This window comes from Gymnodraco acuticeps, unplaced genomic scaffold, assembly GCF_902827175.1.
Source record: "Gymnodraco acuticeps unplaced genomic scaffold, fGymAcu1.1, whole genome shotgun sequence".
NCBI lineage: Eukaryota > Metazoa > Chordata > Actinopteri > Perciformes > Bathydraconidae > Gymnodraco > Gymnodraco acuticeps.
Window position 1 is genome coordinate 1,172,667 of NW_022989750.1, and position 70,990 is coordinate 1,243,656.

At 41.4% G+C, this 70,990-nt stretch overlaps 5 protein-coding genes across 10 annotated transcripts in view; 2 read left to right on the plus strand and 3 right to left on the minus strand.

Annotated features, from left to right (window-relative positions):
• Positions 1–501: 501 nt before the first annotated feature.
• On the minus strand, positions 502–9,195 carry plvapb (plasmalemma vesicle associated protein b). Its single transcript, XM_034208028.1, has 8 exons — positions 7,320–9,195; positions 6,751–6,927; positions 6,231–6,324; positions 5,543–5,744; positions 5,237–5,456; positions 2,221–2,370; positions 1,919–2,047; positions 502–840 (listed from the first exon to the last, which is right to left on the minus strand). The coding sequence occupies exons 1-8, from the start codon at positions 7,521–7,523 to the stop codon at positions 832–834; spliced, it is 1,185 nt and encodes a 394-aa protein (XP_034063919.1). The 5' UTR covers positions 7,524–9,195; the 3' UTR covers positions 502–831.
• Positions 9,196–9,463: 268 nt separating this feature from the next.
• On the minus strand, positions 9,464–18,166 carry babam1 (BRISC and BRCA1 A complex member 1). The gene is made up of 9 exons (XM_034208137.1): positions 18,032–18,166; positions 16,649–17,097; positions 12,397–12,455; positions 12,189–12,309; positions 12,013–12,091; positions 11,866–11,890; positions 11,631–11,760; positions 11,392–11,478; positions 9,464–10,541 (listed from the first exon to the last, which is right to left on the minus strand). The coding sequence occupies exons 2-9, from the start codon at positions 17,081–17,083 to the stop codon at positions 10,341–10,343; spliced, it is 1,137 nt and encodes a 378-aa protein (XP_034064028.1). The 5' UTR covers positions 17,084–17,097; positions 18,032–18,166; the 3' UTR covers positions 9,464–10,340.
• A 260-nt stretch (positions 18,167–18,426) lies between these two features.
• Positions 18,427–29,329, plus strand: ushbp1 (Usher syndrome 1C binding protein 1). Its single transcript, XM_034208257.1, has 14 exons — positions 18,427–18,710; positions 19,624–19,847; positions 20,084–20,220; positions 20,727–20,890; positions 21,106–21,261; positions 21,427–21,668; positions 22,193–22,333; positions 22,478–22,566; positions 22,698–22,803; positions 23,053–23,287; positions 23,570–23,722; positions 26,917–27,014; positions 27,572–27,694; positions 28,117–29,329. Exons 1-14 carry the CDS (start codon positions 18,705–18,707, stop codon positions 28,280–28,282), a joined length of 2,040 nt encoding a protein of 679 aa, XP_034064148.1. The 5' UTR covers positions 18,427–18,704; the 3' UTR covers positions 28,283–29,329.
• Positions 29,330–39,164: 9,835 nt separating this feature from the next.
• On the plus strand, positions 39,165–52,144 carry nr2f6b (nuclear receptor subfamily 2, group F, member 6b). Of its 2 annotated transcripts, none has more exons than XM_034208438.1 (5): positions 39,165–41,026; positions 41,915–42,009; positions 43,946–44,271; positions 45,230–45,476; positions 50,002–52,144. In XM_034208438.1, the coding sequence occupies exons 1-5, from the start codon at positions 40,758–40,760 to the stop codon at positions 50,274–50,276; spliced, it is 1,212 nt and encodes a 403-aa protein (XP_034064329.1). In that variant the 5' UTR covers positions 39,165–40,757; the 3' UTR covers positions 50,277–52,144. The 2 variants fall into 2 exon arrangements, with proteins under 2 accessions (XP_034064329.1, XP_034064261.1); XM_034208370.1 differs by having other exon boundaries at positions 39,167–41,026; positions 43,943–44,271.
• Positions 52,145–53,585: 1,441 nt separating this feature from the next.
• Positions 53,586–70,990, minus strand: part of si:ch73-61d6.3 (occludin) — a 24,463-nt gene continuing 7,058 nt past the window's right edge. For 3 of the 5 annotated variants that reach the window (XM_034208568.1, XM_034208714.1, XM_034208637.1), the window contains 6 exons: positions 70,943–70,990; positions 66,785–66,948; positions 57,211–57,429; positions 55,682–55,853; positions 55,461–55,502; positions 53,586–54,918 (listed from right to left, as the gene is read on the minus strand). The exon at positions 70,943–70,990 is cut by the window's right edge and continues 120 nt beyond it. In XM_034208568.1, coding sequence (XP_034064459.1) covers positions 54,820–54,918; positions 55,461–55,502; positions 55,682–55,853; positions 57,211–57,429; positions 66,785–66,948; positions 70,943–70,990 — 744 coding nt within the window. In that variant the 3' untranslated portion in view covers positions 53,586–54,819. The remainder of the gene's footprint in view (positions 54,919–55,460; positions 55,503–55,681; positions 55,854–57,210; positions 57,430–66,784; positions 66,949–70,942) is intronic. The other 2 variants (XM_034208495.1, XM_034208783.1) reach the window with 2 other exon arrangements.

Below are 70,990 nucleotides of genomic sequence, written 5' to 3' on the forward strand. Positions count from 1 at the left end.
AGCCAATCGTTCATAGGGAGGATTGAGGGGGGGAAACGGATGCAGAAACAGCAGGGAGTCACACGGCTAATCGTTCTTATGAAAGGAAAAGGAAGTAGTAAAGCTTTAGAACAGTTCCGATAACATCTAATGTAGTGAACTCGTTAAATTCCTTGTAAAATTGCTATTAATTCATTTATTACTCAATTTTACTGAGTAAGAAGTTGAAAACTAACTAACCTATTCATGCTAAATCTCTTCCTTCCGATTTCTGGCCCCTAAATCTTTACGACTGCTAGCGAGTCCCTGATGTGATGATGTATTTATGACTTTGTCTCTGTATGTGTTGTCGTCTGGTCTGCGGAAGAAATTCAAACATTAAATTCTGTGCTAGTGGATGCTATTTTAGGAGTATTCTGTTTATTGCAGACAGTGAGCAGTTGCTGGCCAAAGTCATGTCTGAGTCTTTGTTTTTAATAACGTAATGACGTATAGAGACGAACAACACTGAGGACAATACAGTTCAGGAGTGAGTCAGTTTCATTTTATTTCCAAACAAAAGATTTACAGTACAACAAACATAACCAGACGAATATTTACACCAGTGTAATTGACATTTTTACATTTACCTTGGTTGGCTTTTCAACCAATGTTTAAACTTACACACAAATTCATATTCTAATCCAAGTAGAGCTAAACAAAGCATGCACAGTCCAACAACAGCAAGTCATTAATATGGACTCTTTATTATGTACAAATTAAAGTTTGTTGTATACAGAAAATATACATGTAATCTTTTGAAGATTTAAAGGCAAAATGTTGACAAATGTTTCTTCAGTCTGCAAGTTCATTTCATCTCCCCTGTAAGACAAAATATTGATTAGAATGAAATATCAATAGCAGCAGGGGATTTTTGAAAAATAAATAAATGTTGATGCAGAGATGTTTGCAGTAATACTTTATAAAACATATAGAAACACATAATATAAGGTGCAAGCTATGAGAACTACAGCTGAAGTTAGTCTATTTGATGCTATTTTTAGCAACATTTGCCACATAGCAGCAGAGATCATAACGTCTTTTGTCATCCAACAATTGGATTCAGACCGAATTATCCAAATAAATACTACACGGATTCCCACTAAATTTATTGAAATGTTCGTAGACCATACAGGACTAAAACTACTGAATTTGATTATCTTGAACAGTAATTAAGGATTAATTATATTCACAATTACTTTCACTTTTCATCTACCGCCACCCTCACATCAAACTGTAAACTATCCAATTATTATTATGCTTAAATGTTATCACATGATCTGTATAGTCAACTAAAACACAAAATATGATAACACTAACTGTAAAGTCATTAAAGTAATCTAATGATGGTATTTATTTTAATATAAAGTTTGGGGGCTGATGCCAGCAAATGCTCCAATGGAAGCTTTGGGGACAACAGCCTGAAAAACAAATGAAAAATGATCTCAGTATAGTTTAACATTACACACTGTTTTATATCTGTGCAGCTTTTACTGACTGTGCATGGATAAATACTCCTCACACTCGTAAAGAAAATGGGCCATTTTGTGAACTTATGACTTCTTGAAAATAGTTTCCCTTTGTTATCTTGCCTGTCCATCCTTCCTGCCGCCCTTAAATTCTTCTTTTCTGCTCAGTCCTCACACATGACCTTACCTCTGCACTGCTGTCCAAGTAATAGGTGGAGTGAATATTATTCGAAAACAGAGGGTTGCATACACTCAGAACGCCAAATACAACACGGCTTCTTTTGAACCAGCTTAAGTTAATGCATTACATAATCACAACAATCTGTGCTGACTGAATGAGGGTTCTAAATCATTGCCTCACAGCTGCCTTCCCCTTTTCCTGACATGTGTTTGTAGAGAACAAAATGTCTTGTCCTCTGTTTTTGCTTTACCTTGGTATTGGGCTGAGCAGAGATCGTTCCCTGGAGGTTCTGAAGCTCTCTGTCTCTCAGGGCCAAAGTGTCTTCCAGCAGCTTCTTCTGATCCCTCAGCTGGTTCTGCTCAATCAGTAACTTCTCCACCTTAAAAAAAAAATGCATATTTAAATAAAATATTATATAATGATTATTGCATTAAGATGGCAGTCCCACTTTTATATCCAGATACAGAGTGAAACAGCTTGTTCCGGGGATGTCTGCCTTGTTTCCACCCACACATGCATACACACATTCCTAACCACAGATATATAATGTACCTGGTTATCGTGAGTCTTCTGTTTGAGCTGCAGCTGATTGGCTGACTCCGCGGCCGCCTCTTTGCGAGTGTTTTCACACTGCTTCAGTTCAGAGCTCGCATGTGAGTTTTGCACCTCCAGACGACTGGAAAAGGCTTGGATCTCAGCCACCTGGAAGAAGAAAATAATTGTACTTTTAATAAAACGTTAAATATGTTCATCTGACTTCCAGATGGTACCTTTACAGTACATCATTTGTTTGCCATTTGTCTATTTCTATGGAGTATGAACAAAATCTCCCTGAGAGACACAGCACATAGTTTAGTGAAACTTGCACAACCATAAAATAAAGTAAATATTTATATAAAAATAGGAAATAAAAATGTGCCATAAATGTAGCCAAATGCTGTGAGATGTAGCGTCTCTCTCATCCCAAAAAACACAACCATGACTAGAATACAATTGGCTCAGAATTGGGTTAACATGGAGAAAAAAAGTAATGAAGAGGTTCCAAAAACACAATTACCCCCAGATTTATGACAAAGATGGAGACAGCACATTAAGGAACTGCTACAGAATGAAACAGGCAGGGGTTAAATTGGGCCGGGGCTGTCCGGGGTTCAGCCCCGGCACATAGGACGATGCTCTGACGCCATCACCCTTGCTCATTTGTCATTTGTTTAAGCCATATGTTAAAACATCTCTCGTTCTTAATATAGACTTTATTTAGGGTTGATGTGTTGACTTTACTTTAAAATAGCAGATCTCTGTGACAGGATATAGTTTTTCCGCTTAGTGAACGTGTGTCTCTGCTCCTATCAGGAGCTGCAGCACCGCGGCTCCTTCGTGCAGAGTCTGCAGCGGTGTGTGTGTGTGTGTGCAGAGAGTCTGCAGCGATGTGTGTGTGTGTGTGTGTGTGCACAGAGAGTCTGCAGCGGTGTGTGTGTTTGTATGTGTTTGTGTTTCCTACACCATCAGGGCCGGTTCTAACCAATTTGCTGCCTAGGCGAGATTTTAGCTGTATCCAAGGAATACACAATAGAATATATAAAAAATAAATGAAAAATCTCTACAAAAGACCTATACACTACAAAAACAGAAACTTATTGACATGTTGGTTATATACATCAAAAAGGCTTCAAATGTATTCAGTATTGTATGAACATGTTTGAAAATGTAAAGTAAAATGCTTCAATCTGGTGCACTTTAAGCACACATTACTAGAGACTAGATCTAGGGGGTACAACTCTAAACACCCATATGAAAAAGATCGGTTTACATTTGAATAACCAAATATGTATGTGAACATAACCAATAACCTACCATAGCCAATAACAAATAAATGTAACTTTTTTTATTTTTGTTGTTCATTTATATCTTATTTTACCTAGTTAACATTTATTTATGCATATTTTTTTATCTCTCAAGTTTTAAACAATATTTTTGGTTTACTGTCCTATAGTATACATTGAAATGATTTCAAACCTGTTTACCCCAATAATTATAAAGGAGTGCCTTGGAAATATTTGTTTACATACATTGCATTTATCTCTCTCGCTCGATCCCACGCCCACTTTGGCTGTGAGCTGCGGACGCCTGATAAGCCAACACCCCCCACTTTCATCACTTACAGCTCCCATTGTACAGGGCAAATGAAACGTGTAACCGGGGTGAAAAGGCTGTTACATTTACTTAATTATGAATGTCGTTACATCAAGGCCGAAAATTAGGATGAGCGCAAACAGTCAAAAATGTTTTTTTCCCTCCCAGAGCTGCCAGCGCAGAGCCCCCCCAGATCTGGCGCCCTAGGCGACCGCCTAGGACTGCCAAAAACCGGCCCTGTACACCATGCTAAATGTATGTCTGCATAAAGCTGAGTTATGATCGGTCACACAGAATTTGGTGATGATTAAATAGTTTACAGTGAGATTTACTCCCATACTTTTGGCCATACTCACGTAGCCCTACAAATGAATTGAGATTTCCACACAAATGTTCTTTAGCAAGTGTGCAGAGCAGTGTTGATTTAAAAAAGAAATTTGAAGGTTGGATATTTGTAAACCTTTTTTTGTGTATATAAATTAATAATTTAAGATGTGAATGAATTCCAGTTTATTTGTAGTACTTTCTATTTTTATTGTGACATTTGGTGGCATCAATGTGTGCATTTGATACAGATAATGGAGCAGTTGCTTTAGGGCCACAGTGTATATCCCTTAAGGTCAAATAATGAGATCCTCTCGCATCTCCACACAGAGCCCCCCCACATATCAAATCCCAACGTAACCCCTGGAAACAGGTATTTGCTGAGGCTCTGAATTAGTTGTCCCACACTGTGCTGCTGTATCAGCAGAGACACTCTTTTCACCTCGGCTTTGACCCTGAGTTGGCCTCGGAGGACGTGTGTCTCTTTAGCTGTAGATTTATCACGAATGACGCAGCGGAGAGACTTCCTCCCCAGAGAACCTGGTTTCCTTTTCAATTTGTTGTTTGGAATATTCCATCACAGTTTAGGCAAAGTTTAAAGAAAGGGTGGCAAGAAGTGAGAACAACCTCTAACAACTGACAATTTCAAGGGACATTTTTTTTGTAGAACCATTTCATGATATTTCATTCTTCTACTTTTTACTCCAGCTCATTACCGGTTAATTTTTTTATCTTAAGATCTTACATAAAAAAACAAAGGATAAGCTTACATACAATTAATTGTTAAGATTAGACCAGTGGTTTGAAAGATTTTCACTGTAAACTGATCAGACGCTTTAATTAAAATAACTTTGCCAGGACAGAATAGCAGCAAAAAGGGCAATTTAAGAAAGTCCGAAAATGAAATAAGAGTTTGTGAAGCATGACTTTTTCTTCTCTTCTACCTCTTGAATCACTATGACGCCTCTAAGTTCTTATAAGTGCTTTACTCTCTGCTTTACTTCTCGTCTCGAGGCTGTGAATTTAAGCATACACCAAGAAGGGCACACCCATCTGTCATTTTAGACATCAAGCCATCACACCTTACAGAATTATAAAGTGTTGCACTAACCTTGCTGCCCACATTGTCCAAATACAGCTGGAACTTATTCTCCACATCTTTGGACAGGTTAGTGCATTTGTTCCTGATCTTCTCCATCTGCTCCTGCTGGCGGTCGCAGGTGAGGTGAAAGGTCAGCTGGTGGGGAAACAGGTTGTTGATCTTGGTCAGGAAATCGCTGGTCACCTTTTTGATCCCGTCCAAAGAGTGGGCAAAGTCCTCCTTGCATTTCCTAGTTAAAAAAAGAGATCCAATCTTGATCATGTTTATTCTTAATTGTTTTAGATACACACAGGGCAGATGGGGGGTAGACAGTACCTGGTGTAGGTGGTGAGCTGCTCGTTCAGCATGGTGTTCTCCCTGCGCAGGGCGATGGCGTCCTGGTGGTGAATGTCTCTGTCTTTGAGGGCGTTGTCTCTCTCCAGGCTCAGGTACTGCACCGTCTGGGTGAAGTTCGCCACAATCAGGTTGATCATGGCTTTCTGCTGGGCGTTCAGGGTCTGAAGAGTCTTCATTTCACCTGGAGGATTCAGTGGAAAACAGTATTATCACAAGAAAGCTTAAAAAAAATACTTTTAGCAACATTGACCGTTTTGCTTATGATAATATTAAGTTATATAATAATATAATAATTTTCTTTAGATCAGTTATTAGATATAATTAAGACACACGTTTGGGTTGCCAGGATGTGAGACATTGTTTGAGTCTATAAGAATGAGGCTATCATTTATAATAAACCACCAATTCTGCTGCCATAAATGTTAATAAGTAATAATGCGCCAGTGAGATGTTTCCTAACCCTAGAAGCCAGAGAAACCATTATTCAAGCCATTACATATAATGTATAAGGAAGTGGTACCATTATTTGTTTATTTTAACGTTTAACTTATTTAACATATCACAAAAAAACGTCCAACCATCGTGCCTAATATTAACCACATGGACTTTTATTTTATTGTACATATATTCAAAATATAAATATTAAAATGAAGAAGTACACACATACCGCTGTTAGTGACAGGAGGGGTCTGGATCGGAGGGGTGATACGACGTGACATAATGCTTGTGATTGTCGATGCACTCGTTCTCTCACAGGTAGCCTATACATACAAATAAATATATGTATTTACAGCAGGAATAATATTGTATATAACATTTTTTGCATTGAGAACTTTTACTTTTTAGATTTTAAGTAACATGTCCAATTTTATATTTAAATACTTTTACTCAAATGACATTCAATGCATAACATTTACATCAAATTAAGTATTTCTACAGATTGATATTAGTAATCTTTCCCAATAAAAGGGTCTGAATACTTTCACCAACACATGACAACAAAAGAATAACTGGAAAATGCCAAAATAAATTATTATATTGTATAATTTGTACATTGTAACTTTATTTTAAGCTTCATCTGTTCGGAGAATTATTTGAAGATGATTAAAATGTGTGAAAACAATTTTAACAGCTGCACAAAACGACCTGCTTCTCTTAGCATTACACCAATCAAGTCATGTACTTACTAATTTATCTTTTAGGATAAACTCTGTCTTGTTGGTGTCAGTCTTTAGCTTGGCCAGCTCTGTCACCAGAGCAGCTTTCTCTCCGGTGCGAGCTCCCAGCTGAGCTCCCAGCTCGCCCTTCTCCTTCCTCAGCTGGATGTTGTTCTCACTCAGCCTGTTGAAGTTCACCTCCAGGTCCTTCAGAATACCAATCAGACCACTCAGCATCATCATGACTGTATTTACAGCCCTGAACACATTATATTTATAAACATAATAAGTATTGTAATGTCAGAAACATTGAAAGTGATGATTCAAGCTGCCTGCTTAAACACCAACAGTTTGATCAAAATCTTCTGCAGAAATGATTTGATCAGATTTTTCAAACCTCATCAGGTCTCTTTTAGTTATTCCTACTGTTTTGATCATTGTTACTTAACTTGAAAATACATTTAAGAGTTGTTTGTCAAAAATATTATTAAAATCTAATAATTGTATTGTAATGTTTTTGTCTTAAAACATGTTTTAAATTAGATGATTAATAGCTGACAAAATAAATTGAGGTGAATATACAAGAAGAAATCACTGACCTCAACTCTCTTCTCCTCGGCTGACTTCTCTGGCTGTCCATAGATGAGGAAGAGCACCAGGCTGACGATGATGAGGGACTGGATCAGAGAGGAGAAGAAGAAGACGATCCTCATGTAGTAGCCGCAGCTCTTTCCTTTGTGTTTGTGCAGGGGCTCCCTTGCCTCCAGGCCAAACTTGGCCCGGGAGTAGTTGGAGCTGTACATGGCGGCTGGAGGAGAAATGGTGGCAGCTGGTTCTGGAAAGATCTAAATAGGAACTCTTTTTTGCCAAAATATCCACAAGGTTTCCGTTCAGATGTGATCTTTGCAGATCAGGTGCTGCGGCATCAACTAGACTCTGTGGAGCAGAACTGGAAGGAAAGCCAGATGTGGGATGATGGTCCGTCTTCTATAGCTCTGTCACACTGCCAGGGTACAGAAACGTACATGCAGAAATGGCATGTATGGATGGATGTAAACAATGACCAGTAGGTGTGTAAAGGGGCCATGTTTATAAACGCTGCTGGAGACACACTTCCAGTCCATCCTGACCCATCCTCCCCTCCCTCTGTCGCAGTAGCAACCTCCAGCTACACCGCTGCCAGAATTATCACACGTCCGGGCCGTTGAGACAACAGGGAATTAATGTGGCAGGAAGAATTAATACATTTAAAAAATCCCCTCTACACATGTGTAGAAATAATCTTTGCACAAAAAGTTTGATAGATTTCTCAATAACATCTGAACATTTGAAAGTGTGAGGACTATCTTTTGTCCCTTTTTAACTTAAAAGTTAGGAAAGGATTTACATCCAGTAACCAACTATGTGTTAACTTTGCATCATGTTATTGTTGTTCTAACATGGACATAACAAATGTAAAAGTTATTCAGATCCTTTACTTAAGTAAAAGTAATTGTATCACATTGTAAAAATGATCCACTGTAAATAATAGTCCTGCATTGCAACATGTTGTCACCTTTTCACCCTCAGCTAAATGTTTTTAGTGTAGAAAGTGCTTAAGGTAACCAAAACTATTTTTGTTATAGTCAAGAAAGAGCTTATTTAACTTACTTATTACTGAACGTACATTGTATTTATTTAGATAATCATGTTTTATATGTAAAATCTTCACCTAAGAAGTGATTTTAGCTGTCAAATAATTGTAGTGAAGTAAAATTGAAGTCCAATGTTACCCCCTGAAATGTAGTTAGTAACTTGAGTAAATGCAGTAATTTTCCACCACTGTCTGCACAATATTTAAATATCGCTACAGAAAGCCCAATTATTTTTCCCCTGGTGGTGGATGAACAATGTAATCCATGTAAGGAGTAAAAGCAGAACATAACCAACCAAAAAAATCCACCATATCCTGTTCCAGGCACGGAAAGGAGTCAGAGCATTGGAGGAGTGAAAGAATGAAAACAATAGGGACCTGTCATTCTTCAGGGATGAGGGAATAACAAATTCTCCCTGGAGCCCAGACGCACTGGATCCCCCCCCGCGCTGTTTTCAGCAGTGATGACGTGAGGAACAGCCAACTCTTCTGGGGAAGTGTGTGAAAGGGGAAAGGTCCTCTGAGCCCGAGGTTTTCCTGCTCCCCATTGTCTCCCTGACAACCTGTCCTCACCGGAAAATAACTAATTTATGAAGGTATGTTAGAGTGACAGAAAATGAGTGACTATCAGGAGTCAGGCCTCGGATCACCTTCTGAACAAAAACAGGAAACCAAACGGTTGAAGACTGAGATGAAAACACCTCTTAAGATAACTGACCGGACACATTTAGGGTGACAGGAAAATATATATCTTCTATTGAAGTGATATAAGTGCCATAGGTTGATAACAGATAGTGTTTTTTTTAACATAATCTGCTTAATCATGAATACAGGTCCATGAAACAGAAATTAGACACTGATGATGAAGCTTGACAGTGAGATGTCTGGAGGTTATACACAGACAAATGAATCAAAAAAGCTGGAAAAACACTGATTAAAGCAGGAAACCATTTCTCAAAACTGACACTTGTGAAAATGATAATACTATTCTCTACTCTCAAGAACCTTAGCAGCTTTTTGAAGAAGGTCTTTGAATTTGTAAAGATTTCTGGAGGGACTTTGCTGCCATCTCCTGACAAAAACACAGAAAGCACATGAAGATGAGACTTGTGATTCACTATGCCTTCTTTTAATATCCATAAAGGGCTTCAAAAATGTATGTACAATGTGTTCTCAAGTGCAGCTAGACGCGCAGTATGGGGGGCCTTTTTCTTAATCAGTCCATTATCTAAAGAGATAACTGTCAGAGGAGCTGCTTCAACATTACTGTACATTCACTCATTTTCTTTGTGACATACAAGAGTGACAAAACAACTAAAGATTAAAAACAAGTAAACAACCCTGTATAAAATAGAAAATACATTAAGACAAGCTTCAAAACGTGTAAATAAACAAAAAGGGAAGGCAATGTTACAGAAGCTGTGACCTCTGTGATACAGTATATCATGTTACAGTTCGTCCCAAAGGTCTAGCTATGAAGAACTGTCACAGGCTTGCACTGATTTCACTTTTTAAGACTTACAGACAGATCAGTGTGGTCTGAGACTAAAAAGAAAAAACAAATGGTAAGGGCGGGAGTTTAACAAAGCCTGATGATTAAACCATCTTCATTTTAAATTATTTTTTGTATTTTGTCCTTCTACTTGTGTCCTGCTCCTAGACTCTCTGACATGTATTTCATCCTGTCACCTAGGAGACCTCTAGCACTTCAACAGCTAACAACCGGATGATGTTGTTACTTCGCCAGCTTAAAACAATTAATGACTCATTAATTTGTCTATGGAAACACAATGATTGTGTTCACAGTAACTGCTGACACCCTCTTGTTTCTCTAGAAATTCACCTGGCTTCCCAAATATTCTTACAAATCATTTTTCTACAGCAGCTAATGGAGTTACCTCAGTAATGATTGGACTTAAAGAAAATATACCCAATTGTTATCAACTACAGTGTGTGCATGAGAAACAGGGCGTTAGTGTGTCCTGTTTTAGACCGTTGCCTCAATGTCCTGGGGGTCTTCCCCCTCCAGCAGGCTGTAAGAAGCGTGGCTCTGAAAAGGTCTTTGTAGAGGGTGGGCCAGGAGTTTGGCCATACAGTTGTGCAGCTCGATGGCCGGTCCAGTCAGGGAAACCTCGAAGCGATAGCACATTCCCTTTGAGTCCAGGTTGCAGAAAGAAGTGTAGTTGTCCTGGAGACAAAAATAGAAAAAATAACACACCGTTGAAATGCAGCACATAGGGGAAATATCCCAATTACATCATCAAGTGCAAATCTGTCATATTTAGGTTGGTCTAAGGAGGGCTCTGACCGCTCCACACTGTTCAGACTGAGTAAGATGGACAGAAGTATCTGAATGAATTCATTTTTAAAAAAAAAAAACAGGAATGAACGGAGTCCCTGAATGGGTCATGGTGGGATTTTCTTTACTTTACTCTTTGATCTATTTTTAAAGGTAGGGTATGTAAGTTTGAGAAACCGGCTCGAGATACACTTTTTGTTATATTCCATGGAATGCTCTTAACATCCCGATAGCAATGAATATTTTAAGTGCTTTGACAACAAATCCATAACAAAATGTCATGTGGAAGCCTGTAAAAAGCACGACCAATCATCTGAGCCGGCCCGGCTAAAATAACTGGATGGCCTACCTGCCTGTCAGCCTTCCATCGGGGCACAAACTTATCTCGTGCCCTCATTGGTCATGTGCGCGTTCGTGTGTGTTGGAGGAGGGGCTCTGTGAGGAAGTGGCAGATTTTCTCCGGTCGTGTATTTTCAAATTCTAGCACACTCGAGCTGGTTTCTCAAACTTACCCCAGAAACGTCCAGTCAGTGCATTGTGGGTTAATGTTTAATATTGCAAAAAAACATAAAATTACTTTTAAGATAATGTTAAAGTTAGAGTACCACTCTTTGCGATTTGTGATATTTGGCTGCAAAAAATAAAATGACCTTGACAAACAAACCTGAGCCAAACTACGACTTATGTTCTGGTTTAAATCTAAATGGATAATTGTCTTTTCATCCGTTTCTTCACTCACCCTCCAGCTGGTCTCATCCCCCTGCTCGTCCACCCCGTTGTGGAGGTAAACCACATCAAAGAAAAAATATGGAGACTGCAGCATTTTCTGTGGTAGGACACAAGAACAAGCAAGGCTTTAAATGTAAAATAAATGCAACCATCAAGAAAACAAGAGACAGAAGATATTGTCAAATTCACTATAAAAGCAACAATTTTACTCAAATTCAGTCCGGATATCTCAAAGAGTGTCATACTCACATTTACCGCCTCCGATGGGTTGAACTGCAGCTGTCCTGCATGGCGACTGTAGATAAGCACAGTCCGCACCACGTACGGCGGAGGGACGGTCTGAACATTGTCCATCAACGGCAACTCGATCTTCTGACGTCTAAAAGGACAACGGAAGAAGAAATGAGCCTCAGTTAACACTTCTATGTAACGTTTAATTTATTTTGAAGGAAACCAAAAAGGTTTATAGACAGAAAGAACTTACATTACATTAAGAAGATCCTCAAGGTCTACAGAGGACAGTTAAGGTTACAATTAAGAACTGGAATCTATTTGAAATTCTATTGCGTTATAGTTTCACATTTATTTTAATTGTTTAAGAGTTTGAATTGAGTTTTGAATAAAAGGATACTGAAGGTCTCGCACACATTGGTGTCAAGGTCGTACAGACAGCTGCACAGCTCTCTGGGGTCCGAGGTGAAGCCCGACAGCTGAAGCACATACACAAGTACATCACATCAGAAAACAGAAGACAATGTTCCAGAGAACTGCGTGTTATATTTGAAGCAAATTAAAACCAGAACTCACCCACAGAGCGTCATCATTGACCACTACCAGAGCAAACTCATGGCGTTTGTCAATCTTGTGTTTAGTTCTGACAAACATCTCTATCATCTTCTGGGATATGTTCAGGGCATTTATTTTAGACCTAAAAGGGAAAGGAAGTCACATTAGGGTGTGATGACAAATGAAAAATAAGCTCTGAGGAATAAATATTTATTTTGCTGTAGCCTACCCATTAAAAGACTCCAACTTTGACAAAGCCATCTCTTCCGAAAGGTCTAAGCAGATGATCTGCCATGAGGAAGACAACAGCAGAGAGTACAGGACTCAGATGGATCATTTGGAGGTGTTCTCAGTGGGGTTGTAAGAGGTACTTATCCATAGCCAGCGTATTACTTACAGGAAAAAGTTTCAGACAGACAGAAGTACCTGCACAGAAGTTGAAGAATGTACTGCTGTGGACAGGTAAAGCCTCAACATGTATTTGAGCCTAAAAAAAATAGGCCCACCTTTAAAAAATTTGAACATTTTATTCGCTTTCACGTGCCTGACGGAGAACTGACGCCGCTATCTATGCTCCCTCCAAAGCCACCAGACTTCTTAGACAAAAACAGTAATATAACCAGGGCTGCACATAACTGGTGCGGAGGTGCGCATGCGCACCTCCGCCAAAAAAAGAGCACCGGGTCATTTGAAACAAAGCGCATTTGCGTACCAACATTGAGAGAGGGAGAGAGAGAAGGGAAAAGAGAAAATAGAGGAGAGAGGAGAGATGAGAGAGAGAGAAGAGAGAGAGAGAAAGATATTTGCGAGTTGCATACATGTATGAACCATGATATGAACTCAGGGTCGGCCCGTAGCGCTGGCTAGATGTTCGCCTAGGGCGCCAGATCTGGGGAGGTGCTGCGCTGGCAGTTCTGGGAGGGAAAAAAACATTTTGACCGTTGGGGCTCATTCTAATTTTCGGCCTTGATATAACAACATTCATAATTAAGTAAATGTAACACCCTTTTCACCCCGGTTACACGTTTCATTTGCCCTGTACGATGGGCGCTGTAAGTGATGAAAATGGGGGATGTTGGCTTATCTGGCGCCCGCAGCTCACAGCCAAAATGCGAGGGAGAGAGGGAGAGAGGGAGGGTGCACCGGTACCAGCGCTGTTGTTATTAGAATCTGGTGCCGTGCTAGCTGCTCTAACGGATATAAGAAGAAGATGTTTTTACAATAATGTGGAGGGAGAGTCCTCTCCAGTCAGACTGAGAGGCTGATAAGTTAACTACAGCTCAGTGAGGTAAAGGACTCTTGAGTGTTTAGATAGTTCACTTTAGTCTAAGTTCAAACGGTTTGGTCGCAATTTATGTAAACACATATTTCCAAGGCACTCCTTTATAATTATTGGGATAAACAGGTTTGAAATCATTCCAATGTATACTATAGGACAGTAACCAAAAATATCCTTTAAAACTGGAGAGATAAACAAATGCATAAATAAATAAATGTTAAGGTAAAATAAGATATGAATGAACAACACAAATAAAATAAGTTACATTCATTTGTTATTGGCTATGGTAGGTTATTGGTTATGTTCACATACTTATTTGATTACATCCACTTGTCTAAGATGACAACAGAGACTTTCGACCCAAACCCAGCTGTTGACTTGTGGATGCAAGCAGCTAATCGCAGACTCAACCAGAGAGAAAAAAGTAGGCCTACATCATCAGCTACCATGTCTGACAGAGAGGAAGACAGAGAGGAGAACAGTCAGGAGGGTAGTGATGACAGCTTGTAGGATTACTGGTCGTGCTAATGTTGTCTTGTGTTCACCTCTGCATGTGTGTTCTGTGTTCACCTCTGCATGTGTGTTCTGTGTTCACCTCTGCATGTGTGTTCTGTGTTCACCTCTGCATGTGTGTTCTGTGTTCACCTCTGCATGTGTGTTCTGTGTTCACCTCTGCATGTGTGTTCAGTGCCGTGTGTCTGGCAAATAAAGTCAAGACCCCCTCAAAAGTTACGGTTTATTTCATTTTAAGGATGAGCACCAAGCAACATCTCCAGGTGCTCCTTTGAGAACCAGGGCAAAAAAGTTATGTGCACCCCTGAATATAACGTTGGAGAACACAAGAGTTGCTGATCTATCATCAGTAGTTGGTGTTTTTCTACATGTAAATGCTAGAAGCTTACTGCCAAAAATGTATAAAAGTACTCGTTCACAGCTCAAATCCGGAGGTACTTCTCATCACTGAGTCTTGGCTGAAGAAGAATATCCCAGACTCTGACATCGCTGGTTATAATGTGTTTAGGCAGGATAGATCATCTAACGCAGGTGGAGTAGTTATATTCACAAAGGAACACCTCCAGTGTTCTATCGCCACTAGTAAATCTGTCCCCAAACAATTTGACCTACTTATCGTAAACATTAAACTAGCAAATAGCTCTACACTGACAGTCGCTGGCTGCTATCGCCCACCCTCTGCCCCAGCATGTACCCTACCTGCTCTCAGCACCCTCCTGGCACCCCACACTCATTCTGAGTTTGTGCTTCTGGGGGATCTAAACTGGGACATGCTCAACCCTCCTGCGCAGGTCCAAAAACAATGGGACTCTCTTAATCTCTCGCAGATTATCCTTACTCCTACACGGTATGACACCAAAAATCCAGAAAAAGCCACCCTCCTTGATGTCATCCTCACAAATAACCCTGACAGGTACAAAACTGGCGTCTTCTGTAGCGATCTCGGTGACCACTGTCTTATTGGCTGCATTCGTAATGGCGGCACAATTAAACAGCCACTCCTTACCACTCACAGACGAATACTGAAACATTTCGACGAACAAGCCTTCCTCTACGACCTGGCTGCTATCAAGTGGGACAGAATTAGCTTGCTCCCTGACATCGATGCTGCATGGTCCTTCTTGTATGACTCCTTTGGTATGGTAATCAATAAACACGCTCCCATAAAGAAAATGAGGATAAAAAACCGATGCAGTCCTTGGTTGAACCGAGATTTAGCTGAACTGCTTCACCTCAAGAACTCCACCTGGCGCAGGGCTCGTCACTCAAAATCCCACGACAATTGGCTATCATTCGGAAAATCAGAAAAGGTTGGTTACTTCCATAATCAATTCAACCTCTGTGGATCCAATCCAAGGACATTCTGGAAAACAGTGAAAGAGATGGAGAATAAACCCCCATCCTCTCATCTCCCTAACTCCCTCGTTATTGAGGATACAGTAGTCACCGGTAATGAACGCATAGCAGAGCTCTTTAACCAGCACTTTGTTAAATGTGGGAACCTATTTGACGCTATAGCGCCTCCTAAGCCCCCCACCAACAGTCCGCCACCGAGCCCCTCTAGCGCAGCCCCATGTCACAGCTTCTGCCTGCAGGAAGTTAGTGAGAACGATGTGCTGGAGGTCCTTGGTAAACTTGACCCCAACAAACCTGCGGGTCTTGATGGGCTAGACCCCCTCTTTTTTTTAAAGTTGCAGCCCCAATTATTGCAGAAACTATCTCCCACCTTTGTAATCTGTCCATGCAGACAGCAGTGCTACCTTCTGCCTGGAAGGCAGCCTCAGTGCAACCTTTGTTTAAAGGGGGAAACCATGCTGACCCCAACTGCTATCGTCCAATATCCATTCTACCCTGTATAGCGAAAGTGTTAGAAAAGTTAGTTTGCAAACTAACATGGTTTCTGAAGGCTTACAACATACTATCTGACATGCAGTCTGGGTTCCGTGCAGGTCATGGGTCTGAGACGGCGACTCTTAAAGTCCTAAATGATATCATCAATGCCCTTGACTCCAGACAATACTGTGCTGCCATTTTCATCGATCTTGCCAAAGCCTTCGACACTGTAGATCACCAACTGCTTCTGGGGAAGCTAGACTCAGCTTTCTATATAGGAATCGCTCCTCATTCACTTCATCTGTTAAACTCTCTCTGGTCCAGATGACTGTCCTTCCTCTGTTCGACTACGGCGATACCATCTACCGCTCGGCGTGTAAAGGAGCTCTCGATCATTTAGACATTCTGTATCACTCCGCCATCTGCTTCGCCACCAATGCCCCCTACAGGACACACCACTGTGACCTGTACTCTCTGGCTAACTGGCCCTCTCTTGAGACCAGGCGCAACATCCACTGGCTGTTGTTTGTTTACAAAACACTCCTAGGCCTCACCCCCTTCTACCTGACATAATTACTGCAACTCCGCCCACCCCCGACGCACAACACCCGGTCAGCTACTGTCTGTCTGTTACTACTATTTTTAAATTGTTAGGTCAGATCCACTAAAGTCACACAATAACAAAAACCAGTTATCCGAGCGAATCAGTGGTAAAGCAGTGTGGTGGCTTTAAAAATAGAGCATAGCACAATAGATATTGCCAAATGATTGCCAATAAACAGCCAATTGATGGATGAGTACCTCATAAACCCCTACTTTAAAATCTTAATGTAAGGTAAAACTGATGAAGGCCTACCACTTTCTCTGGACAGTTGACACGGGGGACTCTGAGCTGGTACTCTGCTGGGGGAGGGATGGGGGTGGTCAGTGTGGGCGGCTGCTGGGTGGGCTTCGGCCTCTCTTTGGGTGCCACAGCAGCTGTGGACGGAGGGACTGTGACCCCAGCCGCTGCGGCTGCTGCTGAAACTACAACAGGAGCTGCTGTCTGAGCTACAGCGGCTGACACGGTGGTGGTTGTGGAGCTTGGGGGGCTGTCGCTGGTGGAAGCCTCGCCCTCGCCCTCAACACGACTCCCCACAGCGGGCTGAGGTATGTTGGGGTTACTGTTCCCCCCCAGGCTGCCCGTGCTGCTGCGACGGTCCTCAGCACCTTCAGGGTTGGAGCGCGTCCGAGGGCGAAGCTCCACCACGTGCTCCTCTCCATCGGCTGGACCCGGCTCTGGTGTCTCCATAGATACTCAGGTTGCTAAGGAATGCAAATAATGACTTTGATTGGTTGGCAGGTTTGATCAGTCATGACAAGAACCTGTTATCTCACCTAATATGAAATGTCAAGTCACACACACACTAGAGAAATGCAATCACCCAGTTCAACACTGGACTGTGTTGTGTTCATGTCTGTATGCTTTAACACGGTCATGTGTTCTTAGGTAGGAGTTTTAATGTATGATTGTTATGTTAGTTGTTGCACCAATTAAAATTATTTTGACTATCAACAGGGACTGCATCAGTCAAGAAACATAAATAAAATGTCAATACATGTAAATAAATATGTAAAACACATCTATTTAGAAAATAGAAAGATGTGTTTTTTTAGGCAGAAACAGTTCAAATATAGTCCAAAGAGTGTGCGAAAGTTCACAGTACAATATAAAGATGATATTCGCAACTATTTACCAAGAGAATGATCCAAAAATGTGCGTTAAAGTAATTGTCATCCACAGATACGATTCAAATGCACGGTCCACCTTATGCCTACTTCCTAAATATATATATTACCAATATCGAAAGTCCAATCTATAAATGTCTTGAAATGCTAAAGGATGAAAACAAGAGCTATGTATACAGTTTAACACAGGTCGTACACTGGGTAAAGTAAAGCTGGATGAATCGGAGACTTTCCCCCACTGTCAATAATAACTTTATAGTCTGTGAGTCTGGTGGTATGAACGAAAGGTGCAACGTGTAGCTAACCGGAATAATACATACTTTTAGCTGTATGATGATGGATAGTTTATTTAGAAATGCATCAATGAATGCGTCAGAGAGAGTGAGTCCATTCAAGCTAACACAGGTGATGTGTGGTGACAGAGCAATGTGAGCTGTTAGCACTAGCTTCAGGATAATTACGAGTCGAGACAAATCAAATGTTACATGTTAAGATGTTCCGAGAGACTTACGTGATAGGTAACTGTGAAACGTTCAGGATTCAAATAGAGTGAAAGTCATTGAAAGTTGTACAATATTTCAACGCCGAGCTAACATTTGTTTTGATCGGACTACTTCCTTACCGAAAATGACCAAATCCGGAACTGCGAAATAGCACTGAATTATGGGTAATGGAGTTTAATGTGAAGGTTATAGCTTTCTTCCTACTTATCTTCCTCTTTTCCTTTTCAATATAGTGGTAATTTAAGTCGTAAAACCCCGATTTCAGCAGTAATAAAATGTAACAAAAAAAGACAAAATGTGTCTTAAGTGCACTTAAGTTTGTGTCATGGTCGAAATTGATCATAACTTCATGCATTTTTCAAATTGCACAACATCGTAGTACATACTCCATTTTGCAGAACAGTTACAGCATGTATCAGAGTTTACTCACTGGTGACTATAAAAGAAGCATTGAAGCTAAACGTGGACAAAACAGGAAAGGACACAAAGTGACGGGGAATGGGTGGGGATGTTTTTCTGAGTGTTTTCCACTTACTTCATTCATCACACTAAACGCTGTTAGGCAGACACTCGGAGGGCAGACTGCAGCAGTGACTAACTAACTACTGGAAAATAAACACACAGGCTGTGAACAAATTCATCAGGAACAAAATCCCTGCCGCAGACATCAGGCTTACCACAATGGAGGTAATGTATGATTAAGTTTCTCTGAAAAATAGGTCACTAATGATAAAAGGTTTTTGACTTTTTAGTATTGTATGTTAACTGGGTACATTTGACAATTGGATGTAGAGAACCTCAGACCTGTCTTCTGTGAAATGGTTTGCTAAGATGGTGCACTTTGTCTTCAAACAAGATCTCCAAAACTGAATAATTAGACAGAATTGCAGGAGTTTGCATTAACCATCGACTATTGTGTTCATGGAGCAGTATATATAGTATTGCTGCATGGCATCAATTTATCATATACATTACATTATGAATTTTAGCCTCTGAATTGTACATGTGAGTGTTTCTCTGGACGCCTATTTGAGGTGCCTCTTTGCTGTTTGCCCAGTGCATGCTTGGATATCCTTCCTGTGACTGTGAATAGGAAGCGGTGGGTATAGTGGATGTATTACTGGCTGGATAAGGAATCTAAAGTATGTTGCCAACAACCACTTGCACAATATGTGTTAAAATGCACACAATCAAAACACAAGTGTTACAAAGTTTACCATGTTGACAGATGTATAGGCATCATATATACTTTAAAGCAGATTAGTTTAGCCAACATTCTTTGTGCAAAACTAAATATGGTTTGGTCTACACATATTTTCTAGACAGGAAGTTTGATCTCAGGATGTTTTAGTTTCCTCCTTTTCCGCTGCTCGAAACAATAGCCACTAAACAGTTCAGCAACAATCTCTTGTTCAATAGCATAACACATGATGATTATCAACCTGCAGCAAGAACAAACACTTTATGTGTTTTATATTGGGACACATTACTATACAACTGCAGGGAAAAAGGAAGCCATTTGCTGCAGTAAAAAGCTAAATGAATGCCTTAAATAAGGTTGTTTTATTTGATATCCAAATACCACTTCATGTGTCTGCAGGATTCCTGCCTGCGTCGATGTTACAGCCTGGATGCTGGGTCAGTGTGTGACAGGGAGGTGTTGACCCTGAACCAACATGCGACCTTTGACCCTGAGGGCTCTGACCCCACAGCAAACCTGGACCCTTCCCCAGCTGAACTGGCTCAGTGTGAGGCAGAAGTCGGCACGCTGCTCAGCATCATTGCAGAACTGAACAAGAAGATGGGGTCATTAAAGGCACCAAGGTCAGTGAAGAGAGTAATTACATATGCAATTTCTCAAGGCTTGTCACGTATGAAAGCCACAACATTGATCTGAGTAAATGGATTTGGTTTCACTCCCAATAAATGTTTTGTTGGAGCCATGTTTGTCTTTACATATTTTCCCATCAATAAATAATATATTGGTCTGCTCGATTGTCTCAAAAATAAACACAAGGGTATTTGTTAGTAGAAATGTTAATGCTGATGGTATTCTTCAGTGAGCCAGGAGACCTGAGACCACCAGGACCCTCGAGGCCTCTGGTTCCAGACCTCCTGTCCCACAGGCTGTCCAGAGGCTTCCCAGAGAGGAACATCACCTCTGCTTCCACATCCAAACCTCCACGGACCGACCGAGGTAGCATCGACACAGCGAACATAACTCTGGGTTTATTCAGGCACAGATAGCTTTTGACAAAATGTGCAATAGGAATCTGTGTTGAATTGGCAAGGATTATTTGATTACTTTTTTGAGTACATCTAAGATACGGCAATTTTATATATTTTTGTATATATACTCATAATAAATGCATCACACATGTTGTGTGCCATATACTGTATATGGTTTGCGCCGGTGCTTTTTTATATGGGGAGATTTGAGTTGACTCAAATGCTCAATATAGAAAGCATTTAAATGTTTTGTTTTATTAAATAGAAGGAACAAAATATTAAATAAACTTAAATGTTTACGTCTGCTTTTTTTGGTGTAAAGTGAAATCAAAGTGTTCAATATTTGTATAACATATATAATTACAAAGTGATCCAAAAGTATTTAGATTAGATAACCTTTTTCTTATCAAAATAATCAAGCTACTTTCACTTTTACAAACATGATTAATTGCACCTATACTTTGCATCCACTAGGAGGCGGTGGTGTAGTGTGGACTAAACTGGAGGAGGTTTTAACGTCATTGGAGGACTCCATCAGCTGTAAGAGGTCCTGGGCGGCCCCCATCACCACTGCTGACCAGAACAAGCAAAGGGAGCATCTGAGAGCCACCCAGGAGAGCTGGGCTAGGTCCACACAGGTATCAAAACTGTGACAAACTCCCATGATTCTGCATTTAAATGTTCATTATTAAATGTGCAAATGTAGGGTGAAATGTGACACATTTGTCCAAAATCAACTTGTCATGAAGAGATATTTGGAATTCATTATCAAAGGATTAATTTAGCAGAAAGATCTGTCTTTGTTCAGGCTATCTTTAGACTACTATCAACCACTTTTTCTCACTCCTTGCAGATGTTGGAGGAGATGGAACTAGAGTTTGGGATCTCATGCCCACCAGGCCTGCCAAAGGACCAGTATCAGGAGGACATCCTGGATCTGGAGAAGAGTCAGGAGGAGCTGGAGAGGGCTCACAGCACCATCAGCCAGGTGGAGGAGGAGAAGAACAAGGTACACAGGTTTTGTCTGATAAAGAGCTTAAAGAGAAACATAAAATGCCAAAAAACATAAACCAATTCAAGAAGTGTTGGTATGTAAATGCAAACCCGTTTGTTCAAAACTATTTATGAGTTCAAAAAATAAAATAAATGTAGCACCTGTTCTCTTATCTTTCAGCTGGTTGGTCTCCAGAAGGCCTGGAGGTCAGGCTGCGGCTCTCCTCCCTATCGGCCCCCAGCAGGAACTCTCAGTCCAGACTGGGCCTCTCCTCCCTTCCCTGGTTCACCGTTACTCCACAGACGGACATCCAGAGCTGGGACGCCTCTGTCTGGGGGGGATTCTCCAGGGGGCTCTGTGAACTCATGCAGTCCTTGTCCAAGCCCTGTAAGCCAGGAGTCTGAGACAGAGCGACTGAACAGGTGCGAATCAGTCAAAGTAACAAACATCAGCCACAGCACACTGTCAACACGTATAACTACTGAGTGAGGTGTTTCAAGGACATATGGAAATTCTAAATGAATTGAAGTAAATTGGGACAGCTTTTAACAACAGTGGAACTGTCCGATATCAAAACATCTGTTTACAACTTGGGTGGTATAATCTAAGTCCCTCATACTGTATGCTCACTTCTTCCCAAACACATGCATTTTAGCTTGAACCTTAATATGTAAACTATTTCAACATAAAACAGTTCTCACCCGAGGAACGTTTCTCGAAACCTTAAGACTGTATATAAGAACATATTTTAAATAGTATGGTTCAGCGAATACGCAATATCCAATTTATTTCAATTCATCAACACGTTGATGTTCCGTCCACAGAGTAATTGATGCACACATTGTGGGTTAAGTAACTCAACAAATGCAGTAAAACAGTTTCTTCCTCGATGGAAACAGTGTGTGCTGTTTTATTGCTTTTTAACCTCATCCTCTCCTCATTACAGGTGCATTGAGAGGCTGAGGGCCAGAAATGAGCGACTGAGTGCAGCTCTGGAGCGAAGGAAGGGAGAGTCGGAGCAGATCAGTATGAAACTAAACAGACTGGAGGCGGACTGCTCTGCCCTGCAGATGGCTCTCAGATACTGGTACACACATAAAGCAAACCTGACTCACAAGTGCCAAGGACATTCAAGGACATTCAAATAAATGTGCACAGGTCAGCTATCTGACAGTAAACTAGGTTCGTATGTTGTAAAGGTCGCATTTGTTTTTGTGGTTGTGATTGACAGTGAGGAGTGTGAGGAGGCCTACAGCGAGCTCCTGTCACTTTATGACGCCAAGAAGCAGCAAAGCATTCCTCCGCAGACAGACCCAGCAGGTGTTTGAATACCGTGTTTTAATACTACTTACAACTCAGGGCACACATTCACTTATATACACAGTAGGTATGCGTGTCATTTACACGCACACACACACAGTTGTGCTCACAGTTTTTTTGTATCTCATCAGAGGCGGTCAGGGACAGGCAGCAGCCCGACACTGAGGAGCTGTCCACCTCCTTCTCGACAGCAGGAGTCCCAGAGGAAACAGAAACACAGAGAACTACTGGGCAGAGGTGACGTTTTTAAAGATCTCTTTGTGGATCGAAGCTCAAAATTAGGAATGGGTAGAAAGCAAAACATGTTACAAATGGAAATTGCAAAAAGAAGAATATTGCATACATCATTATATCCCACAACTAAAGATGTACATGCTATTAACTAAATGATTCAGTAGCTATCTGGTATGTCTTAATCAGGTGACACATTAATAAAGAACTTTCCAATATCACATTTTCAGTCACTGACTATATGTAACCCCACAGGACCCCTGATTTGGGGGTACGAGAGACTGTTCTCCGTCAGCAAATCGAGCGCCTAAAAAGGGATCGGGCTTCCATTTGTCTACCTAAGCCAAGCCCAGGAGTCGAGAGCAAAATGAGCCATGAATCTGGTCAACCAGCTGGACCGAGAGGAGGACAAGTGACTCAAGATATTGTCAAAACTCCTGATACCAAGAAAGAGAAAGCTTCCATCTTCTATGAACTCATCTCTGTCAGGGTAAGAGATGTGTGTCTTCATTTATGATAGAACTACAAATTATGAAAAACAGCCAAACCTTCCATGCAAAGAGATCTTGAGATAAAAGAGTGGGCGTCCTGATATTCTAATTGCTAAGGCACATACAACATCACCCCAGCTGGCAAAATGTATACACAACAACCTCAGAAAGGGAGTGGATAAAATATTTACTTCTTGTGCGTCTGCCACTACTAGACACACAGCTTTTCTTATTCTGTATCTGTGTTCAACTCTTTGTATACTATGGTTTAACTGCTTCAGGAGGAGATGTCAGATCTACGCGCTCTAATCCGCCTGAAGGAGAAAGAGTTACGGTGTCTGGAGTGGGGTTTAATGGCCCAGAAGGCCCAGGAAGCAGCTGGAGCTTTCGTCCCAGAGAGCCTCAGAGAGGAGGATCGTAAGACCGAGCAACAGGTGGGACACACTCCTACAGCAGCACCAGAGATTTTTTTATTCAAATGTAACACTTCTATGTACTAGGTTGCTTTCAATGAGTAGTAGAAGATAATATAAATAGAAAAAACAATATCAAATTAATATAGCCGGCATTTTATTAAACATTCATACAACACTTTCACAAACCCCTCATCCACCCCAGTGAAATCCAATCTGCTATCATGGACAAAACAACATTAATCGAACCCGGGTAGTCTGTAGTTTCTCTCTCTCTGGTAATCCAATGACCATCAGTCCTTTTGCTGGTGAGTAGAATCCTTTCTCTGGTGAGTAGAAGACAACAACTGCAGCTACAAAAACTTTCGTCGGTTCTGCTAGTTCCTGGTTCCCCGCAGCATCAAAAAAGCACATCCTCAAACAATTCGAACACTGCCCACACTCTTACAAACACAGGGCCCACACTCTTACAAACACAGGGCCCACACTCAGCTGCCACTCATTGAGCCTCATTAACAACCACACCTGGCCTGCACTTCCTCTCCTCCCTCATATGCAGACTCTGCTGCCCCAGCACTGCCCCGAGTGAGAGTTGCTGGTTATTACAGGGTGAAAAACTCACTGCATTATTTGAGTGGGTTACATTCTCCCCCCCTAAATCTGCATGCATCCTTGCATGTTGCACCCTACACTATCTCAGAAGTTAAAAGGGGTTAACTGGTATATATAGGGTACAGTGTCAAAGTTGAGTTTGGGAGAAAGCCTGATCCAACCCACTTAAGATAGAGTGCATAAGTGTCACCAAGGGGTTCCCTAAGGTTTGATATGTTAGCCTATCAGGAGCTCTTCTTTCTCTGGAGGATCTTCTCAGTACCGTTTCCTCTTCATGAGAAGGGACACTACTTTCTGGCTGTGCGTTCTCTTCCCCATTTTCCGTTTGTATTCCACTTTCGGTTGTATTTGGGCTACATAACTCATTCAGGTTCACTGGAATGTGAGGGAGACTTTCCTCAGATCCTACAATCTGATGCTGAGGTGAGTGCTGAATTTGGATTTCTTCCCAGTTTTCCTCAACTTTAACTCCATTGGGTTGGAATGCTGGAACTTCAGGATTGAGAGAAGACACATTAAAACTCAAATCCACTTCCTGACTCAGAGACACATTGGTCTTCCATGTGAAAGTCTCTTTCAGCTGTTCCTTCAGTGTGAGGCTCTCCTCCGAATCCACTATTCTCTTGTGTGATCGGGCTACTTTGTTCCTTGTCCATCAATGTGACTGCTGTCTCTTCCATCAGTGTGTCGTAGTGGGAGTAGTACTCAACTTCATCTTCTATGTGAGGCATTTCATCTTCAACCTCAGCGAGAGTTTCAGGAACATCAGGAAGTGAAACTGTATTTGGTTCTTGTCTGGTTTTAGATTTTTGACGGCATACCTGTTCAACATCAGACGGTAGAAATCCACAGGGCAAAAGCAAGTCTCTGTGTAACACTTTTTCAGGTCCTCCTGTGTTCTCTGGCACCACGACATAGACAGGTGAGTCTTGGATTTGTTTAACCACAGTGTATATGGTTTTACTCCAGCGATCAGCAATTTTATGTTTTCCCCTGAAACTGACGTTTCTCACGAGGACTCGGTCTCCTGCTGCCAGGGTAGATTCTCTTACTTTGTTGTCATACCTCTGTTTGTTCTGAAAAGCATTTTTCCGACTATGTTCAGTAGCTAAACGGTAGCTTTCAGTTAGACTTTCGGTCAACTTCTTGACATACTCTGAATGAGATAGTTTGGATCTCTCTGGACTCAGACCAAAGGCAATGTCAATTGGAAGCCTTGGCTGCCGGCCAAACATGAGTTGATAAACAGTTTCTAAACAGACGAGAAATTTGAATAACAGATTAAGAAAATAAAAATGATTGTATGAATTAACATATCTACCAGCAACAAATTTAAAATGTTCTTCCAATTATTCAATTCAAACTACTCCTCCTGGCTAGCTCGCCAAATAATGTAACACTTCTATGTACTAGGTTGCTTTCAATGAGGAGTAGAAGATAATATAAATAGAAAAAATAATATCAAATTAATATAGCCGGCATTTTATTAAACATTCATACAACACTTTCACAAACCCCTCATCCACCCCAGTGAAATCCAATCTGCTATCATGGACAAAACAACATTAATCGAACCCGGGTAGTCTGTAGTTTCTCTCTCTCTGGTAATCCAATGACCATCAGTCCTTTTGCTGGTGAGTAGAATCCTTTAGAATCCTTTCTCTGGTGAGTAGAAGACAACAACTGCAGCTACAAAAACTTTCGTCGGTTCTGCTAGTTCCTGGTTCCCCGCAGCATCAAAAAAGCACATCCTCAAACAATTCGAACACTGCCCACACTCTTACAAACACAGGGCCCACACTCAGCTGCCACTCATTGAGCCTCATTAACAACCACACCTGGCCTGCTCTTCCTCTCCTCCCTCATATGCAGACTCTGCTGCCCCAGCACTGCCCCGAGTGAGAGTTGCTGGTTATTACAGGGTGAAAAACTCACTGCATTATTTGAGTGGGTTACACAAATAATACAAAGTCAAGGTGAAACGAGCAAGAGGGAGCAAGACGCTGGTCTACTGTGGCAGACCCGATTCAAATCTGGGTGTCCCACATGGGAAATCAAACATCTACCAAAGCAGAATCCCTTCAGGCCAGGAGGGATATTTTGGTTCCACAAGGTCTTCTACAGGGCTGTCCTGGTGCTGCAGCAACGATTCATAGCATTTCTCATTGTTGGATGAGAAAGAGCTGAAAAGCTACTTTAGATTTCTCCTTTCTGTCAATTACTGCAGACACAGGGCATCAGAAACAACAGGATTTGACTCAAAGGTTAACATTGCCTCCAAAACTGTTCCTTTTCTTCCTCAATATTTAATTTATGGTTTAAAATAACATTGTTTTTTCTAGATGCACTTTGTCAGACTCAATAACTGATCTTATATCCTTGACATTTTTGAACCATAATAACAATGGCTTCTGATTGCAGCATTGTAAATATTATTCTGTTCAAATCTAGAGATCCCTACAAAGAAAACTAAATATTAAGGGTTGCAAGATGGATGGGATGTCAAATAAACCCTTTAGTAACATATCATAGACCCCATTAATACATCATTTAATTTGGTTTTGAGCTTTCAAAAATAATGATATTTAAATATTATGTTTCAGAGGCTCTGTGAAAATACAGCTCACCTAGGAAGTGATGTGGAAATCGCTGATCCTCGAACCAGACCCATTCTGAAAGAGCTGCAGGCCGTCCTGCAAAGGTGAGACATGTGACATTTCTCTGCAGTCCAATGTTTAAGGCAATAACACTGTAAGTATGAAAAAACATACTTATTTGTTTTCTCCCCATTTAAAGTGTCTCAAAAAGAAAACCTGGTCAATTATTAAATGTAATGTGTTTACATCTTGGTATTCATCGATGTATTCATTTGTCAAGGAAATGTACCTGAGGAGGGAAGTTGGTGTGTCATTCAGACATCTGTTGCTTGGTTTTATCTGTTGCTTAGGAACACTATGAGCAGAAATGCAGACGTTGATATAATGGGCTTCTTGTTCTCTCCATCAGGGGCTTCAGAGAGCATCCTTTTCTCTTCTGACCTCGAGTACTGAATACTTCTTAAGAAAGCTCTGCTGTTTGCATCACACACCCAATCACACATTCTCTCTTGTGATTTAATGAGACACAGACCCATAAAGACAAGACATTCATGATTCTTAACATGATTTGGTTTCTGTACACTAAGGTACTTTAAGTGAAATGAACAGGCAGGTATTATGTTTTTCCTTTTATTTGACCTGATCTTACTTTTGTTTTCAGGGAACAAGCCCTGAAGAAGAGACTGGCTTTAGTCCAAGACTCTCTAAACTCTGCTCTGTCAGACAGCACCTCGCGCAGGAGAGACAACGGAGAGCAGACTGCTCGACTTACACAAGCTCACAGGTAGGCATCACAGGAAAAGTGTTTAATAGCATGCATGTTTTCAAGAAGAAGCTCAAAGATATTTAAAAAAACGTATTGAATGGCTATGATACGGATGGTCGGTGAGGGAAATTAGCAAGTAAGACCCATTTTTACAATCTATGAGTAAGACGTTACAGGATTTGTAGGTTGTTTTATTCTGATCCAATTGTTCTTGTTGGGTTTTCATAGCATCATTTGATCAAGTTGTACACAAGAACAAAACTTGGGTGGAAAGCTAGGATTTGTATGTTCTACATTATGTTGTTTCTACATTTAGTTTAGGGAAAAAACACTCATAAACAGGGGAAGGTCTTTATAAGTATTCAGGTTTGCTTCGCTATTTTATTTTTGTATAATACAATCTAAAATAACCAATTCTGCATGTGTAACTTCCATTCCAGCAAAGCGTTGAGTTCGTACCGGCAGATTCGCAGGAAGTACCGGGAGCAGGTGTGGAGGCTGGAGCAGAAAGTGGCGGCCATGACGGAGAGTCACCACCATCAGAGTGGAGCGGCGACAGCAGCTGGGGAGGCCCCTGAGTGGAGAAGGGAAGAAACTGTTTTATGATTCCTCAGTATATAATGCCCTGCTAAATTCAAGCTAATTATATGTATTTTTATAATTGTTAAAGTATATTCCATTTGATACAGATATATATATGGTATGTAGGGCAGTAGAACATGGAGCACATGGTCAGTTCTGCCGTCTCAACCCTTACGAGAGTCACCAATAAACTGCATCAGAATCCAAAGCTTAACTCGTCTAACAGGACTCACACATCACAAGACACATTCCTTATTTCAGAGAAACAGCTGTCATGCAGTCATGAATGTGTGAGGCTGATTCAAGGACTGAACCCTCTGAGGGCCTCGGGACTGACCTCGAGAGCGCACATGTCCTTTTTCCCGTACAAGCCGACTGTATAAAGCAACTCTCGGCTGGCCGTGCTGTCACAAAGCTCAGAGAAGGGGGATGGGGGCCAGGACAATGGCTGATGTGCACACAAAATGTAAGGCCAGCCCATTTGTCTTCTTAGCACTTAGTTCTCGCCATCTTGCTCTCTCTGCCTTTCACTATTTCCACTTCTCTCAAACAAATTACACTCAAAGCTTATTTTCATACTTATTTATAGAAGCCATGCAAATACTTTTAGTTTCTGTCAACACCAACATATTCTTGTTGACATTTTTTTTCTTGTTTCTTCATTACAAATAACAGGAGCACTTTTTTTGGGTCAATCCCACATACACTCTTCTGGTCCATAAATATAATCTAGAATTCAAAATGTGCTTTAATTGTAGTGCTTGAGTAGTACTTAAAAAAAGGAAAGTAATGCAAAAACCCTTTTTAAAAGTGTCTGAACAAAGCTTGATGGTGCCATAACGTCGTTCCCTGTTCAAATGAGCCGCTAGGCTGGTTATTAAGCCTGCCTTAATGCGTTGCAAATAATAGTGATGTTCAAACAAGTGTGTTCCCACCTTCTGTCGCATCAACTTTAAGAGCACTAATATACTTGATCACTTTTGGCCCATATTTTGTTGTAAATGTGCTACTGTCAATGTTATTGTTTCAAGATCTGATTTTGTAAGTATTAAAAAAAAGTTCTAAGGCTTGGTTTGGCTTCGTGCATTTCATTTGAATTGTTTCCAATCTTCACAAGTTAAACAGGACGGTAATTTGGGGGAAAAATGGCCCTGCTATTAACTTCCCTTCATAACCATCCTTTGCTCTTTACCTCTCACTCACACCTCCATTTCTCAGTTCTTACCCTCCATTTTCTCTCCTCACTTATTCCTCTATCATCTCCATCCCCTCCCTCCGGCCGACCCCCCTGCCCTGATCCAGCTGCAGCTGTGCCCGGCGGTCAGGAGGTTAAGGCAAAGGTTGAGTGTCACACCCACAGGGTCACAGTGATGCCTGCCTGTTGTGTTAGCCTGTGAATAGGGGGTTCAGAGCTCCAGACGAGGTGGCGAGCCCCTGACGCCCTGACTCCTTTCCCGGGCAGAGGTCACTGCAGAGGGTCTTTCCTCTATGCTCCCCCAAACCTCCAGGTCACCATCGCTATTGTTGTAATAGCTGCCATTACAGCTGATGATACAATTATCACTGCATCCAATGTCCACTCCTCCTAAGATCTATGTTGAGCTTCTGAGATCATCAAAGGTTTTTTTATACAACATGAGCGTTGTAACCCCTGAGTGAATCTTGTATCAAAGACCCCACTTTATGCCCAAAAGTCCCCTGGTTGGTGATGCATTATGATATACTGCAATATAGGATTTATTCACAATGGAGCTCATTTTGACCACTCTATATGTTGCAAATGTATGCCATGCATTGTGTTTATTCATTGCCCAATGGTGTGATATAGATTCATATTAAGCAAAGTATAGATGTCAAATAAATTGAAGTCATTGAAAGAGGACATGAACAACGCAAAGCATTTAAATAGAAAATAAAAACTAAATGTAAACTAAAAATACCTCAAAATTGTTCTCAAGTATTAGACCAAGTGAATTTCTGCATCAATCTCAGTATTACTTTCTCTTGAAGTTAAACATTTAAGTGAAACACAAAACTATTACTTCAAAACCCTTATTGAGTATATAAAGGTCTCCCACTTGAACTTATATAACTGATGGAGGTTTTTCCTTTTAAATAAATATTGTTCAAACATACTTCAAACTGTTGAAACACTAAAACCTTGTTTTAACCTTGACCCAACATGAAAGGTTTAATCTAATCTCAACCACGATAAAATCATTGCTGGTGTACATGCCTGGTCTAATAGGCATTGAAATGCAGTTTTGTAAAAGTGCACTAAAGAACAAGTGAGATAAGGAAGTCAAATAAAGCATATGAGAACAGACTGATTAAAAAGAAAAATTCTAACGGTATAATCCCTGTACCACTCAACATTTAAGCTCTGGGCACATTTTTAAACCCCCACATCTAACAGCCATCGTTCGAGTCTTTATGAGAGTTGTTCAGTGCCTGGGAAAAATACTCACGCCATTATTAGACAACAACAGAGGCTGTCAATCAGTGTGGGGGGTTGAGAGACACACACACACACACACACACACACACACACACACACACACACACACACACACACACACACACACACACACACACACACACACACACACACACACACACACACACATAGAAGAAAGGGAGGGGCAGTTGACCTAGGGGTTTTAGGTCAACTCATTTACTTAGTGCATCCGTTCCTCATTTTAATAAGTTGTCCCACTGTAAGCTGTATAAAGAGATCACAGCCTGTGCCCTCTCTTTCTGAAAGCCATTAGCTCACCTGTCACAACCACTTCATATCCCCTCTCATCCCCTCCTCCCCTCCCTGTTCTCCGCTGTGTGCCACGCTGACCTGAAGCCTCTCTCCTGAGCTTTCTGACACCCGTCCTCCCGTGGGGAGGTCAGGAGGATGGAGGGCACAATTGGCATGGAGGAGGGAGAAAGAGATTTGACCTCAATCAAATGGCCGATCCCATCCGCTTTGTGCTCCTAACACACATCAGATCTGGTAGCCGGTGTAACTGAGTCCAAATATGGAGGATTTTCATGCTCGAGCTCCTATTAAAGGATTGCATGCCTGCTTGTCTAGAGGTTAAGAAAGTTGTTTGTTCAATGCCTGAAATTCCTCCTGGATCCTTGGGTCAATTTACAGTAATGAGCACGTGGCACACCTACTGCATGCTTTGTTTTATTTAATAACACTAAAGAAGATAAACAATTGAAATACTGCTTTCTATATGAATAAGCACTATTACAGAACAAACATGTAACAATGGTTAAGGTTGTCTTTTCAAGTCCGAGCTAACGCTTAAAAATAGTACATCAGTTAACAAAAATATCCCTGAAGTTTAAGAGATTTATCCAGACTGATACACAGCTCATATAGCTTTTGAGAAGAATATAGTGTACTGTTCTATTTGATATTTGTATAAAGGTATAATTATGGATATTTGATAACAGTGTGTAGGTGGAATAATCATATTGAAAAATACTGTGCGTTGTTATCTTTTTTATGCTACATGAGCAAATGTAATATCTATGCATGTGTGTATGTACATGAACTGTATGTAATCTGTAGGAGCCAATTAACTGTGGGTATAAAGGTAGGAACCTATGCTTGTTGGTGAGAGGTTCCGCCGGAAGGCCCATACAGTTTTTGACCACACACACGGAGAACACACACGGACGACACACGGAGAACACACACGGACGACACACGGAGAACACACACGGACGACACACGGAGCACACACACAAACACGGGATTAAAAACAAAGCAAAAGGTATTGTGTAAAGCATAAATATCGTGTGGTGAATGAAACAAAGAAACCAGTAAAAAGGGAAATAAATGGACTATTTCGAACTGGAAACTTTGTTTCTGACTTTTATTCGGCAGCAAACAAGGTGTGCGTCAATTACACCCACCAAGCGGATCCTCAGAGGCTTAAAGCGTTGGCTTAGCCTCGACATAATCTATTAACATATTCACACAAAATAGTTTTCTTTTTTCAATGGACCCCAGGAAGAGGAGCTTCGGCTGGTAACAGGTGATGGGAATACCTCAATTGTTATCTGGAAAAGGGGATGGTTATTAAGAAAGAGAAATGTGTTTTTATGTTTTTTTGTGTGGATTTTCTTTGTTACACACAGTTTTACTTACCTATAATATTCTATATCCTAATATCCCAAAATGTACCCTTTGTTTTACACAATAGCACGACACAAAAGACATCTTTTCATTCATACTTGTGGGTTAATACATATTTGTAATACGTCAGTGGAGAAACATGACAAATACAGATGCTTTCTTATCTGATGTGAACAATATGCAATGAACTTCAAAGTCACCAGATCTCAAGTCTGAATTACTTATTGTTAAGTTATTGTAAGTTAAATATCTACAACACGCCAAACATCGATTTGCTGTACTGAACCCGATAGCCTGACAGCTGAATGGAGCTTAGCACATTTCTGTGATGCACCTGACACGAGAAGGCCATCGCATGGAGTCGAGCAGAATACAGATCACAGGCCAACAACAGTCCAGATGATCTAATGAGGTCAGTTTGTGAGCGCTATACAGCAATAAGGTGTTTAGAATGGAAAGATGGTCCGTGGGAGTGGCCTCGCCATAATCCTGTTAAAGCATTTGAGACATCTTCAGAGAGCTGATTAGGGTTGATTTGCTGCCAGCCTAAGCACCTTAGAGGACCTTTAGGCAGTGTCTGCCTTTAACAGAGCACAGGGCATGAGCAGGGAGCAACAGATTGGACTCAGGTTTACAAGAGATTGAACTTGGTGATCAGGAACACAAATGTTATGGCTGCTAAGAGCGTTAGGTTAATACCTGTCTGAAAATATCAGACTTCTTGGTAAATGGCAAATAAGTTCATCTTTTAAATGGGCAATCCGCTGACAACCTATCGACGGTCTGTCAATGGTAATCATTTTACTCCTGAAGCAATACATTTAGCTAAATGACTGTTGCTAGTTGATAAACATCCACCACTTTCTGCCCATCATTACAAACTATTGTCTGCCCAATCATAGGTCAAGCCATCGGGTTTATTTCAAAATCGAGTTAAGATCCACCATATGTCATGTTGAATATCCATAAAGCTAAGATGGTCATGGATGTAATTATTTTAAATGCTTTGTTCATCTAATTTCATTATGACAAAAAAACAAATGATGCTCCATTATATTCCAGGAGAATGTGAAGGTTAGATGTGACCTCAAAGCCACCAAAAAAAACCATCAACATTTGGGAAATGTTTTAAACAATAATATCAAAGGTGATAGCAGGTCAGTATTTGCAACTGGACTCTGCTGATCTTTCAGTGACACAAGCACACAGTAAACTAGAATGTGCTGCCTGGTGATGATCCAATCGTTTTACTTACTGCAGGACTCAACTACAATATTGGTCAAATAAATAAAGACGCAGTATTTCTATATTAACAAACAGCTATAGGTAATGTGAAAGGTTTCTTGAAGAGAATGATCATCCCCTCAGCTCTACTGAGTGTTTCAGCACTTTATTTTGGTTTCACGGCCTACTAGTTATAGTTGCTCTCATCCCTCATCAGCCTTGTTTCGTGCTACAGCAGCAAAACAAATCTAATTTCCCTGTAGTGTATGTGAAGGCAAACCCAAACCTAATAGCAGAGTGAAAGTTGCCCTTATATCCATCAGGTGGCAAGAACACAACTTCAGACAAATGCTTATGTTGCTCCGTATCTGTTTGAGTAAGTGCCTGTTTACACATTTAGAGTAATAACTTGATACATCAATGTTTCTGCTGCTTCAAAAGTTAACATTGTATATCAAGGTGTCTTCGTGGCTAAGAGGTATGATAAGTGGGCCATTTCATTCAGATATTTCTGGTTTGATTGTGGATGTATATAGCATGTTAGCTAAGCATTCAGACAGGAACAAAAGGGGAAACGGTCAGCTTTTGAAAAATTAAACATAATTATTGGTAATATAAAAGTTCAATCGGAAAAGCCAGAGTCCAAACTCATTCAACAATGTGTCTTATCTTTGAGTTGAAACGTGCAGAAACAGCTCTACTGCCGTACACATTTGTATTGACTCCTTTACAAACAAAGGGGTTGATACCTTGTTCACAGCAAACACATGATAGCTGATTTGAATGACAACAACACACACCAAATGGGAAGTTTCCCACCATCCCCAGCAGGTCCTGGGAGGGGACAGAGGAGAGCAGGTATTGATTGGACGCCGTGTATTGCTCTGGAGTCACCCCAGCAGATGTTTGTCTTTGGCAAGTTCCAAGGCTGTGTGTATTTTAAATTGCTCAGTCATTGGCCCGAGGTCAAAGGCCCAAAGATGGAGAGAGTGTTGGGAGTAGGGAGAGCGGGAGAGAGAAGGGGGAGAGGTTGGTTTTGTTGTGGCCTCTGGGCCAAAGGGCAGCAGGGGCTAATGAGGAAGGAGCAAGGAGTCATGTGCTCTTACTTGTTCACCAAGAGTTAAAGTTTAACCCCAGTTCTCAAATTCCTATGCACTTCAACTAATGCAGTTCACACTCTTCCAGACAAATAATTAAGCCACCAATTTCCCACTCACACTCATTTTAACAAACTATGGTCACACTTAGTAAATAAATAAAAAGAAAAAACACATGTCAATGGCATTGTACTGTGGGTTTCTGTTATGTATTAGCATTTTCTCAAAAAAGAAATGCAGCAATAAGTGAACTCTTGCAACATTCCATTACATCATGTGTAGTCAACTTTTGATACACCGACACAAGTGTCTTCTGTTCCTCAGGTGCGAAGACAAAGGTGAGTCTTTGTTTACCAGGTCACAGTTCAGCTGCTCGTACAGCCCACAGGGTTCAGCTGGTTAAACCTGTCAGTGTGTCTCTGTGTGTGTGCCAGGGTTTCCGTTAGCCGGTAATTACCGGTTTTTAGCTGGTAACATTTAATAAAAACCGGTAAATTCAAAACCTGCCGGTCAAAATGTCCGATGCTCCGATCGATTGGTCGTCGATCATTATGGCCCGATATTCACTCTTAATAGTTTGATCTGTGCTCTCTATAAAGGCCGATCAGGAGAGCTGGATCTGATCGATATGGACATAAACGTGAGTGAGGTGTAACCGGACGAGAGAGAGAGATCAGATCAGCTGCTGCATAATCACCTGAAGCCCCGCCCACTGTTTAGCGCGCTGCTGCATGAGAAACTGACGGGCTGTCAGGAGAGAGGGAGAGAGAGGGGAACAAAGAGGATCCGTTTCTCCCGTGTTATTATTCAAAGTTAATTTAAACTTTTGAATAATGTACTTCATCTACTACAAGTAGTTTCTTTGAATGTAATAATTATGTTGTTTGTGGAATCATTTATTGAAAAATTAATCTGAATTTTTCGATCTGTTACGATTATAAACTGAAGCAATATAAAAATGACTCCCATTGACTGACTTTTAAACATCAGCATATCCAGTCATAGTCCAGTAATTACCTGCTAATGGAAACTCTGCTACACAATTCTTATTATTCTTATGGAAACATGACCGGTAAGTTTCAAATTTGTCCGGTAAAATAAATTCTGTCCGGACTTTTGACCGGCGAGAAAAAATCCTAGCGGAAACCCTGGTGTGTGTGTTTGCATATTTACAGATGCCCTTCCAATACTTCAGCTTAGCTTAAATGAATGGGGTGGTGGTGGCGAAGTCCATAGGGACTTGGCTTGGCAACTGGAAGGTCACCAGTTCAAGTTCTCGGAAAGACCAAGTGCTACCGAGGTGTCCCTGAGCAAGGCACCGTTCCCTACACTGCTCCCCGGGCGCCGTACATAATGGCAGTCCACTGCTCCTAACACTAGGATGGGTCAAATGCAGAGAAACCGTTTTGTTACATAGTACCTGTACTACGTAGTGACAATAAATTGAATCTTTAATCTTCAAATGTCCCAAAGAGGAAAATCCGTCTGTACATATCAGCAGCATCCATCACTCAAAAACACTTAATTGCTAAGGCCAATATTTACTGACAACAGTTGATAAAAATAGACGTCACACCATTATTGTGGGAATTATTCCAGTGAAAACGTCAGGTGAGTGTACTGAAGGTTTGGCTGCTCCACTCTGGTGGCTCTGGACTTCACACTGAGATGTCCGGTGCCTTGCTCATGGGCACCACGGCAGGGCAGGAGGTGAACTGGGACCTCTCCAAGTAGAAGTCCACACTCCATATTTAGGTCTGGTCGGGGACTTGAACCGGCGACCCTACGACTCACAGTCCAAGCCCCTACTCACTGCCGGTTATGTTTGTATATGCTTTCCTTCTAATGAGTGTGTTTTAAAAAACAATTAACCTTGAAAGGAGTTAGCTGTTGAAACTGATTCCACAATAAAGACAAATATGTAAGTCTTTCGCAACTGATAATGACGTCAAACTTAATTGTATATTTGTAATCGCTGTATTTCTTATTTAGTTTCTTATTTGTTTTTCTTGTGGCCAAGGATTTCATGTTGTTGTTTTCCTTTTGTTTGTTTGGCCATATTGTAAATTAAGTTTCTACCTCAATGTGTTTCAGATTTAAAATACAGGTTCAATAAATCACTAAATGAATGAAGAAAAATGCAAAGTGTTTCTTTGGTAAGTTGTCCTTGAGTTACTAGTATTATCCCTAAAATGTTTATATTCCTTTTCATAGAATTGTTTGTATTTCACTAAGATGGACAGCGCCTTATAAAAACAGCAGACTGCAATTAGAGTTATGATGTTATGAAGTTGTTGTAGCAGCAAGTCTTAACATATTCAAATCGTCACTGGTTTATTAGTGAATATTATCCCCCATGGTCCGAGCCTTTTCTAATAGACAGGCACAGCGGCTTAAAGGAAAAAACGAATTCAACTTAGTGCAGCCTAGCTTGGCCCTGATAACCTCTTAACTAAACAAAAGGTCTATCCATGCACAATGAATCTCGCTGTGACGGGTGTGGGTTAAAGTTAGCCTACCTTATGCTCACATTCAAAAAGGCTGAATTAACGTCACTGGCAGAAAATTGCAGAAGAGAAATCCTTCCTCTTCCCTTCAGCCTTGTTATAAATGTTTACCTTTTTGTTTTTTTGATATTCATACATCTTCTGAGGTACAAAATGTTTCTTTGAAGAACACTAGGACAAAGCGTCTTGTCACTCTGCGGGGATGTCTGTGGAATCATGTGATGAGCAAACACTTTTGGGTGCATACAAGTTCTTTTACAGGCATTCTTGGAAGTGAATACCTCCTCTGTTGTTGTTTTTGCTCCTGTGTTTTGAAGCTGTTATTGGAAACCTGCTTACAGGCCCTGGTTGTTTACTTTATCCTCCCTTCACATTGCTGGTATGACAGACAAGCAAGTCAGAAATTCCTAAGGAGCATTGCAAAGACAAGAGACTTTAGGTCTGTAAAACAGGAGCAGCATGTGTATGTGACCATACCTTTGTTTCTGCCATCTTAAAGGGGTATTTCGCAAAATGTTACATTGTACATTTTGCTCGTCATGACCTGAACGATAATGTCTTTGGGAACAGCAACCCAGTGTCTTAGGTTATATATCTAGGCCTATATACTATTTATGTGAAAGAAGTAGTGATGCAAAGATAGTGTTTTAGTGTTTGACATATCTAGCAAGGCCCAAAATATTCATATAAGTAAATGATTTACTGACAATGTATTTCATTGGTTTTCCCACAGTATCCACTTGTAACGACCAAAGAATGCTGAAATAATTTGTGCAGAAATGACGTGATTCTGACAAAGCAGCTAATGTTAGCAGGAGTTAGCCGTGAGCATTACTTTAGTTTTACAAAAAACGTTCTGTCCATTAGGAAACTGTGAATCACAGATAGTCAGGCAGAGCAGCTGGAGTTGATCAGAGGGCAAATCTGAAATGTTTTTCGCCCAAAATATGAACCAGTTTCACTAAAAACCAACTAGTGCCGATAAACCTTACACACTTCTCCAGAGAGATTGTACTACCCTCTTAACAAAGACTGAGACACCATTCCCCCTATTAGGAGCCAGTGCACGAATTTAAAGCATTTAGGTCAAATGTATGTTTTTAAGGGATACGGCAGTTACAACTGATGATTGAGGTTATAATCAATATGGTTATGGTTTTTAGTTCATAAAACACAATAATGGATTGAGGGTCCGTGGTGGGTGGTGAACTCTGGTCTTATGCATGTTGTGTGGGCTGCTCCCCCAGTACCCTGACCTCTGCAGCCATACTTTCCACCTCACTGAATAAGGCACACTACTGTACCTCCTGAGTTCACATGAACATTGGACATAAATTGTGAAATGCTAAAATAGTCCAGAGTGGTTGTAGATCCTAAAGTAAACCTTTTCTAGTCTGTCTCATCAGTCCAACAACTTTCTGGAGATGAGCTTCTTTTTCTTTTAATGTAAACATAATAACTCAACCAGGACCATCCAGGATGCAGTTGTTCACCAGGATCTCTGGCATCCTCCACGCAGACCGGTGAGTGTGTGCAGCAGGTGTGAAAAGAAGCCGCTGGTGTATCAAATAACCTTTTGACAAGTTGCTCAACAACAGCATGCCTGCCCTCTCTGTTATTATTGGGTCAACAAAGTTGGAGGAATTCTTTGGGATTAGATGGGAAGTGGAGAACATGAGTGTGAGTGCCATGCGCTCGCTGTGTGTCGATCAGAGGGCCCCCTCTTTGTTTTACGGCAGTGTTGGGGTTAACTCCCCCTTTGCTCCCAGTATGGCCCGGGGTCAGGGGGGAAACAGGCAGCCAGTCAGGCAGCCAGGCATTCTTTTTGTGTGCGTGTATGTGTGTGTGTGGCTGCAGCCCACTCTGTGCTCTTTGACTCCTCTGGCCTTATAAGGCATCCAGTGCCATGGCAACGGCAGGGCTTGAATAGCAGTGTAAAATCCCTCAGCACACAGACACACGTTCACTCTCCCTAAAGGAGGGAGCGAGGCAGAGACACAGAGAGGGGATTGAGAGGAGAGGAAGCTATCTCTCCACTGCAGCGTCTGGCTTTCACTAAAAGGTCTATGACCGAGTTTTTCCTGCGCTTGTTTGCCTAATTTATTCCTGCCGGGGCCAGCAGAAAGAAAGGCGGAACAGAAGAAAAAAGGGACAGGCAGAACAGTACGGAGTGCAACAGAACACCCTGACTTGCTGACAGGGAATACAGAGAGGTCCTGGCCTCTGTTACTGCTGGATGGACAAGCACGAACAAAACGGGAGACAACACTTTGTGCAGCTTCGAGAGGAGGAGATTTCTCAACTCCGCTTTGTTTTGGCTTTTTCTGTGACATTTGAGCCCCAGACACCGCAGACTCTGAAGAGTTGGATGAGCAACAGGAAAACATAATTTCACCACAGAAACAGAAGAGGACTTATTTGGTGCACTTATCTGCTGCAAAGACCACATATTCCAGGAGGGAAAGGGGTGTATTGTCACTTCTTATTTTAAGTGTTGAGTCTGTCTCAGTCGGATCTTTAAGGCTTTCTGTCCAGCACACCAAACCAAAATACTCCTTATATATAAAAGCTGAAGTGGCTCTGTGTTTATATCTTCTCTAAATACCAAAGAAAGAACCAAATCCAATTCCAAAAACCTCACAAGTCTGTTTTTCTTTTGAGACATATGACTGAGCATTTCCAAAGCAAAATACTTTCCTATTTTTCGTTTTCATCACTATCACCTCTGCTTCTGAAACAGCCCTGACAAGTCAAGAGTGAGTCTGGACTAGAACTGCCTCAGATCAGCAGATAACACCTCTGCACGGCAGGAACTGGTTGGACTAGTTTATAAGTTGGAGGAGAGGGCAGGGCAGTTTAACCCTGCCTGAAGGAGAGCTGTGTTTTATTTCCCTCCCACTTGCTTGTCCTTCTGGGAGAAAGTCGAGCGCTGAGAGAGGGGCAGAGTTTCTTTTTCACTTTGAGAGCGACTCTTGTTTTGTCCCTTGTCACTATGATTAGAAGGAGGTGAGGTGTTTTTCTTTTTACTTCTTCCAGGGGGGGGGGAGACGGAGAGAAAAAGTCGGAGGGAGGAAGAAAGAGAGGAGTCAAAGTGTAATTTATTGTGTTCAGTGAAAAGAGCGAGGCTGCACCCTTTTCTCATGCCTGAACTCTGAACCACTCAATGTGTGTCTGAAGTTTCTCAGAGCTCGGGAGCCATTGATCGGAGGTCAGGGCAGAGAACACAAGGGTGAACGACAAGAACAGAGAGCAGAGGGATTAAAGAAGAGAGAGAGAGCAAACCGCACAGGGAAGGACTTCCAGGTCGTAATAACCAGACGGCAGAGGGGAGAAAGGTCAACACCAGAGCGGCCGGGACCACTTTTTATCCCTTTTCTCGATCTTCTCGGACAAATCCTTCTTTACACACAAACCTGAACAACTATTCTTCTCTGTAACCAGTCTTTTGACTTTGAGGCGAGTTGGAAGCTGGGGGACAGGGTGAGTCTGTGCATGATCCACTCACAAGGCGGCGTGTCTCAGAGAATATGGCCATGGTGAGCGGGGGATGGGGCAACCCCAACGGGGACACTAATGGACTGGGGGAGAAGGCTTACCTGAGGAGGGAGGAAGAGGAGGGCTCGCCTCAGGCCGGGAGCAGCGATGTGGACGTCGGGGACGAGGATAAGGCCTGCGTAGTGGACTGTGTGGTGTGTGGGGACAAGTCCAGTGGGAAGCATTACGGCGTGTTCACCTGCGAGGGCTGCAAGAGCTTCTTTAAGAGGAGCATCAGACGAAACCTCAACTACTCCTGCAGGTAAAGGCTGCTCAAACACTTACTTTTAACTTTACATTGACACCTGGTCTATAACATACTTTAAGGTAGTAAGCAGATATTCATGTTAACAGCTTATCTCCTTCTTGGGGCACCCATGAGTAGTAATATTATTAAATATAATAAAGTAGTAATAACATAAAATATGTTTCTATTAAATAAGTTGTTATTGTTGAAACATGATATATTATTAACACTTAAATGTAATATGTTTATATCTACTTTATTGAAGTGGGTAGTCAATAATTTATTTAATGTTTATTTGGGGCTTCTAAAGTGCTAAATGTGGCAGGTTTCTTTTCAAAAGACACAGCAGAGTGATATGCTCCAACCTTGGATATGTCTCACAAAGAGCCTGTGGAGAGAAAAAAAGGAAAATAAATGAAAGCCCTGAAGGTCAGTCATGTGAGGATGGATTGCCTCAGAAGGTTAACATTCTCATTATTCTCCACAACAGCAACACAATGTTGCAACTCAATGTTCTGCTCTCACTAAGACTACTCTCAGCCACATGTTTCTTCCACATAATAATGCACTAACCCTGAATGGACGGTGTGTTTGCAGTCAGTTTGTCACGTTCAGGGCTAAAAAGGTCTTTTTGTGAAATGTTGGCAGACCTCGTTCCTGCTGTAAAAGGCAACACAAGGGCGTGTAAGGCCGATGATTTACAAAGGTCACAGCCTTGATATCCTTTCGGCCACGCCAGCTCGCACAGTTCACTCGTCAGGGGTCAGTGAGGGGGAGAAATGGGGAGCCAATTGTGTGAATGCAAATGTATTTCCCTTTTTAAAATATTTCTAGAGAAAAAAACCCGGAACATATATGTTTTGATCTAAGTGTTCATCTATTGTTGTTGTTTCCCTTGTTCAGATCAAATCGAGAATGCCAAATCGACCAGCATCACCGCAACCAGTGCCAATACTGTCGTCTGAAGAAATGTTTCCGCGTGGGAATGCGCAAAGAAGGTATCAAAGATTTGTCACACATGTGCACAACAAGGTGTTTAAAGGGGTTTTTTCACCCCTAAAAGTGAACATTTTAAGGATGATTCTCAGATCTTTCAGCTCATCATTTTGGTTTTACGGCCCACAAATGAACTGTTTTGGATCGCTCTCATTAGCCGTGTTTTCACAAGCACCAGCAGAAAGAGCAAAGGGAGAGATCTGGTTAACCCTCTGTACGCCGCCTGGCAAACAGCAGACAGAATCAGTTAGAGATAAGCTGGCGAACATAGTGGGGCATTTAGCAGCTAAGAGACAAATAGGAGTTGATGGAGACCCAAACAGAGTGAACACTGGTCACATTAATGTTGTTTCATAACTGCTGGATGTGTAAATAAGCAACTGCCTGCTAGCCCATTTGCTGGATCAATTAAAAGTGAATTACACACCGAAACGGGCCAAAACGGTTACAACAGTTTAAAAGTGTAAATATACACATTTAAATGTATGTTCTGCATTCAACATCAGATTTTCCCTGAAGTTAAATATAAAGGTGCCTATAGGAACACACAAGTGTTGTACAAGTATCTCAAATTATACTTAAATACATGACTTTGATTAAATGTACGCCGTCATTTTCCAGCACTGAGGTTTCAATTATGTATATCCTGTCCTTTAACACCAACACCCTGATTAATGTACAAACACCTCTCAACAAAGCACAAACACAAATATCAGAATGGGTCATCCGCAGAGAAACCGCTAACCTCATCAGAAACAGCATCTGACATTTACCAGCGATCCAAGCACAATATTTATACTGTCAACCAAAGCATGTTTTCACCCCAGAGCTGGACTCCCTGCAGCTGCTGAGGTTCAGGGAGGGGGAGGCAACCATGTTTGATTTGCATAACAGAAAAAACAACCAGTTAACAAGTTCACACTGCTCCAGCCTCTGTGATGTCTGTCTATAATATGTATGTAAGTGTCTTTATATGTATACACACATTTAATTACAGTTATGATTTGCTTAATTTCTCTCAGTTGATTAGTTGTAATACGAGATGATTCCCAGTTCCCCTGGAGTAATTATTTTCATTCCAGCAATCCTAGCCTCATTATCACATCACAAACTATTTTAAAAGCATTTGTAATTGTATTCTAGTCGCCTATCACAGAACTTGTATTTCAGTCAGTGTCAGAAGACACCACGAGACGCTGTCCCATACATCCGCGCACTGAGGTGACACTGTGCCAAGGGTTATATTGAGCCTGGTTATTAATGAACCATGCTGACCGCGGCCGTGACGCAGGCTGCACTGTTTCCACATTACCTTGAAACGTCTATTATACCTTTAACCCAGTAAAGGAAGCAAATGCTCATTGCTTTAAAGGCACAATGATAACTGTTTTTAATAATGATCTTCACACAAAAAGAATCCCTCTCAACCTACATTTGTGACCCACTAGAAGTGTGTGGCTTTGTCTCTGCAGAGACCCTGAACTCACTCTGGATTTTCTTATTTTGATGTGGTCCTTTTTGGGTGTCAACTTCTATTAAAGCACCCAGGTGCCAGATGATTAACATGCATGTAAGATTAAGATTTTCAGAACATTTGATATAGAACGTTTTTTTAATGGGTCAAGAACATTTCCAACATTTTCAAGAACAAATAAAAACCATGTCAGAATGCTAAATAGAGAGCTTAGTTTGAACGATGAATACACCTTTTGGTTATGTTACCTTGAAAAAACAATTGAAACATAAAACTGTAATCTACTGAGTGATTGAACCAAAAGAGAATCAAAAAACACTTCAATGAGCGTTTGGCTCAGACAGTACACATACCTCCACCAAGGCTGCACAATCCATTAAATGTCATTATTTATAATAAATGATGTTCAGACCGTGGAGCTAACCTTAATTGTGTTGCCTCTCCTCCCTCTCTTTCTGCAGCAGTCCAGAGGGGTCGAATCCCTCCAGCTCACTCAGGTATCAGTCCCAACACCATGGCAGCTGGAGGAGGAGGGCCGGGTCACATCGGGGCGGACTACTTCAACGGGCAGCAGGTCTCTGAGCTCATCTCCCAGCTCCTCCGGGCCGAGCCGTACCCCAGCAGCCGGTACGTGACACCGTACGGTCAGTCACAGATGCAGGCATCTGCGAGCGGAGCCTCCGTTATGGGCATCGACAGCATCTGTGAGCTGGCCGCCCGGCTCCTCTTCAGCACCATCGAGTGGGCCAGAAACATCCCATACTTCCCAGAACTGCCAGTTTCAGAGCAGGTGAGTCAGCACATTCAGTGCATGGGGTAGCCCTACAGATTCAGGGGCAAATGTTACAACTTGAAAATCATAAGCCAACATTTTAATATAACACGGGCCAATCTTTACAGCCTGACAAAACCATAAAACTAGCCCAAAGTTCAAGATCACAAACCCACCATTTGTCATCTTTATAGGCTTCTATATGTTCCCTTATATGAAGTGAGAAGACTTTTTTTAACATAAATATAGTTTACTCACTTATGTGGTCTATTGTCTCCACGTTGTAGAAACTATCAAGCTCATAAGTACAGTAAGCTTGCTTGTCTAATGTCACGTGTTAGCTACTTTCAGCTAATGTTAGCCAAACCGTTAGCTAGCTTTGTTTACACCACCAAATAAATGCATATATTGATGCAAAGCAGAGTTCAATGTATTTCCCACATAATATACACATACTACATACCTGTCAAGGGTCAATACAAGATAAGTAAATCATTTCAAATTCCACATTTCTCTCAAGCTGATAAACGGCCAACCAATGTCGACTGTTTGGCGCCATATTTACCGCATACAATATTGGCGTTATCTCCTCTTACTGCAGCATGTAACAACTTACTGTAGGATACCACCTATATATACAGTCTATGGATACCACTCACCGCAATGATTTCCCTGTATGTAAATACAAATAGGGTTTTCCGCTTTGTGTGCTGTAAATACTGAATTACAGTCCAAACTTGAGGTTGGAAATGCCCAGATGTTCAAGTGCACATACTACTCTCAGCAATCTAATACAAAAAACAGTTCATTAAGTATAATACTGTTTTAAAAGAATTTGGCAGTAGGAACTCTGGCTTTGAATAGCCTTCCATTGCCCTTTTTCCAGTTAAAGTTAAAACATGTTTTGGTTTCTAGAAAACAGTTGTTCTATCTTGTCACATTACTCTAAGTAACTGTATTTCAACAAACCCTGCAGGTGGCTCTGCTGAGGCTGAGCTGGAGCGAGCTCTTCATCCTAAACGCAGCTCAGTCTGCTCTGCCTCTACACATGGCTCCTCTGCTGGCAGCTGCCGGGTTCCACTCCTCTCCCATGTCTGCTGAGCGCGTGGTGTCCTTCATGGATCAGGTCAGGGTGTTCCAGGACCAGGTGGACAAGCTGAACCGACTGCAAGTGGACTCCGCCGAGTACAGCTGCCTCAAAGCCATTGCACTCTTTTCACCTGGTAAGTCACGTTTTGCGACAAAGTTATATGAGGGATGTTATTTGATGTAACTGGATGTCTTTGCTGTTCTCGGATCCCAGGTGTCTTTATAAAAGGCTAGTGGTGCACGATAATTATCGGCCCGATAATTATCGGTCCGATATTAGGAATTATGACGTCATCCCGATAAACCCGATAACAGTATTAATAGCCCCGATAATATACAATATATTTTTTGGGTAAAAAAAAAAGAAAAAATACTGCGGTGTGGGTGGATTGGGATGAGGGGCGCTTGTTTTTCACTCGGCTCCTCCCGTTTTGCCAGTACTGTGGTTTAGGAAGAGGGGAGTTTTTCACAAATCCAGCGCTCCCTAACTGCCTGGCTGTGACGTAAATGGTGTGCGGCGGTGAAGCAAGCCCCCAGGAAGTGCGCCGGTGTCAGTACCAGATATGTTCGGGCTACCAGATATGTTCGGGTGTATTTCCGTCGCATCCGTCATCCGTCATATTCGTCGTATTTTACGGCAACTCAAGAGGGCCATCACGGTCAAAGTCCGAACATTTAAACATAGCCGACACTTCATTCTTTACTTTGTCCGTTATTATATGTAGAAGATTATACTTTTTCTCCGTCATGTTGTTTCCTTAGCAACAACTTCAAACAGGCATAGCCTACACTTCATTCTTTACTTTGTCCGTTATTATATGTAGAAGATATTAATTTGTTCTCCGTCATGTTGTTTCCATAGCAACAACTTCAAACATAACAACTAACCGCTAGCCGCAAAGCTAGCATCACATCCACTGCTCCGTTTTCGGAGACTTTGCACACGTTTTTCACAAACATTTTCACACGCTAGGAGTACTTCCAATAGCTTCGTCTTGATCTGTAGATGTGATTTGATGTGTCGTGTGTCCCCCAACTCCTCTCCAAAGTTCAGATATTTAATAAAATACTCAGGGGAGTTTCCTGAATTTTCATGCCCAAAGCCAAGCACTAGGCCCTGGGTAAATTAAGAGGCTGATCTCGGGCACTTTTGTCCACTTTCCCTGGTGGCCGAAACTCAAGCCAGACATCCATGGAATCGTCTCAGAGAGTAGATGATCAGTGGGGCCTTGTTTTTACTGAATGATGTGTTTTTTTATGGGGAATTCAAATATGAGCTTATTTTTAGGATTTTCGGAGACTTTGCACACGTTTTCACAAACATTTTCACGCTAGGAGTATGGGATTACATCCATTCGCTTCGCCTTGATCTGTAGATGTGATTTGATGTGTCGTGTGTCTCCCAACTCCTTTCCAAAGTTCAGATACTATATAAAAATACTAAAAGGTAAATAAAACATTAAACATCATGACAAAATAACAACCTGAAATATATGTATTCTATCTACACATTTCGTAATTATCTAATCTAGTGGCCTTATAAAAGTGTTGGCTAAAGTAACGCAGAATATATATATTTTTAAATTGTAAATAATTAGAAACATTATTTATGTGCACAAGTACATGGGACCCCACCATAGCACCCCACACATAACAAGCTGTCCCGAGTTCCTCCGGCTGCAGTTCCGCAGACGGCCGGTGTGTGGCAGCAGAGCGCTGGGAGCAGAGGGAGGTGAGTATATGACGGATATGACGGATGACGGATGCGACGGAAATACACCCGAACATATCTGGTAGCCCGAACATATATGTTCGGGTGTATTTCCGTCGCATCCGTCATCCGTCATATTCGTCATATTTTACGGCAACTCAAGAGGGCCATCACGGTCAAATTCCGAACATTTAAACATAGCCGACACTTCATTCTTTACTTTGTCCGTTATTATATGTAGAAGATTATACTTTTTCTCCGTCATGTTGTTTCCTTAGCAACAACTTCAAACAGGCATAGCCTACACTTCATTCTTTACTTTGTCCGTTATTATATGTAGAAGATATTAATTTTTTCTCCGTCATGTTGTTTCCATAGCAACAACTTCAAACAATAACAACTAACCGCTAGCCGCAAAGCTAGCTTCACAGCCACTGCTCCGTTTTCGGAGACTTTGCACACGTTTTTCACAAACATTTTCACACGCTAGGAGTACTTCCACTAGCTTCGTCTTGATCTGTAGATGTGATTTGATGTGTCGTGTGTCCCCCAACTCCTCTCCAAAGTTCAGATATTTAATAAAATACTCAGGGGAGTTTCCTGAATTTTCATGCCCAAAGCCAAGCACTAGGCCCTGGGTAAATTAAGAGGCTGATCTCGGGCACTTTTGTCCACTTTCCCTGGTGGTCGAAACTCAAGCCAGACATCCCTGGAATCGTCTCAGAGAGTAGATGATCAGTGGGGCCTTGTTTTTACTGAATGGTGTGTTTTTTTATGATTAATTCAAATATGAGCTTATTTTTTAGGATTTTCGGAGACTTTGCACACGTTTTCACAAACATTTTCACGCTAGGAGTATGGGAGTACTTCCATTCGCTTCGCCTTGATCTGTAGATGTGATTTGATGTGTCGTGTATCTCCCAACTCCTCTCCAAAGTTCAGATACTATATAAAAATACTAAAAGGTAAATAAAACATTAAACATAATGACAAAATAACAACCTGAAATATATGTATTCTATCTACACATTTCGTAATTATCTAATCTAGTGGCCTTATAAAAGTGTTGGCTAAAGTAACGCAGAATATATATATTTTTTAATTGTAAATAATTAGAAACATTATTTATGTGCACAAGTACATGGGACCCCACCATAGCACCCCACACATAACAAAATGTCCCGAGTTCCTCCGGCTGCAGTTCCGCAGACGGCCGGTGTGTGGCAGCAGAGCGCTGGGAGCAGAGGGAGGTGAGTATATGACGGATATGACGGAAGACGGATGCGACGGAAATACACCCGAACATATCTGGTAGCCCGAACATATCTGGTACTGACAGCGGTACTACACTTCCGTTTGGTTGCCAGGCCCGGAAACACTTTTCCCTATTGACTTACATGGGGAAAGAGTGGTCTGTAACTCGTTGGATAATTTTTTTTAAACTAAATAAAATACCCAGTATGAACACTTGTATAGCCCTTATTAAAAACATTCGTTCCTCAAGTTGTAAAAATTAGCTAATAACGTTATTCTGAGAGTTATTTCCCTCTGCATTATGAACGCACATCTAACCCACGGGACCGCGCCGCCCGGCACGTTCATGTTACGTGTCCCGACCAATCAGAGCACACTGTGCTCCCAGGGAAGGTGGGGGCTGGAGCTATTGGAGCTACAACGAGCCGTTAAAGGCAGAGTGAAATTCAGTCAATACACGTAGTTTACAGAGATGCTGTTTGAGAAACCAATGTGAGTTGCGTTTATCTTTACCCATGGATGCACAATAAGAACGGATCCATATCGTCTTACTGCCATCCCACGGAGCTGTAATAATGGATATATTGCACATGTTTGCTGTAATTCATTATCATACATGGGCTGTATGATTAAATCTTGTACCGTAAATGTTGTATTAAATAAAGTTAATATTACCGACATTATTAACGTCCCTGTAGCTTCGTATTGCACTAAGAAGCTTATTGCACTGTATATAAATATATATATATATATACAGTGCAATAATAATTTCATGCTAAATGAAGCTCTGTTGGATATCACTAGATCCTGTTACAGCGTAATATAAGTACATAACGATTGATGTGTACATTAGCATCATTACGAGCTAGCCGCTAGCTGCTAACTGCCGCCTCGTTCATATCAAATCCATGATAACAACAACCATTACCATGCTGTCATGAACGCACGGTTCTATTACGCGTACGCAAATTGACGTGCTTAATGTGAACGAGCATTTTGGTTAAAGTTGCGCATGCTCTATGAGCGCACATACGGGTACTTCTCAGGCATGCTGGGTAATCTGTGACGTTTCACTCTCTCAAAAGTTGGGCCATTTTATCATCATGTGCTAATGAGCAGCTCTCATAGGAATGAATGAGGCCCCGCCTCCCACGCTGTATCCAGTTCTTATTATACATCCATGCGGTGAAGCCAGGACAGTAAACAAACATGTCGCCGGTAGTATGGGACTATTTCAAAGTTTCAGAGTTAGATAGTTCGCTTGCTATTTGTATTAACAAATGCAATGCAGAAGTTCCACGAGGAGGGAAAAAGGCAACGAGCTATAATACTTCCAACCTGATTTGTCACCTGAAACATCGCCATCGCTACGATGGTGTGTTAAAAGCGTACGAAGACGCCTGCGCTGCTAAACTACCACCAGGTGTGCAAAAACTACAGGTACATTTAATATATATATATATTATATTATTATCGGTTATCGGTATCGGTCTTGAGAAGCAGGAAGTTATCGGTATCGGTATCGGTTTAAAAAAAACAATATCGTGCATCCCTATAAAAGGCCAAAACATATTTCATATTTAAATGTCCAGATGGGTAAATAAGCCACAAGTGTACAATATGCAACAACAGGGCTAACAGAAAAGAGTGCTAATAAATGTCAGAATGTTGATCTTTCTTTCTCTGCCTCACAGACGCATGTGGTCTGACTGACCCATCCCATGTGGAGTCCCTGCAGGAGAAGGCCCAGGTCGCCCTTACTGAGTACGAGAGGTTGCAGTACCCAAACCAGCCCCAGCGCTTCGGCCGATTACTGCTGCGCCTTCCAGCTCTGCGCGCCGTGCCTGCCAACCTCATCTCCCAGCTCTTCTTCATGCGGCTGGTGGGCAAGACCCCCATCGAGACACTGATCCGAGACATGCAGCTATCAGGGAGCTCCATCAGCTGGCCCTACGTACCGGGACAGTGAGCCCTTGTGACTCCAGTGTGAGACAGACTGAGATCAGATTGGGAGGATTCAGAGTTCACAAAGATTACATATAAAGGACAAACTGAATGTTATGAATACAAACTTAGACGCGTAAGGTCTTTGCTTGTGAGTGTAAAGGTCAGCTTTTTGCCACAGTATCTCTAAAGTTTGGTGAAAGTCACACCAAAAAGCTGCTTTCAGAGAACCACAAATGTGTAAATATCCTTTACCATATATTTATATATATGTTTGCAGCACTTGTCAGTTTTGCTCTGGCCTCCATCTGATCTCTCTGTTTTATTCTGGATAAAAACACAAGGCTTTCAGTGAAACGCAGACTCTATCTTGAGGCCATGTGCCTGAACTACCTCATCCAACATCACCCCTAAGGAGAGACTCAGTTTGAACCCAGGCTCTGTGTTTGCCCTGTTTTTTAAAAGCCAAAATGAAGCCATAGTGACATTTCTACAGGCAGAGCTCTATATCTGGGACATTTCACGCAGATCAAGTTTTTTTTAAGTGAGCAGACTTTGTTCCCAAATGTGTTTGTAAAAACCGCAGTTTCAACTTTCTACAGCATTAAAACAAAGAAGCGGCATTGGCATTGTATATTTTACTTTACTGTAAAGTATTGTATATACTTCTGTAAAGAAATAGTTCAACATTTTGAGAAAATGTGCTTATTTAATTCCTTGCAGATTTAGATGAGAGGATTGATTGCACTTACGTATCTCTATGATAAATATGAAGCTACAGCCAGCAGCTAGGTAGCTTAGCAGATATTCTGGTACAGCTAGCCTGGCTCTGCTCAAAGATAAACAATGAACCCCTCCAACCCCCTGATGCTCTTTCATTTACATGTATTCTTCTGTCAGAAAAATATTTCCCCTTAAAATTGAGAATTGGTGATTTGACACATTATTTGAGCAGATTCAACAAATGATCTTTAACTTAATCAGTGAGTTTTGGAGGTGCTGGAGGTTACCTTACTGTTTTTTGGCTTTAGCTCCATGTTTACCATTCTCTCTGCAAGAAAGTAAATAACCATGTGTTACCTACATGTTGAGCTATTCCTTTGCTATAGTTTATTATACATTCATGTCGTATGTCGCCACAAGAAGTGGAGGTGAATGTATTCAGACACACCCTGGCTCCTCACTGTCACATCTCTCTTTATTACATTATTACCTCATGTTTTATACAAGACAAATATTATATATTCATGTGCAAAAGATAAATATAAAGGGATCAAGGCATCTTCAACAATAAACACAAATAATCCCCTACTTGTCTGACCATCAGACTTGGCCAAAATATATTTGAAAATGTTTTGAGATGTTATGCTTAATGTAAGAAGACCGCGAGAGTTCGATATACTCTTTTTCATTTCTTTCTAAGTTGTGGTCTACTTTAAAAGTAGTGTGTTAAAACATGGCCTAAAGTGGACAGAGGTCACTTCAGTTCATTATTATGCTTGTGCAAGGTACTTGTTTTGTAAGTGTTGTTAAGGTTATGGTGTTTGTGGTACTGAGATAAAGGGTACTAAGTAGTCACATTCATGGTTGTTATTGGCATGTGACACTTGTTTTTGCCAAATGAATGACTGAAACAAAAGAGAATGGGGGGGGGAATTGTTTTGGTATACATTGTTGTATTACACGTTAAAACAAAATGGCAACAATAATCCCTGATGCGGTCAAACAACCTCATTAACAGCTCTTTGTGCTGTCCTTCAATCACTTTGTGTTATTTGTTGGAATATAAACAATGGTGATTTGATTGTGTAGCTTTACTTTAAAAAGAGGCATGTTTCTATGACCACGCCAAATCTAAAATATGACTGGTTATAAATAAAAGTATGCCCATTCCTTTTGTGGATGACTTGAGTTTCTGAGACATGAAAAACTGCACACATTCATAAAAATCAAGAAACACATGGCAAGATTTTTTTATTGAAAGTAATTAATTGATTTGTGTAATTGAGTATGAAAGCTATACATTGGCTCCAGCCTTTCAATATGTGGAGCTTGTGCTTTTCTGTTTTGTTATAATTGAAATATAATTATTAATTAAACTAAAAAACCAACAACAGATTAAATGCATTGTTAGTTGAAGCTCAATTTTCTGATATTTGACGTAGTTTAACATTACACATACAAGTGAATTGTGTTTTTAAATTCTAATATCACAAATTGAAAATCGTTATAAGGGGCTTTCCGATCTGTACAGCACACCACACCTTCTGCCCTTTGACCCTCGATTGGGATAAGGACACTGATACCGGCCCGCCAGATGGATAATGGACAAAAAAAGAGGAACAGGGGAACTTCACCCAGCTGATAAAAATGTTAAAGGTCCCCAATTATACTGTTTCTCATCAATATATTACAGGCTTCAGATATATACAAAACATGTCTCTGAAGTGTTTGGCTGCAAATACCAAACAGATAATTGTAGTATCCCATAATCCCCTCTGTTTCAGCCCTGTTTCAAAAGTGCTGATTCTCTGTCTATTACTTTAGATGAAAATAAGGAGCCCCTCCCCACGCCCCTCTGAGAGACATTTGGTTAAAAAGAACACAATGGTGCTCTAGGAGGAGATTCAGGTGATAAGGTAGGAGGGGGGGTGTTACCTTGGTTGGTGATTGGCTAATGGTCACACGAGCCAAAAAATCGTTATGACATCATAAAGTGGCCAAAATCTGATCAGCTCATTTTCAGACAGGTTTTTATATAAATGGATCGGGACAAAAAGTGAGCGAATCTTTTGTACTGAAACTTTCAGAATCTCTTTACACAGAGGGGACACATGCTTATGTATAAAAGACATGAAAAAGTGGATTTTGCATAATAGGTGACCTTTAACTAAATTACAGATGAAGGTGAAACTGCTACAAAAATAAAAAGTAAAAATAAAGTAATTTCAGTCTTTCACTCTGCTTTCTCTTGAGTAGGTGAATTGATAGTGGCATTCCAAAGTTGCATTGTGCATTAAGGATAATTTGTATACATACCAATACAAAAAAATAAGAAGTGCATATTGTAGTGAGTTAAGGAATTTGGACACAGCAAATGCTTGTGCTGAACAGCTCTGGTTAAAGTTTATTTTAAGTAGTTTACCAAAAGAGGGCAGTAGCAGCTTACCTTAAGCTGGCTGTGATTGGATCATTGGCGTTTCCTGAAGTCTTCCTGCTCCCTGCTGGACGCTCGCTGCAGATGCACAAAGCTGCAGATATCTGAAAATCAGCAGGGTCAGCAAAACATGAATGAATTGTTAAAAAAATAAGGGACATGTTTAATACATTTTCAGAGAATTAGAAATGTTTATTATTATTGAACACAACCATTTTTAGACATCATACCTTTTGGAAGTACAGTTACAAAAATTGGTCTTATAATAGCATCAAAGAAAATAAATCCATACAAAAATAAATGGTTTGCAAATGGTTTGTAAAATAACAAAGTTCTTCGTAAAAATACAAATGCATGACAAATCAAAAGGGTGTCTGAGCAATTTTATAACGTACACAGGATCCAAACACTTTGAACATGAAGTGGATTAATACAAAAATGACCACATATGGAATCAGCAGATGATCATTTTTCATTTTGGTAAGTGTAGCTTATACACAGAAACAGTGTTTTCTAGTTTGTTGAAGAACATGATAAGAAATGTAATAAAACAGCTGATTTTTTTTTTAGCTAATTTGCATAGCTTAAGCACAACTTGTTTGATTAAAAAATGCCACTATGGGTCTTGATTATGTACAAATAAACACATAACGTCATCACACATGCTAGAATATCTGCTAAATCTAATAACTCTAAATGTGATTCATTTGAAATATATACAATACAACAAGTCTCACTGGCCGGTTGGTGCCCTTTTTGGTCTCAGTGCATCTATGATAATCAGTATAAAAATCTTAGTTTTAGAAAATACAGTGAAGACACATGGTCCCGGCCGATAGCAAGTTACTTCACTGACGTTAAAATGAGTTACACTGACAAAGAAGATGAGAAAAGCACAATTGTTGTTAATTTTTGACGAAGATAACGCCATGCCAAGGGTTAAAGATACTGTTTGCAAAACAATCACGCTCCTCGTCTCAGCCTTCACTACGTTCTCTTCAATACTTTTCCACATCTTATCTGAGGAGATAAAACAAAGAAAAATGGAGCGCAAACAGAGCCTGAGCAGTGTTATCACAGGTGTCTGAAGGTCAGCTGACCTTCAAATGACCACACCCTCTGATCCTGACCACTCAAACCAATGAGCTGAATCTTTGGAAAAGGCAGTGTTTGCTGTGGGAGTGGCAACAGTTAAGCGCCCTGCTTCCATTTCTTGACAAAAACATGTTTTCTTTATACATAACTGATCACGATCATCATTATTAACGTACAGTATGTTCCCTATGTGTATGTGTCGGCTCTGTACAGGTAACTTTGGTCTCGGCATGTCTCATGAGTCTTTGTTTTGGAGTGTGTGTTGGCCCGTGTGTGTGTGGGTGTCAGAGCTGAGTGTCAGGACTCAGTGGCTTCATCAGTGGTTCTTGTCGTAGTCCTTCACCATGCCTTTGATGTGGAACAGCTTGTGTCTCAGGCTGCGACACTCTTTCTTCTTAGTCTGGTAATCTGAAGTCTACAGAGGAGGAAGGGCGGCAGAAAAGTCAGAAATAATACAAAGCAAACAATACTAACACAAGGATTTCAATAATACTAGACAGGGGAAATGTAAGCTCTTCTGCTCCAAATAAACAGTGATATTAGTGCTGTGATAAACATTCAGGGAAAAGGGTTCAGAAATATATTTTATGTATTAAAACTTAATGAGGTCATTGTGAAGCTGGATGTTAAGAACGTAATGCTTTCAAAAATACATGCAATACATTTTTAATAAATGGTGTGATGTGGTGGGTCCAAAAGTCAAAGTTCATTATACTAATCAAGTCAGATAACAGAAAAATAACCACAAACTAGTTTGATTAACAATTAATAGTAATTATTCATGCTTAAGATATTTAAAACATCGCCTTGAGAAAATGGGGTGGCTTATTTGACCATTTTTTTGACCATTTATAGACCAAACCACAAAAAGAATCATCTTATTAATGATGAAGAAAATAACAATTAGCTTATTATGGAGGCTTGTTATTAATTGTATCATCAGAGAAGTCTCCCCACCTGCTTCAGATCCTTCAGCTGGTTATATTGCTCAGCTGCAGCCTGTGGAAATATAGGAAAAACATTTGTTATGATTCTGTGTCCCTCACAAACAATCTGAAGTTAATAAACAAATAAAGTCCTGTATTTCTGTATATCATTTTGATGCTAACTGAGACTCAGTTTAGGCTCAAACACGCCTGCCTCGTGAGTGTGGGAGGTGAGCCCTGAGTATATCTGACCTGGTATTTGGGAGAGGTCTCATCCAGCGTGTCCAGCTGCCGGCTGAGTTTGTTCAACTGATCGTTAATGTCGTCCATCTCAGCACACAGGCGCTTGTATCGCCTGAGGTCGGCATCAAACTCTCTCTTATACTCATGACGCTGATCATCAGTAGTTATGTCTGGGTACGTGCTGGAGGAGGAGGAGGAGGAGGAGGAGGAGGAGGAGGAGGAGGAGGAGGAGGAGGAGGAGGAGGAGGAAGAGGAGGAGGAGGAGGAGGAGGAGGAGGAGGAGGAGGAGGAGGAGGAGGAGGAGGAGGAGGAGGAGGGGTGAAGGTAAAAAAGATGAAGAGGTGAGAGATCAACCTGCATCAGCAATGAAGGTGCTAACTAGAACCAGGACTTTAACACCCCCCGCCCCCCCCACACGCACAAGATCCAGTCAGTCACTTTTACGCTGCTATGGACAATTTTGCACTCCCTTTTGCACTATGTACGTCTTCTTTTTATATATATATATATATATATATATATATTCTTGCTTACTTGTAAACGGTTGTGTTTTTTTTGTAAATGATTGAGTCTTCTTGCATTTTAATGTGTGAGTTTGTTTATACCTCGGGACTGTGGGACTGTATTTAGATCTTTCTGTGTGTACAAACATATTTTGAGATTGACAATAAAGTTGACTTTGAGAAGCATGTCTTTGTCTTCGCACATACGAGAACTGGTTTTGGTTCCTGGTAGGATCTTGTCAAAATGGCCCACCTGGTTCATAAAAGGGCTAAACCTCGAATCATCTTAGCTATAGCTTTAAAGGGTGCTCACAAATACATAAGGCCACATCACCCTCTTTACCTGAGGAATGTTGAAAGAAACATTGTATTCTACAGATAAGGCAAACAAATTAAATTCCATATATTGTATATTTTAACTAACTTCAAATTGATCAATTGAGCCATTAGTCTCTTAAAGAACTGTTCATAAGGGGTTTTCAGAAGCCTATCAGCCCTTCAGGAAGAACTCTTCTTGAACCCTTATTTAGAAGAGTGTAGAAAGACTTAAAAACATTTGCTGCTGAACAAAGCAACGCAGAGCTCAGATTAAGGAGAAATACATTGAGTGAATTGAACTACAGCTAAACATAACAGCTTCCTCATAAACTAGATTGACTCCCATGTTTTGTACCTTTGGCCCAATTCTCTCATTATTCCTGAGCACAGCCGATGTGAACTGGCATGCCTCGGAGGATTAACTCTCCTGGACAGACTGTAGCCTTTCCCATGCTATGCTGTTTCAGCATCTGTTTATTTACTGTTCTGTACTTCTATCCAAAAGATGTTCTTCTGCATGTTCCTGGTAATGATGTCACTATGTGTATGTGTGCTTGGTTTTCTAAGCTTAGTCATTCATTTTAATCAACAATTTAGGTCTGCTCCTGAGGGAGCGACGGCAATCTACGTTGAGTGTTCTTAGATAAAGACATTTCCATCGTTAATCCGGACAAAGGATGAGCTGCTCAGAGAAACAAAAAGTACAATCATTCTCACTTCTCCCACTCCTCTCCGTCCAGTTCATTGCCCGTTTCTCCTCCTGTGGTGTACTCTGTCTCATACTGCGACTCGTCCATATCTGGGTTACGTCTGCGTCTCTTGCCCCGGTTGGCCGAGGGTTTGCGGCCCCCGCTGGTCTCCTCTGAGGGGCTGGAGCTGATTCTTCCACCGGGGGAGTACGCCTCAGATGGTCTGCTGATGGTCCTCTCCGAGTACCTGCAGGACAGCAACATAAACATGGACACTTTAGAATAAAACATGATCAGAAAGTCTTGTTAACGGGAAAGGAGAGATATTATTCTAAATAAAACCTTAAAAGGGTTAGGTTGTTGACTGAAAGATAAGATAAGATAAGAAAAGATGGACCTTTATTTATCCCCTTGGGGAAATTCAGGCGTTTATAGTCAGAATGAAAGCAATGTGTATTTGACTGTTGCCTAGGTTTGGGATCACCAGAGGCCCCACAATATCTTATTTTTACAATATAATTGCAATTTTGAACATTCAGTAACATACTGCAATATAGTGTGATTTATAACCTTTTTTGAACTGCAAATGATGGAGTTTGATTCCATCTTTCATTCGAATAATTATGAATGTAGTCATTTCTCAAATACAATATTAATACTTGGATTTCTGTTTAGAGTGTAACAATGTAATATTGCCAAGCAAATCTCCCCCTGCATACTGTTCCCTTAGCGTCTATTAGCAGTGAGTTTCTATACAGAACATTTTCACAGCGATGTCAAGTACAGAGAAGCTCAAACAGGATAGATAATAAAAAGAAAAACCCAGTGTGTGTGTGTGTGGTGGGGGAGGTTGGGGAATATTTCCCCTTCCCCAGTGGAAACGATGCCCTTGACCATATAAACCAATTTATGCTAAAAGAACATCATGACCCAAATAACAACTTAAGGGACGGTCTGATGTGAGACAGTGCCTAAAGAAAACAAATATGAACTGATATGAAGGAATGAACACTTTGAACCACTAATCATTACTGTGGCTCACACCCTACAAAGTGACTCCATGCCACGCAGAGGGCCCTCAGTGACCGGGAGGCAGGTACAGCTCTTTAATAATGTGAGGAGGAAACATGCTCAATGTTGAAGGTCTGAGGGGATTTGTAAAGGATATTACAAGTTCTTTCAGAAAACAGAGCACCCTGACATTCTTTTGCTTATGAAAATGCAAGCTATGTTTACTTTTCGAGAGAAGGAAATTATTTCAATAATATTCTGGACATTGGAACAGATCTAAATCAAATCAAAATCAAATCAAATCAAGTTTTATTTATATAGCACATTTATAAACGATTTTTGGTTGAGCCAAAGTGCTGTACATAAAATAAAAATAGCCTACAGTAGAGACACTTTACAGCAAATACAACGGCACAGATTGTTCAGAATATCAGTATGAGAAAACGACACCCTCTATCCTTAGACCCTCACATCGTACAAGGAAAAACTTCCAGAGAAAACCCACAGTTTAAGGGGAAAAAATGGGAGAAACCTCAGGGAGAGCAACAGAGGAGGGATCCCTCTCCCAGGACGGACAGACGTGCAATAGATGCCGTGTGTAAATCGAAGAGATAATACATTTTACAGCATATAGACCGAATGTTAGGAAATGCATGTGTCTGTAATAAGAAGATGAATCCACGAGGATGTCAGCTACAATCCTGTGGAAGCCATCAGGGAAGCAGCATGACGAGACCCAAGGCAGGACCGCAGAGACAGGTTCAGCCACGACCCGAAGTCCACGACTTAATCCAGAACTCAGGATAGAGGATCCAAGACACAGGACTACAGCAAGAGGATCAGCCTCGACTCCGGATCCCGGCGTCGATATAGATACAAAACAAGATCCTGTTCATAAACTGCAGTGCACCTTGTCATTAGGAGCATATTTTCTAAAACTAGCTGGGCTGGTTTTTTCAAAGTATCAGAGATGGTAAGAAACTGTGAAGAGCCATGTACTTTTGGTTACACACACTGCAGACTTTAAGACAATAATGCAAACAAAAACATGGTGCTTGAGAAATCCTTTCTACCTTTTGGAAACTAGCAAATACATTTGTTCACACACATCCTGCTTTCTCTCTCTCCTCAGAGATTTTAATGAACAGAAGAAAAAAAACAGGGAAAGTTAATCCAACAAGGGCTCAAAGGTCACAAACAGAGCTCATTTTGTGGGCAGGGCCATGCTTTTAAGGGCTTTAAACCAGAGCAGTGATTAGATATTGCTTGTGTTAGTCACATGTGTTACGTGCCGTAGTGTTTGTGTGGGTGTGTGTGTGTCTTTCTCTCTCTCCCTCTGACTCCCCAAGTGCAGCCTGATTGTCCCCAGGTGCAGCCTCTCCCCAGGTGCTCCTAATTCCAAATCAGGGCCTCCATATAGGACCGGAGGAAGACTGCAATGAGGCCTCCTTTTTCCTCCTCTGGCTGCATGTGTACAAAACGGTGTCTTGCCGATTGATAGGAGATGTGCTCCTAGATATATCGATTCTTTAGTATTCTGTGCAAGTTGGCTGGTGAGCCCGTGTTCCTGTCTTGTTCATTAAACGACCTGTTCGTTACTTCAGAGATCGGTTTTCTCTCTATTTTGTCGTGCTTGGTCATCCTTGTGTTTTGTTACTCCCCTTGGTACCCCTAAGGCGCATTCACACCGCAGGACTTTCCCTGGTACTTTGGTTCTTTAGTTCCGTTAGTACCAATAATGTCGCGTTCACACCGCCGGGACTACTCAGTGCCGGGAACTCTTTTGGAACTCTTTTGGCCATTTTTAGTCCCTGCTAGAGAGGTGGTACTAACCTGGTGATAAAAGAGTGCCAATTTATATTCTATTTCTATTGGCTGGGCGAATTGCAAACCACGCCCCGTTAGACTCTGAATTTGTTTTGTTAGGCAGCCATTTTTTTCCTCGCTACAAAACCACATCCACACCTGAGCGAGTAGTTTTGTTGTACTTTAAAGCAGTTATGACCACACGTACTACAACACCGGAGCGGTGGAATGAAGAGGAAGTGTCGGCGCTTCTGGCAATTTACTCTGAGGACGGGATGCAGCAGCTTCTACAGAAAGCAGTTCCCAACTCCAAATGTTTTGAGCGATGTTCGCAAAAGCTACTTGAGCTGGGAATCGTGCACAGTGCACACGGATGCCGGGTAAAAAATAAAGAAACTCAGGCAGGACTATAAAAAAATTAAAGACCACAATAATAAGAGTGGTAACGATTTTCTATTGTTATTATACATATATATATTGCCACTGTTTTTTAATACTGACACCTAACTTGCACTAAGGTGTGTCTGCTGCTATATATATTGCCACTGTTACATTGTTTTGAAACTACTTACACTTTATTTTACATTTCACACTTTTATTTAACTTCAATTTACATGCATACGACACACCTGGAACAGCGTGATGCCGTTATTGTTATGTCTTGACTGTGCAATAAAACAAACAAACTGAGACCGGAGGTAGACTGCAGTGAGGCCTCCTTTTTCCTCCTCTGGCTGCATGTGTACAAAACTGTGTCTTGCCGATTGATAGGAGATGTGCTCCTAGATATATCGATTCTTTAGTATTTTGTGCAAGTTGGCTGGTGAGCCCGTGTTCCTGTCTTGTTCATTAAACGACCTGTTCGTTACTTCAGAGATCGGTTTTCTCTGTTTTTTGTCGTGCTTGGTCATCCTTGTGTTTTGTTACTCCCCTTGGTACCCCTAGACTTGGAGGGAACGTAACACATGTTTGAGGTTGGTTGTTTGTGTGGTATCTATACAGAGTTAAATGTTGTAGCTGCTTTATTTCTACTATTGGACTCTCCACACATCTGTCCAATTGGGAAGAGATTTACAGCTTAAGTATCTCTTAAAGACACAGTCAAATAAAACAATGACATTTTTGGTTTCACTCTGAAATCAAATCCTTGTGAGCACTCTTGTCTTATTACTAGGGCTGTCAGTCGATTAAAATATTTAATCGCGATTAATCGCATGATTGTCCATAGTTAATCGTGATTAATCGCACATTTTTTATCTGTTCTAAATGTATGTGTGCATCTGGACCCGGTAACGACATTACCTATTGACGCAGCAACCACTGTAAGTTATATTCTTGTTTAATTAGACTTCTCTGTTTCATTTATTCGACTCTGTATAAATTGTTATTGTAGCTTTAATGGCTAAATCGCGTTTGAGAGATTTTAAATCTCAGATCTGCTCAGGCGAAACCTGCTTTACAGGTCTCAGCACTCAAGCCTGCATTAATATAGGCACGGCCAGTCTACTGTCGCCCATCAGCTGTAGATAGTTAACTAATTAGAGGGCCGTGGCCCTACAGCTGTGTGAACTGAGCAATCAGGCGTCCATTTTTGGGTAGCTCTTTCCTGGAGCGTCAGCTTCAGCGTCAGACAGACAAAGACTGACAAAGACATTGGAGTCCTGCGGGAGTAAGACTGACAAAGACATTGGAGTCCTGCGGGAGTCACGAGGGAGGCAAAGAGGAGGCAAATCCTACTCTGATCGAGCTGGTGTCTTATTTATCTTTTCTTTAGTTTTCTAGCCCCTCATGCTATAATCATGTGTATTTTCTCCATTCCTGTTCATGTGTCTTCTCGCAATTATCACTGGCCCCGTGTATCTCCTAATCGATATAACCGGCCTGCTCTCGTCTATCCCACGTGCTCCACTGAGATCCAACATCTAGTTTCAGGTGGCCTGTGGAACTGCCAGTCAGCTGTTCCTAAGGCTGACTTCATCTCTGGCTACGCCTCCCTGCAGTCTCTGGATTTCCTTGCTCTCACTGAGACCTGGATTACTCCATCCAACACATCCACCCCAGCAGCTCTCTCCACTGCATATTCCTTCTCCCATACACCCAGACCCACTGGCAGAGGAGGTGGCACTGGTCTCCTGCTATCTCCCAAATGGAGCTTTTCCCTCTTCAAGCTACCTAACTTCACTCCTTCCACCTTTGAATTCCATGCCGTCACAGTAACCCATCCTATACAGTTAACCATTGTTGTTCTCTACCGTCCACCAGGCGCCTTGGGGGACTTCTTGGAGGAATTAGATAATCTCCTCTCACTCATCCCTGAAACTGGCCCTCCCGCTGTACTTCTCGGAGACTTCAACCTCCAGACGGGGAAGATAGACGAACTAACATCTCTGTTAACCGCCTTTGCTTTCTCACTGTCTCCGTCCCCACCGACTCATAAAGCTGGCAATGTCCTTGATCTCATATTCTCAAGGAACTGCTCTACTTCTAACCTCTCTGTAAACCCGCTCCACACATCCGATCACTTCTTCATTTCATTCTCTCTATCCCTTTCCAAACATAACAAACTAATCTCTTCCCATCCTGCACTTGTCCGCCGTAACCTTCGCTCCCTCTCCCCCTCTACCTTTGCCTCGTCAGTGCTCTCAGCCCTCCCATCCTCTGATTCGTTCCATCTCCTGCCTCCAAACTCTGCTGCAGAAACTCTCCTCTCTACTCTCTCATCCACTCTGGACTCGCTCTGTCCTCTCACATCTCGGCAGGCTCGTCAGTCCCCTCCTGCTCCCTGGCTAAATGATGCACTGCGTGCTAATAGAACCGTCCTTAGGGCAGCAGAGCGGAAATGGTGGAAATCCAAACACCGTGACGACCTCCTAACCTATCAGGCTCTCCTCTCCTCTTTCTCTGCTTCGATCTCTCAGGCAAAAAGCACTTTCTTTCAAGATAAGATCCAATCTTCCTATTCCAATCCGAAAAAACTATTTTCCATCTTCTCCACCCTCTTGGACCCTCCAAAAGCTCCTCCCCCCTCCTCACTTCTGTCAAGCGACTTTGTTACCCACTTTGAAAAAAAGGTTGATGATATTCGCTCTTCTTTTTCTGACTCACCTTTACTCACCGCTGGGTCACCAGACCCTCCTTCCACCAACACACTTACCTCCTTTTCCCCTCTCTCTCCAAGTGAGGTTCTTACCCTCATTACCTCTGCCCGCCCTACCACCTGTCCTCTGGACCCTATCCCTTCAAACCTCCTTCAGACTATCGCTCCTGATATTCTACCGTTTCTCACCCATTTCATCAACACTTCTCTAACTTCTGGTCACTTTCCAAACAGTCTCAAGGAGGCAAGAGTAAACCCTCTCCTAAATAAACCCACTCTCAACCCGTCTGATGTTATAAACTACAGGCCTGTCTCTCTCCTCCCGTTCCTGTCTAAATCACTTGAACGCGCTGTCTTTAAACAACTCTCCTGTTATCTCAATCAGAACAACCTTCTGGATCCGCACAAGTCTGGTTTCAAGGCAGGTCACTCCACAGAAACTGCTCTCATTGCTGTCACGGAGGAACTGCACACTGCCAAAACTGCATCCCTCTCCTCTGTCATCATCCTATTGGACCTGTCTGCCGCATTCGACACGGTGAATCATCAGATCCTCCTTCGCACTCTCCAAAAACTTGGAGTTTCAGGCTCTGCACTTTCCCTCCTCACCTCATACCTCAAAGACCGTACCTACAGGGTGACTTGGAGAGGGTCTGAGTCCGACCCTTGTCAATTAACTACGGGGGTCCCTCAGGGCTCTGTTCTTGGTCCCCTCCTCTTCTCCGTGTACACAAACTCGCTCGGATCAGTCATTAGCCCGCATGGTTTTTCTTACCACTGCTACGCTGATGACACCCAATTAATTCTGTCCTTTCCCCGCTCAGAGACCCAGGTCGTTGCACGCATCTCTGCTTGTCTAGCTGACATCTCTCAGTGCATGTCTGCTCACCACCTCAAGCTCAACCTTGACAAGACTGAGCTGCTCTTCCTCCCGGGAAAAGATTGTCCCCACTCTTGACCTAACAATCAACATCGGCACCTCAGTTGTTTCCCCGACTCAGACTGCAAGGAATCTGGGTGTGACCCTAGATAACAACCTGTCCTTCACTGCAAACATCGCTGCTACAACCCGTTGCTGCAGATACACGCTTTACAACATCAGGAAGATACGTCCCCAGCTGACTCAGAAAGCGACTCAGGTTCTGGTCCAGGCTCTCGTCATCTCACGCCTAGACTACTGCAACTCCCTCCTGGCTGGTCTACCTGCATGTGCCATCCGACCTCTGCAGCTCATCCAGAATGCAGCGGCTCATCTGGTCTTCAACCTTCCTAAATTCTCCCACACCACTCCGCTCCTCCGCTCCCTTCACTGGCTTCCGGTAACTGCTAGAATCCACTTCAAGACACTGGTACTTGCTTACCATGCTGTGAATGGATCTGGCCCTTCCTACATCCAGGACATGGTTAAACCGTACACCCCAGCGCGTGCACTACGCTCTGCATCAGCCAAACGACTCGTTGCGCCCTCGCTGCGAGGGGGACCCAAGTTCCCATCAGCAAAAACACGTGGGTTTGCTGTCCTGGCTCCAAGATGGTGGAATGAGCTCCCCATTGACATCAGGACGGCAGATAGCTTGCACATCTTCCGGCGCAAACTGAAAACTCATCTCTTTCGACTCCACTTCGAGCGTTAGAACTACTAACGAAGCACTTTTATACTAATAAAGGACTGGCTTACCTAAAGCCAGTGGAGTAGCACTTGAAATGTTTGGCTCTATGAAACCTGATGTACTTATATGATTCTGTTTTCTTCAAGGTTGTGTCTTCCTGGTCGAATGTACTTATTGTAAGTCGCTTTGGATAAAAGCGTCAGCTAAATGCAATGTAATGTACCTTAGAGGAATATTTTTCAAGTTTTTAATACTCTTATCAACATATGAGTGGACAAATATGCTTTATGCTAATGTTTATTATCATTTGAACAATGACAAATATTCTCATGAATATTAAACACAACAACCTCTGAACATTACGAATATTCGCCTCAAATCAACCTGGAACCTCTCTCATTCAATAATACAATACAAATGGTGTGTGTGTGTGTGTGTGTGTGTGTGTGTGTGTGTGTGTGTGTGTGTGTGTGTGTGTGTGTGTGTGTGTGTGTGTGTGTGTGTGTGTGTGTGTGTGTGTGTGTGTGTGTGTGTGTGTGTGTGTGTGTGTGTGTGTGTGTGTGTGTGTGTGTGTGTGTGTGTGTGTGTGTGTGTGTGTGTGATCGTTGGAGCTATGTGCAACTCAAGGCATATGCTCGAACGGGAGCTGCCTGGACGCTGCAATCATGTTGCGCACTATCCGTGCTGTGCCTGCCGGTGAGCGTGGAAGTGTGGTCTGCCACAAGCGGGCAGCAGGAGCGGGGCTGTCAGCATCAGCTTGTAGATGGTATTTTAAACTCGATGCGCTCTGAAACTACGGGGCGGCCGAGGAAAAAAAATACACATGCGTTAATCGCGTTAAAATAATTAGTGGCGTTAATTCTTTTTTGCGTTAACGCGTTATTAACGCGTTAAATTGACAGCCCTACTTATTACACCTCTATTTGTCTTCTTGTTAAACCTCAGGGGGACTCATCTTAAACAGTCAAGTGCGATTTGGGGCCACTCGCTACCTTCACTTTCTCATATTGATCCATGTTCATTGATCTTAGTAGCTATCTGAGTGAAGCGCAATCTGTCTCAGGAAACGGTCTGAAATGCAGGTTCACCGGACCCTGATGTCAAAGTTGAATCAATTTGTATTGAGTCTGTGCTCACTTTTCTTTTATCTGCTGGTATCATTCTCTGAAGTTCAAATGTACTCAATAAGGTGGTTAATGTCTGTAGGAAAATATCTGGCACAGCACAAGTACTCTGCGGGATATTTACTTTGCTTTTCCTCCTTTCCTGTGTGAATCTTCCCTTCCGTCACATCTACAGTTACAGCCGTATGAAATCCAACTCAAACTCGCACTAGTTAAAATCAATACATTAAACACAACTTTATACACTCTGTCATCTCCCCTTTTAAATTGACTATGTATTTTTACTGTCTTTTAATCGGTCCAAGTATTGTGCCCTGGGTTTTATTTGTGCTGAATAATTGCATCGTGTGTTGTTTATTGTTCTCGTTTATCCTTTTGACTTTATCTAATTGTCTTTCATCCTTTTTTTATAATGCTGTCGATATGTTGGGATTTTAAGGGTGTCTATTACCAACTGGCCGGGGACAACAGCTGGAAATGAGCCATGTCGGCTAAAGCTGCCGCATTTACTGTTTTTTGTGACAGTTGATCAATGGGGACTGTCCACGACACTATAAACAAAGAAACTAAACTATAACTAAATCCCATTTTTGCCATACCAATACACCGAATGGGGATAAATATAGTTATTGACTGATAAACTTTATTTACATGTTGAAAAAGAGCGTTTTTTTCAGTCATTTGTTCCTTTTTCTATTCTGTCTGATATAACAACACAGGTGAGAGCGGCGTAGCTGGAAGCCAACAGTCCTCTACAGCGTATTCATTTCTCTCTACAGCTCGATATTATGGTGTGTTTGCCCCTTTTAACAATGCAATCAATGAATCTGATTTAAATTCCTCTTGTAAGTAAACAGCACCCACATCTTTTTCACTCGTCACAGTGCAGAAGATGTTCATCGTGACTTGTGACGGAGTATTTGTCAACACGAGGAAGAATACAGATTCACTCACACTGTGTTGTCGAGGGTGTCCTCATTGTAGGAGCTGCTGTCCACCTTGGCGGGGGGGTAGGAGATGACACTGTTTGCTGAGGCGCTGAGCAGACCGGCCCCCTTCTCTGACACCAGCAGCGTAGGGGCGTCTTGGACACTGTGGCTTTCCTCCACATTGTTCACCTACAGCAGACAGGAAAAAGCGGAAGGAACAGAGTCAGCAAACAAAAACAAACAAATGAACCCCTCACAAACATCAGGTCAGGCTGTAGCCTCATTTTATGACGAACATCCTGTTTCTTATATATTCATTTTGTCCTCTTTTCCTTACTTCTTAACTCCTAAAGAAAATAACAGGGTAATGGATTGCTTAAAGCCATCAGGCATGTAATTGGACAGCAGTCAAAGCTCCTCAGCTAAATGGAGGTTATCTATTTGGTTCACTGTGCCTGAGAAGGTCGAGAGAAAAATAAAAATGGATGCCTTAAGGCTAATTGTAAAATCAAACCAACACTATGAATAAATAAATGGTGTTCTTTATCGTGTAAAAAAATTGATGGATAGAGATGAAGATTCTTGTTTACAGTGACTTGTCTTAATATTTTCCGACTGTTATGAGTCTTATAACCTTACAAGATAAATCATGAGGATATCATTCTTACACAGAGCGATCTGACTATTATTCCAGCTTTCCTTTCACTTCTTTCTATGGTCTTATGTCATCGTGAACACCTGGAACGGATGTGCTCCTCCTTTCTTTCTTCAAACTAAAGTAAACTGTGTCCGACCTGTAAATAGGTTCGCCTTAATCTGTATTTTCAAGACCTTCCTGTGAGCCCAAACGTGCTGCATGAGGGAATTCCTCACAATGAGGGCCTCGGGGGTGGTCACTGTTTCTCCCCCTACCACTGGGTCCAGTGACTGGATCAATCATTAGTGGCCTTTTACACAACCTCTACAGTAAAGTCTAAACTGTGAAGGGTTTTTCTGCTACATGCAAGGCTAACTGGCTTAAATAAAGAAGAAAACCCATGGGTTGTTTTTCAAATGTATCACACATTGTGAAAAAGATGGAGACCCCCCCCCCCCCCCACAAGAAAAAGCGGACCTAAATTAAGATTATTTATTGTATAAGTAAGCAGGCAGGTTTTAAATCAGGCACAACATTTCTGCATTTGTACATAAAAGAGCACTGAGCATGTTTGGGGTGATGTTAAATACTGCTTAGAGGTGAACATTTACTATTCCACAAATATTTATAAACCCTTCTGCTTACAAGGGTGGAACAAGCAATCTCCTAAATTCCTCACAGTGTGGGAGCATCAGCCTAACCCCCAAAAAACAATAATCATAATGGGTGGAGTTCCAGTGTGGGGGAGAGCTGCTTTCAATTCAACTGCAGGAGAAGCCTGGCGTGATTTGAAGACTATACTTCCTGTAAGTGTCTTAACAACGCCCTCAGTGTGCAACACAGCAGCGTCTGAGTGTAGAAGCACAGTTACAATGTCACTCGTAATGCAGGAATGTGCTTCGCCAAAGATGATGCACTTACAAAACTGGTGAGAATGTATTTACAGCAAGTTATCCGGAGCAGCAGTGATTGTCATTATCACCATTATTTAAAACAGAGAGAATGGTGTATTTTTCAATCACAAGTGAAACATGCCAACTTGGACTGCAACATCTGTATTGAAAACTCTAGCTGGCAAATTAAGTCAACTGTAGATAAGCAGGTTTACTAGAGAGGTTTATCACACTTAAAGCAAAGTAAAAACAGAAGACATATTCAATCCACTTGATATGGTATATATTGGTCAAGCTGATCACATTTAGATATTTCTACACTACTCCTCGTCACAAAGCGAGCCCAGGATGCTTTCACTCAGCATCTGTGCAGCACTTCAGTGTTTCCAGCATACAAGACTGCCCTGCAGGAACCGCTGTGATGACCTCATGCAGCAGACACAATGCCACCCCCCCCTCGAGCTGAATGAAGCCAGTGTGTGAGGTCATCAGAGCATGCCAGGCCTGCCCGAGCTCAGCAGCAGAGATGGGTCCAATCTTAGAGCTACCACAACCTTAGCCTGTCACTGGCTCTGTGTTTAAAGGAGCCAAACAAGCCTGATGACTCATTCTGTAGCACAGATACAGTACACAGGTAGCACAGGAATACAAAAAATGCCTTGGAAATAAGAACAGGGGGTTTATTGAGGCTAAATATAAAATATGCAAATAATATACAATAAAGGCTCATGTTGTCTGACCTCTTGTAAAGATATGAGTCCATAGAGTCAAATTAAAATATGTTCCTTCCTAACTATAAACATTTTTTTTAACTTTGAGGGCTTGAATAAAGATTGGTTTGTAAGTATTGAAAGCCCTAAACTTTTCAAAGATTAACCTTCTTGGAAACGCCGTTTAACCAACCTTTATCTTGCAAAACATCTCTATATCACAGCGGTATTACAAATGGTTTATATTTAGAAGAATTTAAAAAATGATGTATGTGTGTACACATCATTAGTGTACCACTACCTACAATAAGACGATGACATCAGTGAGCATGGCTCTACTATCCAACGCTAGTGTTAGTCATAGGATTCACTCCAGGCTGCTCTTGTCTGCTCTGCTCTGCTTGTTCACCTCTGGGTGCATGATGCCATGTCCTAGGCAATGACAAGCACTCAACAACAAACAGCTCTATATAATCAAATATAACAGCATGTCTATTTAGTGCTTAGATAAAGTGTGACTCGAAGCATTCTCTGCATCCTTCCTTGACTAGTTTGATTAGCTTATAGAGCTAAGCTCGTACAACTGATTCCTTTAAGTGTACTACTTATTAAAGCAAAATAAATGGTATCCCCTTTAAACGTGTGAGAGGTGTTGTGTAATATCTTTCTAACATACATCAGGGAATTTAGATTCTGTATTATTTATCTGCATATATTTCACTTTTGCAATTGGCATGCAAGGACTGTTTGCCGCGTGTCTGTGTGTATTGATTTGTGTTCTTTACCCTCAATGCCTTGCAACCTTTTGAACTGGATGTGGACATAATGTGTTGGAGAGGATGCTGAGCGACAACAGTATGTAGAAAACAGAAAGGAAATATTCGAAAGAACATATTTTGAGTTACAAAACAGTAAAATTGCTAAGAAAAAAGTGCACGGTGTGTTAGGGTTTTAAACCTGGTTCACAGAAAGTCAGAAATAGAGAGTTGATCATGATAGGTCTCCTGTAACTTATTGTCATTCACTGCATGGATCATTTGAAAAGTGGCAGTTCCAATCAATAATCAACCCGCATCACAGGTAACAGTCTCACGTGACTAGCTATGTTGATATTTAAAACCCTAAAAGGGAGGCTCTCTAGAAACCTCCTGCCTCTATCTTCTCCGGTGGTTAATCATTACTCAGAGTGAAACCAGGTAGTAAAGCATGAGCAAACAATCACTGACTTCTATCAGCTCTGACCCTGAACAAAGTGACTCAGTCAGAGGAAACACTGTAACGGTAATGTGACCGCTTCCCTGCTGGAACCTATAAACTCATAAAGATCTGGTTATGATGCTCATTTCTGGACTTTCAACTCACACACAAATTGAAACATTGAGAGTTTTGAACAGGAAAACAACATCTGGTCACATTTGGTCAAAAACAATAACAACCTTGGCAATGTGCAGTTTTCCTTATCTGCACCACAATCATCCAACCTATCTTTATAACTGATGAGTACCAGGATTACTGCGTCACTGATGACCTGACTTCACTTTGCAATAAAACTATTTATGTAAAATAAATGGTTGGAAACACATTTTTGTCAGGTAGCAAATCTGGGGACGGATAGGGAAAAGCATGTCACTTAGTTTTGGTGGTAGAACCTCTGACGCAGAAAAAACACAGTGGTTAACCTTTTTAGCAAATCCGTTGGAGAACATTATATTACATCAACTTTCCTTAGGCTGGATTAAAACTGCATGGACAAACTCAAGGTCAGTTAAGGTTGAAAAAGTGATTTTTCTAAATCCCATGTTAACCCAGTAAACTGGGACTTTGTTTTGTCTAAATTCCAGTTTCTCTCTATTCCTATGTATTGTACGTCACTTCCAAGATTTTGTGTGCCGCCCTTTGCACGAATAAAACAATGATGTTACTACTATCCTGTATTCTCTTACCCATTCCCCTACGTCTCTGCCCTCTGAAGCTTTTCCGCCAACGAGAGG

Bases quoted from the DNA above. Each gene is read 5' to 3' on its own strand.
- ushbp1 (XM_034208257.1), top strand. The intron at 22,334-22,477 runs GTACACACATAA...TGTGATTGACAG, and splicing joins CAGATGGCTCTCAGATACTG to TGAGGAGTGTGAGGAGGCCT. The intron at 27,015-27,571 runs GTGAGACATGTG...TTTTGTTTTCAG, and splicing joins CTGCAGGCCGTCCTGCAAAG to GGAACAAGCCCTGAAGAAGA.
- babam1 (XM_034208137.1), bottom strand. From the start codon at position 17,083: ATGGAGACACCAGAGCCGGGTCCAGCCGATGGAGAGGAGCACGTGGTG. The intron at 12,310-12,396 runs GTAGGCTACAGC...TTTCCCTTTTAG, and splicing joins AAGTTGGAGTCTTTTAATGG to GTCTAAAATAAATGCCCTGA. The intron at 11,891-12,012 runs GTATCCTTTTAT...TGTCCTCTGTAG, and splicing joins CAATGTGTGCGAGACCTTCA to ACCTTGAGGATCTTCTTAAT.
- nr2f6b (XM_034208370.1), top strand. From the start codon at position 40,758: ATGGCCATGGTGAGCGGGGGATGGGGCAACCCCAACGGGGACACTAAT. The intron at 41,027-41,914 runs GTAAAGGCTGCT...TCCCTTGTTCAG, and splicing joins AACCTCAACTACTCCTGCAG to ATCAAATCGAGAATGCCAAA. The intron at 45,477-50,001 runs GTAAGTCACGTT...TCTGCCTCACAG, and splicing joins CATTGCACTCTTTTCACCTG to ACGCATGTGGTCTGACTGAC.
- plvapb (XM_034208028.1), bottom strand. From the start codon at position 7,523: ATGTACAGCTCCAACTACTCCCGGGCCAAGTTTGGCCTGGAGGCAAGG. The intron at 5,745-6,230 runs GTATGTGTGTAC...TGAATCCTCCAG, and splicing joins CCCTCCTGTCACTAACAGCG to GTGAAATGAAGACTCTTCAG. The intron at 2,048-2,220 runs GTACATTATATA...TTTTTTTTTAAG, and splicing joins AGAAGACTCACGATAACCAG to GTGGAGAAGTTACTGATTGA.